Raw genomic sequence first — 72,089 nt, forward strand, 5'->3', positions numbered from 1 at the left:
ATTTCTTCGATCGGATCAGGTAGTCCCTCTGTAAACATTCTTTCCATCAAGAAGTGAGTACGCCCAATTTCCCATGACTGTAAGTCACTTTCTTCTTGGATGACACTAGGTATGGCTAAGGGTCTATGGACTTGGTGAGGTTGTTGTTGCGTAGGGAACATTGTGTCTGTAATCTGGATCTGCCTAGGTGTTGGTTCTAGATCCCTTTGGGTATCTTCTACCAAACTCCTTAATTGCTTGACTCGCTCAATCTCCTTTGTAGGGTTTGGAGAAGTTCCTATCTTCTTCTTGGATCCTAGCCACTGTGGCTCATGAAGATCTTCCTTGTTCATTTCTATCTTAGTGGTCGTTTTGGTCTCCATGGTTTCACATGAATCAGAATCCTCTTCAGCGTCGTTCATATATACGGGGTCATCACCAGTCCCTATGTTGGTCTTTGAACTAGGGTCTGACTTCGTTGCTTTTTGCAATCTCTTCCTTCGTGTTTTCTTCCTTTTCTAAGATTGGGCAATTGATGCCATGTCTCTTTCCTAAGGATATAATTTTGTTTTTGGAGCATCGATCGTGTGAGTACGTTTACTAGTACCACAGGTATACTTTGTGATGGCTCTTCGGTAACTTCAATCAACTTTAATGGCGTGATCTTCGGTGCATTTGGATTATTTGGACATTGGGCAATCAAATGATCTATGCCACATCGATTACACATGAGTATTGGTATTGTAAACTTGCTCGCTTGACTGGTTTGCATTAGTGTGGCATTCTTTTGTAGCCTAATAGGACACTCGGCTACACGATGTGGACCTCCACACTCATAGCATTGAAGAGGTGGTCTCTTAGCAGTGTAATTGATATTTTGGCCTCTTGCCGCAAGAGCAGCTACTTGATATATAGGTTTGACTTGTTCCCAACAATCCTCCATGTGGTATTGTGGACTTTCTTCAAGCACATCCATCCCATAGGCAATATTAGGGTCTATATCTTCCTCACAGCCTTCCAAACAAGCAATAGATGACTCACAACCCACTTGATTCACATAAGTGATTCTCGGATGTGGTGGTTGCGGTCCTAGCAATGGAGGCGGTAAGGGTGTTGTTTGAACAACATTTTGGGCCCTAGGGACCATGTGTTGTGCTATTTGTTCAAGAGGTGGAGCGGGCATCAATGCAGGCACTCGAGGTGTGTCTGTCCATGCTAAGGTTGGTCTATTGGCCATTGCATGCTTAAACACTATGCAATCCTTAGCTTGATGACCATACCTCCCACAAGCATTGCAGTTCCCATTGAATTTCACTAAAAAGTAGGGCATTCACTGGTACTATGCGGTCCATAGCATACTGAGCACCATTGTTGCTCCCTTCTTGGATACATATGATTGTTTTGCAGAGCACGATTGTCTCTAAGACTCTCTTGAATAGCCTTGGTGAGATCTGCTAAAGTCATCTCAGATATCTTTGGCTCCTTAGCAACAGGCTTTAGGGTCATTGGATGATGCCCCGATTCTTTTGAGCTAATAGATTTAGACTTAGCAGACACTCTTTCTCCTTGAATCATTAAATTATCCTCCAATTGGATCGCATTGGTGGTAACTGCTTCCCAAGTGGTGATACCTCTAATGACTAGGTCATTGTAGATATCCTCATGTCGTAACCCCCTAATGAATCTATCAAGCAATTGGTTATTGTTGAAGTGCTCATTTGGATTACAACGAGAATTCAAATGCTTCAAGCGACTAATAAAGTCTCTCACCGACTCTCCTTCTTCTCGTTGGGCTTTCTGGAGTTGAGAGGCTACAACCCAAAGCACTCCCTCTCGTATGTATTCTTTCAAGAACACCCTCCTAAGAGTAGGGTAAATCGTTTTTTCTTCCACCCTTAGGGTTCTGTACCAATCCCCTGCCTTCCCACCTAAGGTTAGGCTTAAAGCATTACTCTTATGCAGGTCATTGTGTTCTTCTAGAGAATCGCATATTTGTTCAAACACTTCGATATGCTTTCTCACATCCCCGTCTCCACAAAATTTTTGTGTGAGCTTGGCTATTTGTATTGCCTTACTTCTAAGCTCTCTATCACGCGTGTTACGCATATTCTTAGCAATAGATCGACCAATAGCTTGAGCAAATGTTGCCAAGTCACCTAAGTGAGCAGGCATCGTGGGTGAAGGTGCTCCAGAGACTACATGTGGAGTAGGTATTGGCATTGGGCTTGGCGCATAGGAATCCCTTGGGTTCCACGTTGGGTACGATGTTGTGCCATGTAGTGGTCCAAAGTTCATATGTGTGGCCCTAGGCATAGCAGACATCGGATGTGACATGCTAATGCTAGCCGGTATAGTCCCATGGAAATAAGAGCTTGGGTGTTGTGGTTGTGGAGCATAGGTAGTTGAAACAATGAGAGGGGCAGGGACTACATGAGTACAAGGACCCATGGGTGTATACGATTGGTACACACTTGTAGGTATTGTTGCAGGCATTGAGCTACCATGTAGTGGTGCTTTACTAACAAATAAGATCCATGGCGTATTTCTCGCCATGACCATCATTGGCATAGGCATGGTAGCCGTGGTGTCATCAAGGGAAAGATGAGCTAGACTTGGAAAGGTAAAGGTATCACTTGTGGGCTCAGATTGCACCGAGACCCCTAGCGAAACAACATATGGGGGATCCATCGGACTTACCGAGGGAGTCTCCATTTGCAATAAGGTCGGTTGTTTAACCTTCCCTGTATCCAAGAATCTCATGAGACCCGTTGAAGGCATGTTGATCCCCTTGTTCTATCTCTCTAACTCAATGACCCTATGGATGACCTCACAAACTCTTTGTTGTTGATCCTCCACACTAGTAGCACCCATTGTGGATTGTAGGACATCTAACCAACCCATGCGATAGGTGTGACCTGTGTATAGGTCGGTCAGAGTTTCCATTTGTAGTTCGTACTCCCAGTACTCATTTAAGAACGCTCCATCTAGGATTGAGGTGCTAGGGGTGTCCTTTGAGCTAGATGCAATGTTGCTTTCTAGGGGTTGGCTCTTAGCGGTTGCTAAGTCAGGAGCACTTGATTGCTCTCTTAGTAAGGATATTGACATAGGGGCTTTCGCTTTTAACTCTCTTCGTTGCTCCGCCTTGCGTAAGCTCTCTATTTCCTTTTCCCTTGCTGCAAGGATATATCGCTTAACCTCTTGCACTTCGGCAAGGCTTCTACCATCGGGTAATATGACCTCGAAGGGAAATAACTCTGAAGAGTCAGGAGGTGCAATGAATGAAGTATTCACGTGCACATTCTCTAAGGGCATAGGGTCTACGTTGGTCACGAATGGAGAATTTACTTCCCCACCCCCCTCATTTATATCATCAGCTCCATGTTCGGAGCGAGTGGCTCTACTAAAGGTTTCCTTCAAGCGGCTAAGTACGCTCGGCCCGGACCGTGGACCCATGGCATGCATGTCTTGGCTTGAGCTATCAGGACTAGGCATTGGGAAGCCCTCCATGACGTCGTAGTCAGAGGAAGAGTCACTAGCCGCTATGTTCGGGTCATGGTTTGTACTGCCTTGGGTCCCTGCCGAGGGCCCGGAACCTAAAGTAGGTGGATATTGAGAACTCGTGTAAGTCGAAATTCTCTCTAGTTGCTCCGTCTCTAGCACACGACCAGAGCACAAAAGCATGTGCCTTTGGCACCCTACAAGCGTCGACGAATAACCTCGAAGGTTAACCGCTTACTTTAAGTGTCCGTTTTCACTTGTGTTTTTTACGTTTTTAATATTTTTTTATGTTTTTTAATGATCAATTTTTTTGATTAAAGTGTGTGATAGCTCAAAATGAGCGTATCACTCAGAGGATCGCGGTGTGCTTTACAGCACAACGTTCGGTCACCTGAAGCTCTGTTGGTCCTCAAACATGTCAATTTTTAGCTACGTGTGAAGCTAAAATTCGTAATTTTAAAAGGCAATAGATGCCTAAGCTTGATCATGAGCTTGGACTTGAGTCTGGGAGATATTCTCGATCTCGGTCCTACCTTTATTTTTTTATATTTTTTATGTATATATTTTTAATAAAAGGATAAGGTCGCTGCGGCCTGCGCGAGAGCACACACACACTCTACCTACCTACTTACAACTAATACACCTACTGTTGCACACTAACACACTTCATTAGCTCTCACAGATCTACTTCCTACTTACTGTACTTTGCATTACACAAAACTAACAATCTTAATAGTAATTCCTTATGTGACAGAGAAAAAACACAGTACCTTTGAAAACTCCATTAACAAAGAAATACACAGTAGCAACATAAAATCCTTATTCTTAACACACACACCCTCCTTCCTTACCTTTCTTACAATTGAAATTGCACCACAAAAGAAGCACAGAGTGCCATTCAAGCTTAGTGTATGGCATTCCCCGGCCTATCGCATGTGCGTGCCTATCGCATGTGTCAATGCAAGGAACTTGCTGATACACTGTGTGCGAGCCACAAATGGCTCCAAGCACACAACAAAACTAAACTAGTAAGCTCAAAGATGGTGATGGTGTGTCACTCACCGCTCTACGCTTCTTGTCGTGGAGGATTCCTCGCCGCGAAGAAGAGGGAGATGCCGCTACACCGCGCTCAACCGCCTCGCCACCGCCGTGCCGCCGCAATGCTCTCTCTCTCTCTCTCTCTCACATACATACACACACACACACACACACACACACACACACACACACACAAGGAGACGAAGAAGAAGAAGATGGAGATGGAGCAAGAGCACTCTTCAATTGCACAAATGAGAGAATGAGTGAATTTTAGGTTTAGTTGACTTTTATATGAGCTTGCCCCATTCACACTTGGGCGTCCATGCTTAGCCAACTAATCCCTTGAATGTTCCAGTTAGAGTGTGCCTCTCATCAGTGATCACTCTTACCCTTTTTCTATTGGACCGACAAGCTCGGTACCTGACTCTACCAAGTTAAATATACAACGTCCATCGTAGGTGATAGGGTGTTCGTTAGCCGGGAGGGTTAACAATCAAGCTATGGGAAACCCTACTTTGTAAGCCGAAGTTACCTAACAACTTCGTGCTTATGGGATTTCTCTTCCTCTCCAAGAGGAGAGAGAGGATGATCTCCCATAAGAGAGGAGGAATCCAAAGAACGAGAAAGAAGTGAATCCCTAAGTTCCTCTAAAGATGTAGCTCCATGAAGACGGCGGTCTAGACTATCGCCAACTCTTCCCAAGAGGAAACGGTCAACCCATAGTCCTTCTCCTCATCATTCTAAGAGGGAAGAGAGGAAACAAAGGAAGAAAAAGGCAAGAAAGAGGTTACCCTCTTCTCCTTCTTCTTCACCCTCCTTCTCTTCCGACGAAAGTAATAGTTATTCTCTTAGAGAACACAAGAGGAGAGGACATCGCAAAACTTACCTAGCATGGCAAAGGTCCCGAAAGCTCAAAAAGTTCAAAGATGGAGTAAAGAGTATCTCTTTTCTCACCTATGATGGCACCTTTGGTGCCACAAACAAATTATTGGCCTTCATCCAACAATTTGATGCGGCCTTTGGAGACGAGGGCTTAACGGAGTCCTCCAAGCTACACCATGTAGCGATGCACTTCCAAAAATCTACTCGTCAATGGTGGGCTAGCCTTCATGCCAATGGTGAGGCCCCAAAGACATGGAAAACTCTACGAATTTCCATCATGAAGCAATTCCTTGCTAGCGATGCAAAGGACAAAGTGCTCACCAAATGGCAAAGTTTGAAGCTTCTCTCACATGAGTCTATTCACAAATATGTGGACAAGTTTTGGGATTTATATCTCAAGGCTATTGTCTTTCAAAAGATAGACTTTGCCGAGCAAAAACAACAATCTTGTGGCGGGCTTATCTGAAAAAATGACCGAGTATGTCAACTCCCAACAGCCTGGTTCTATCACCAAAGTAATCCACCACACCATGGTTGCTTCCTGCATCAATTTCCAACAAAGGGCTAGACGGAATGTCAAACCCATGGAAAACAAAGACAAAAATGATGCAAATGGGAAAACCAATGCCCAAAATTCTTCCCAAGGCAGTTCCTACAATAACAACTACAACAACAATAGGTCTAAGGAGACGGGAGTTTACAAAGGTAAAAACAAACTCTCTCATGAAGAGCTTGCAGCTTTTCGCAAGGACCATAAGTGTTTTAAGTGTGGGGAGCAAGGACATGGCTATCATTCTTGCCTCAAGAAAATGCTTGCAATGAGACTCCTAGGGCTTCCACCATCGAAGCTCTAAAACAGGATACTCATTACAAAGGATCATCTCTCTCCTATTCTTGGGGAAAAGTAAGAGAGCATGATGCCTTCACCCAGGCTCCACTCACAACTTCATATTAACAGAGTTGGCCACCAAGCTGGGCATTCAAGCTTTTGAGATGGCACAACTTTCAAGGGACAACAAGCCTCCATTACTCCGGGAAGTTGAGGCTTCATGTCCAAAGCTATGTCGACAAAGAAACTTTTGTTTCTCTCCTCTCCAACATGAGGATGTTATCCTCGGGGCACCATGGTTCAACCGCATGGCTGCCAACATGAAGTTTCCTAAAAGGAGAATCTATTTCACCTACAAGGAAAAGAGCATATACATACATGCTAATGATTCGGGGAACACCACATCCCTGGTAAATACGCTTACTTTTGACAATTCAATGAAAAGCTCTATTTTTGCGTATATGATTTTTGTTAGAGAATCTGTAAATGATTCTAATGTTTTCACAAGTAGCAATAAAGGGAATCAAGAGGAACTAGAGTTGTCTAATTTCCTAAATGGATTCCAAGGTGTTTTCATTGATGACATCTCTAGTGAGCTACGTCCAAAACGAGGGGATAATGACCATGCAATAGAGCTTCTACTAGGAAGCTAAAAGGGATGATAAGGCCTACCTCCTCTCCATTCTGTTTACTAGTACTTTTATTGCAAAAGAAAGATGGCACATATCACATGTATGTTGACTATAGAGCACTAAATAGGATCGCTATTAAAAAAAACTATTTAATAAGTTACAAGTTTTGGCCTGACAAATGCTCCGGCCGCATTCAAACTCACGATGGACAAAAATATTTAGGCCACTCAAATTCTCTTGAAGAATACAAGTGACACCTCCCAATAATCTTTCAAGTTGTGAGAGAGCATAAGCTTTTCATTAATCAAAAGAGAATTGTTTTTTTCCTATAAGAGATTCAATATTTATGTCACATTATCTCTCAAGATGGTATATGCATGAATCCATCAAAGTTGGAGGTAATAAAAGCATGGCCTAATCCAAGGAATCTACATGAGCTAAGAAGCTTTATTGGTATGTGTGCATACTATAAACGCTTCATAGCGAAATTCTCTCAAATAGCAGAACCATTGCGTGACTTAATAAGGAAGAATGTTAAGTACTCATGGACTGCTAAATAATTTTGACAACCTCAAAGAGAAGCTTACTCCCAACCAGGCCTTATGCTTCCAAATCTCTCAAAGCCATTTGAGGTCCAATGTGATGCTTGTGGTGATTGTCTTGGAGTAGTCTTGCTTCAAGAAGGGCATGCCACAACAGATGACGGCCAAAGGCTCAATGTCGATGAACGGGTCTTGGGAAAAAAAGAGCTTTTACTTGTTCTACATGCCCTAGACACATGGAAGCACTATCTCTTGGGGGCTCCATTCATCCTATGAATGGATCACAAAGTCTCAAGTACTTCATGACGCAAACCAAGCTTTTTGACAAACAAATGAGGTGGGCAAATTTTCGTTCGCAATTTAAATTTCATATTGCTCACATTGCTAGCAAGCACAATCAAGTGGTCGGTGCACTTTCACAACGGCCAAGGGTAAATGTAGTGTCTATAGCAACTCACAATGATCTATCTTTTATGATAGATGAGTATGCTACTGGTCGAGACTTTAAGTACGTAATTACAGCCTTTTCATTAGGGAAGAAAAAAAGAACCATTCACCTTGAAGGATGGTTATCCTCCAAACGGCACTACACTATGTGTTACTCACCAACACAATAAGAAAGTCATGTACAAATCCCATGCTTCTCCTTATGCAAGGCAAAGAAGGATTCCATAATCTACTCTTCGAGGAGTAGAAATGTATTTCTGTTGATCTACCATGAAAAGTAAACATACAAGAGTATGTTTCAAAATGTGTGGTATAACAAAAATTAAAATTTGATCGAGTGAAGCAACTTGGATTTTTTCAGTCGCCACGCTTAGCAAGAAAACACACTCTATGCCTGTCAAAAAGACTATTAAGGCACATCAAATAGCAACCCTCTTTAGATCTCAAATTTTCAAGTATCATGGCTTGCCAACATCCATAGTGTCAAACAAAGATCCTAGAATGACCAGTAATTTCTAGAAGGGTATCTTTGAGAATCTAGGAAGTAGATTAAATTTTTCTTTCAGTCTATCATCCACAAACGAATGACCAAAGTGAAATAACTAATTTAACGATTCTTCAATCTACCAAAAGCCTATGTCATGGAAGTAGATCAATGTTATCAATGAGAGAAGTAGCTACCACTTATAGAGTATGCGTACAATGACATTGTACATACTTCTATAGGGAAAGCACCTTCTGAGATTAAAGAGGGAAGATCCAAAAGTCCCTTACTACTTAAAGTATATGGAAAGATCTTCGTTGTTCATGATTCTAGCCGAGACCTACAAGAATATTTTCCAAAGATTAAAAAGGTTATATCCATCTCCTAGAAAAGGCAAAAAGGGTTTCTACTAATAAGAACAGAAGAGCCTTAGCCTTCAAGAAAATGATTGGGTCTTGCTAAAATTTCTCAAGGCTCATCTAAGGCATACTATGGGCAAGAATCCTACGAGCCACCAAGAGTATTATGCTAAACTAGCAAAAAGATACTATGGTCCTTTCTTTTAAAATTATTAAGCCAGTCAATGAGATGGCTTATTAGTTAAAGTTGCCCAACCATTGGCTCATTCACAATGCTAACCATGTGAGCCTACTCAAATCTTACAAAGGAGAGCCACCAAAAGAACCAATAATGGAGGACCTACCAGAGATTGAAGATCAAGAAGAGGTGTTGCAGCCCAAATCGATTCTTCGACCCGAAGACAAGGTACTAAGAAACGGTAAAATTATCCAATGATATCTTGTTAAGTTTAAGAATTATCCTTTTAAAGATACTAGATGGATGCAAGGAACTTAACTTAAGGATAATATGAACCTTGTCAATGCTTACAATGCTACACTAGAGTAAGCAAATGAAAATGCATTTTAAATGAACAATGTTTTTGTCTTATAAGAGTCATTCTCTTTCTTTTATTGTACACAAAATTTAAGAAGTATGCATGCTCAGGATCATGTTTGTGGTGACGACGTCTCCCAAACACGAAGTAGGACTTGTTACTCTACTTTGGAAGTATGATATGGACTAAAGAGCAGACACGCTTGTGACAGCTAAGTCTCCCAAGCACTGAATGGATTAGTCATCCATTCTGGAATGATATTGTATGGTAAAAAGGGATCCTCTATCCGCTAAGAAACATGGACTAATGACTAGGCTTTATCTTCTCTACCTCATAGTCGATGACGAATATGATTTCAAGAGAGAGGTAATGTCATAAAATATAATATCTAACTTTACCAAATGATTTTATCATATTAAACTGATCACTTAATATAGGATGATAAAAGGGGAACAAGAGTTAGGATATATATATATATGTGTGCTTCTAGACCTATCTCAACAGGGGACCAAAAGGAGACGGTCTACCAAAGAGCAATGTGCAATAAGTGCTTCTAGATTTACCTCAGCAAGGGACCAAGAGGATAGATGGTTACATCTCAGAAGGGGTCCAAACGAAGGTAGTCTATCAAAGAGCAACGTGCATCTAATGGAGCTTAAAAGATCTTAGAGTTAGTTTCATTAAAGACCTCCAAAAGTTAGTGTTAAAAAGTCATTTGACCTTATGCAAGCTATGGCTAACCTCGAGGTGGGAATCCTACCCAAGCATGAGGTGCTAAAATGCTTAAAGTGGTTGTGGGAACCTTGCCCAAAGTTTGAGGTGATTTTTATGCTTAAATGACTAAAGTTTTTGAAATGTTAAATTCAAAGATAAATTCTCAAGAGGCATTAACGTCTCCATGTTTGTTTGATTGACTGAGGCTTCAAGTATTCAATTCAAAGCAAATGACTTAAGAAGCATAAAATACACATACTTGTTTGATTGACTAAGTCCTTGAAGTCTTTAATTCAACCAAATGACTAAATAAGCATAAAAAACAAATGTTCAAATGATCCTCCACATGTGGCCCTCATGATGTGTTTGAATGCTATTGAATAGGTTTTAACGGGCTCCAACGATAATTTAGATATATAAAAATAAATAATTAAGTTCTTTCTCTCAAAGAGGAAAAAGAGGACACAGTGTCCAAATGAAATAATAAAATAATAAGAGAGAGAGAGAGAGAGATGGACCAAGCATGGGAGGGAGGTATACTCCCCCCCCCCCCCCCCCCCAACACACACACACATACACACACATTTTCTCATTGTGTGGAATGCAAAGTGCAAGAGCTCCATCTCCTTTGCAAATCCAACCAAGATCCATGCGTCAATGCTTAAGCTTGCCATCTTCTTCATCGTCATTGCTATGCTATTATGCTATACTAAGCAAGAAGAGTGATGATAAGTGAGGGACTATTTATTTCTCCTATGGATGATTCTTTTTCCTCTTCCCTACTCTTATTCCCCCTAGCTCTCTCCACATTCGAAGGTGTTTGAGGCCTTGGGACTGAGGCTTGGGATAGTTAATGCTTTTTGCAAAGTTTATGTTAAGCTCGTGATGCATGAAGCTTTCCATCTTCATAGCATCACAAAGGTCACAAGGAACACAAAGATTGTATTGTAACAAGTCTCTCTTGATGAGAGAATCTATAAGACAAACTCCTTTTGGAGGGGGGACCGCCGGCTCCAAGTAAATCCGATCATCAACTATTGTCATGTTCTCTAATACTCTCTCTCTCTCTCTCTCTCTCTCTCTCTCTTGCAAAAGTATTGTTCATGCCAAGTTAATCAAGTACTATTTTCATGTTGCTACCATCAATTAAATTCACCCTCTATGTTCTCAAAGTAATTTCACAAAAATGCTCACTCTAATTCTCTTAATTCCGCTATTCTCAAAGTTCATAGGCCATTTCCATTACAAGAGTAATCAACATGATCCCGTTATCTGATTTTCCTTGAGTTTGGTCTGCTCTTCTAAGTGCTTGGCAAAATTGATTGACATTTGAGCTTGCAATAGAATTAGATAATGGTAAGGTTGTAGCGTATGCATTAATAAGTAGGTTTGTGAGTGTATGTGTGTGTGTGTGTTGGACTAAGAGAGGGTGGGAGTATGAGGACATTGTAGATTGCTCATTTTGATTGTAGAATTCGGGGTTATTTTTCCACTCTGACCATGTAAAATGAAAGGGAGAGGGAGAAGAAAGGGCAAGTGGGTGTATGTATGAGCGACATTATAGTTGTATGCATATGTGCATGTGTATGTAGTTGAGAGAGAGGATAGCCCAAGAGTGAAGCTAGAGAAAGGGAGACAAAGTTTTGTCCTCCTATTTATATAGAACAAGAAAGAAGGCGAGTGTGTTGGGAGAGAGAGAGAGAGAGAGAGAGAGAGAGAGAGAGAGAGAGAGAACGATTCCTTAGCAGGGAATTGTATGGTGCGCGAAGAGGTTGCATGCCGTCACTGTCTTTGGAGCAAAAAGTTGTCGTGTACAACTTCCAAAGACATGATACTCGAGCAAAAGAAAGAAAAAAGGCTAGGTTGGGGCAGCAGGCTACAAACGCACCCACCTTTGGACTTAAAGGACCCACTAAGTGGAGGTTAAGATTGAATGTCATAAAATCTAATATCTAACTAACCCAAATGATTTTCTCATATTGAACTGATCATTTAATGTGGGAGAATAAATGGGAACAAGATTTAGAATATAGACATGTGCTTATGGATCTATCTCACCACGGGACCAAAGTCAATGGGTCCAAATGGGAGATGGTCTGTCAAAGAGCAATGCTAGCTAATGGAGCTTGAAAGACCTTAAGGCTAGCTTCATTAAATACCTCTAGAGGTTAGTGTAAAAGTCTTTAGACCTAGGACCTTAGGTTAAGCTAGGTTCATGTTTTAGGTATTAATAATTAAGGTGCTTGACATGCCTGATAGCTAAGGTCCTTGGCCAAGCTGGCCATGTGCTTGAGGTGTCCAAGTCCAAGTCAAAGTTGAGCCCTACAAAGAGGGGGGCGAGCCTACAAGCTAGGGATATGAGAGAGAGAGAACCCATGCTCATACTAAGCCTATGCATGTTGACTAAGGTGCTTGAGAAGCTTCCCCATGCTTGGAAGGTAAGGGCTTGAGGAGCTTAAGTAAAAACGGGTCCCTACAAAGGAGGGGGCGAGCCCCAAAGCTATGGATAAGCTTGACTTGACCTTCTACGCACCCAAAGGGCATCCCTTCCTTAAGGGCCACAAGGACATATGTCAAGTTCTCCCTAGGCTTACCAATCGAGGTGCTTAAATCCTATTGGCTAGGCTAAAGAGGGATCCAATGAGCATTTAGAATGATTAATTAATTGTTTAGGCATTTATCAAGCCCTCTCTCTCAAAGAGAAAGGAGGACATGTGTCCAAAGACTACCCCTATTACTAGTTATGACCCAGGCTTGTGATTGGCGAGGCTTGAGAGAGCCAATGAGATCCAGCAAGGCCAAAAAGAGGGGGTCGACCCAAGCAACTTGGGGGACTAGCTCGAGGGGTATACCTTTCTACACACACACACACACACACACACACACACACACACACACATGCTCATTGTGTGAAGTGCTAAGTGCAAGAATTCGTCTCCTTCTTCGAGCTTGTTGAGAAGTTGAGAGCCTACACCAATACTCTTGGCTATGGAATGCAAATCCAACCAAGAGCCATGCTCCAATGCTAAAGCTTGCCATCTTCTCCATATTCATTACTGCTATTATGCAATGCTAAGCAAGAAGAGTGATGATAAGTAAAAAACGATTTCTTTCTCCTATGAATGTTTCTTCTTCTTCTTCCCTACCCTCATTCCCTGCTAGCTCTCTCCACCTTTGAAGGTGTTTGAGGTCTTGGGACTAAGGCCGGGAACAAGTTAATGCTTTCAATTACTAAATTATGGGCATAATTGTCGTGCATGAAGCTCTCTATCTTCATTACACCATCAAGATCTCAAGGAACACAAAGCTTATATTGTATCAAGTCTCTTTTTATGGGAGAAATTATAATACAAAGGCCTTTTGGAGGGAGGACCGGCTCCATATAAATGCGGTCCTCAACTGTTGTCAAGTTCTCTAATTCTCTCTCTTGCAAAAGTATTGTTCATGCCAAGTTAATTAAGTATAATGGTCATGTTGCTATCGCTAATTAAGTTCACCCTCTATGTTCTCAAAGTAGTCTCATAAAAATGCTCATGTATTCACAATGTTCATAGGCCCTTTCCATTACATTGGATGCCACCAAACATTGCTCTATGCTATGGTTGAAGTGTGTGACCGATAGTTGGCGACCCACTTGGCCACAAGGTTGGATGGGTAGGCGCAGACAGTGTGGGTTACACATAGACATGTGGTAGTTGGTGTTGAGGAGAGAGAGTTATGTTGCTTGGTCCAACAATGATTTGGAATGGGCCGTAGTCTTTCATTGGATGCACCAACTTTTTCTACTATGGAGGGTGTTGCAAGGTGCTTGTGACCATGGCTATGACCCCCACTGACTACCGCTCCTCACTTGCTTCCGTTGCTGATGCTACCGCTCCTGGATGACCAGCATGCCGCTCCACTCCCGTTTTCCACGAGTTACTACAGTAATGCCCTCCATTAACGAGACACAATAAGCTCCCTGTCATGGTTTTGCTAAGAGCGGGACTCCCCCTTTTGGGGTGCTTCATTAACCACGACCACCCAACCGTCTGCTCATGCTTCAATTTTTTTTGTTGTAATACATACAATTCTAAGTTTTCAAGATTTTTTAGGGGTTGTTTCCTATGAGATGGAAGTGGAATCGAAGTAAGCCATAGTATGATTGCAAAATAGCTCGTGAAGCTTGACATCTAGCAGAAGTCGAAGTCAAGTTTGAATTGCAAATAAATCACAAAGGGTTCGCTAAATGACTTGATTGTAGAGATACATAAAGCTTTCTTGACCCCTCTTCTTCCTTCTTGGTCTTCTAACAGTAGGCGATTATAAGCCCTCGTAGAGAGAAAAAAAGGAAAAAAAATCTACTATCCTAATTTCTTAATAACCTGTAATCTTACTACAACAAATTAAGGACGTGAAAATAAGACCACACGATGCTTACTTAGCAAAACCTCTTCCCGTGCTCTTATTCTTTATAAACTGTTGCTTCTTCTTCTTCTTTATCTTAAAATGCCATGTAGCATGCATGTGTTATGTATATATGCATGCTATATATACAAACTACAAGAAGTCATCTATGTTTTTTTAAACATTTAAATCAAGGAGTTTGTTTATGCTTTGACCATGCATATGATTGAAGCTACATGGAATCTATGGCAAGCAAAAGACTTTCATTGCAAACCATTACACAATAAAAAATAAACAAGTGTCAAGAATTTAAGTTGACTATGATCGATCAAAGCTTGAAAACATCAATGTATGCTATAGCTCGTAAAGAGAGAAAGAGACTTATCTTCTTTGTAGCAACCATGGCTTGGATTGTTGATCCTTGCAACTTGTACATTACTAAGAGTGTTGTTTGAGCTTTGACACCACTGCTACAAACGGAGGTGCAACATGCCTGTAAAATACACCAAATAGCATGCTACACATGATAAAATCAAGAGATTTACATACTTGGCAAATCACACATGCATACAGTCAAGAATGGTAGACGATTTGAGAGAGATAGAGAATGAAAGAGAGCACGAGAGAACTTGCAGTGCACCTCCTAGAGCGGAGTCCTGCACATGTACGGAGAGAGAGGAGGTGAGAAGAGAGAAGAAGAACACATGGCATTGGGTGCAATCTCCCCCCACGCAAGAGCAAGCATTTTCCTCTTGCACATATTCATTTATAGATTTCTTCAATGCTTAATGATTACAAAGTGTTCTTTTGGACATAAATTGACCATTGCTAATAAAAAGCCGTTTAATAATAAAACATCCATAAACTTGATATCCTTTTGCATACTCCATAATTCACTTATGCTTTTGTCACTCGCCAGCTGCAATAACTAGATATCTATCAATTTCCATCACAACTACCTCCTTAACAATATCAATTGCAGAGATTTTGGTCTCTACCTCTACGTGGACACACTTGCACCGACAATCCTCTCCTCCTAGTCTGAACTTGGAATTGGAGGGGAGGGAAGCAACGTCTAAAAGGATTCACACATGAGTAGGGGAAATGAAGGGGTGTAGCCGGAGGTGAAAATGGAAGAATAGGACGTTAGACCCTCAATGTGCTCGCTGTGAGCACATTTTCTATCACTGGTAGAAAGGACTTGTGCCACAACATCCAAGTTCCAACTACTTAATAAATCTTGGTAGTATGCAATTGACACAACGGAGGCCGAGTTTGGACACAACGACTCGATGCATGTGCATTGTGCGCGCACCCTTTGAGCATAGCCTAAGATTTGAACTTGCACCGTGCCTTTGTCTGACGCACTTTTAGTAAAATGGTCTTACTTACGGTAAAGCCAAAGTGAGCTTGAGAGTACAAGGCGATCTCATCGTAGCTGCCTCGAATCGCGCACATTATAAACTCGTTCTGTCTAATCTCATTGAAAGGAGTCCTGTCATCGTGTTACAGAAGCAGACCTGTTTTGCTGATCTAGCCAAAAGCGCCATTTTCATTCGAAGTTCCCTCATTCTGGAACGCTCAACGACTGCATGCTCGCCATAGCCACGCAGGAGGAAGCTTCTTGTCATCCAAACCTTCCGAGACGACGATCTACAGTGTCTGGCTTATTGCTCCAGGTTTTTCCATTTTCTGCTCGATCCCTGGCTTTTGGCAAGCTCGTTGTCCTCGTAATCTTTACGTAGCTTTTTTCCATGGCGTTGCCTCTGAGCGAGTAGAGCTTGGCATTTCCTATGAAGGTGTTTGTGTTGTATCCACTTTTGCCTGCTTGTATCGATTTTTGAAGGGTTTCCATTTTTCCATACGCCTTTATGAATTATGTTTCTTACCTGATGCCATCTTATCAAGTTTGTCTCTTGTCGCCCATCAGGTGAGTAATGGCTGGCATGAATGTCAGTATATTTTCAGAGCAAGCTACAGCTTCCTCTTCTCAGGGGGTGAATATGCATGCTCCAGCTTGTGCAACAGAGGAGCCTTTTGTGCAGAGGGCAGAATTTAGTCACATCGTGAATGATGTGTCAGGGGGGCCTTCTCCTCAGACAGAACCCACTCATGTTGATGACTGTGGCATCCATACCGGTGACATGGCAGAGAATGGCGGCCTATTGGAAAATGGAAAGCACAGCACAACAAAACACTCCACGCCTTTAGTGCAAAATATTAGTAGTCACATGAATGCCCCAGCTTTGCTCTATAAAGATCCTAGCCCTTTACCTGTGCTCGAAGCACCACCACCAGTACAGACATCTACAGAATCAGGAACACCATTACTTCTAACCTATGAGCCCAGCACAGAAAATGCATCTGCGCAGGAGATTGTAAAAGCGCCCACAAATGAAGATGACAAGAAGAAGCTAGCAATTGTCGAATCCATTAAAGTGCTACCAAGTGTGGGAGCTTTTACAGTGCAATGTGCTTTGTGCATGAAGTGGAGATTGATTCCTACCAAGGAACAATATGAAGAGATACGGCAATCAGTGTTAGAAAAGCCTTTCTTTTGTAATAGTGCAGCTAGTTGGCGACCTGATGTGTCTTGTGAGGACCCTTCCGATGTATTGCAAGACGAGAGCCACCTTTGGGCTATTGATAGGCCTAACATCCCTGTTGCTCCGCCAGGATGGGAACGGCAAATTGTCATTCGTGCAGCTGGGGCCTCCAAGTTTGCAGATGTGTAAGTCTTTTTCTTTTTTGAGGTTGCCCATTTGTATTTGTCCGAGTTAAAATCTACATTATCATTTTAGGGATGGCTAGGGCACGCAGTGTCATTAGATATTCTAGGTTTGAGTTTCAAAGCTATGTTTGTTGTGATCATGACTTAAACTTTGCATGAACGCGTGCTCATTTGTGCACGTAAGGGTGTGTGTTCGTATGCTAATTTTGAGATGTACTTCTACCTCATTTGTTGGGTGCACTTAATGTTAACAGTCATAATTGTGAATGGTGAGTCTGATGATTATTGTTTCTTTTGTAGTTGAATTTGGAAACTATGCTGTAAGCTTTGCCTTCGTCAGTTTAATGAAGTTTTTGGTTAACCCATTAGTAAATTCACGTTTTGGTGCTGCTTAGAATATCTATATTTTGAATGAGCTTTTATCCTCAAATTTTTCCGCGAGACATGGGGATTGCCTTCTTACTTGAAAATCTTGATGCCCAAGATTCTAGTTGTATAGTTTCATGATGGTGTTAGTGCCTAGTGTCCACTACTATTGAAAGCAAAGTCCACTTGGAGTTTTCAAGCATGCTAAAACAAGCGTAGAGTTGGTGTCAGAAAATAAAGAGCAATATTAAACTCACCGATGCATATGTAGAAATTAGATTTGTAGATTTTTTGTGCAATGTGTGTGTTCTTAATAAATGCATTGCTTGCGTTGTTGACCAAATTGGTCAACTTCGAAATATTGATCAGTGTAAATGCTTTACCAATGTGATGTTTCATATTGCAAGCCTATGCTTGAAACTACTGTGAATTAGATCTGCTATTGTAACAAATCATCTACCAGATCAACTAGCCCCGGAAATAGATTCCATTGAAGTGTGTTACCTACACCTTGTTGTTGGGACGAGTGTGAGTAGGAGGGTGTCCGATTGTGGTGCAACTTTGAGAAAAGATTCATTTGATAACTTTGAAGATTGAAGTGGAAAAAGCTTCCATGTGAACAACAATTGGACATGAATTAGACCGCCAAGTGATGCCAAGATATGGGGCAATTTAATGTCAAAGGCACAATGGGTGCCGTTCATTGAAAGAATAGCTGGTTCATATTCATAGATTGGGACGTGGCAATAAATGGTGGCGTGGCCCAATCAAGAAATGCAGGCAAGGGCTCTAAACTTTTTTGTTAAAAACAGCCCATCCACCCTAAAATCAAGTCCCTTGGAGATAAGCCTCAACAGTTGATAAAGGATTGCATGTCTCGTGGTGTCTAGTGTGTCCTTGTTGGTTGTGAAAACACAAAGGAGCAAAGATCATGCATGGTCGCACTCATAACCGCATTTGAGGTCTCCAGGGTGATTAGCCTTTGGTAGATAGAACAATGTAGGTAAGAGAAGTTGGCAAAGTGGATTTGTACCTTGCGGAAAAGGGGCCAGTACACAGTAGAGGGCAATACTGATTCAATTAGCGGTTAATTTCACACAAAGGATTGAGAAGAAGAGAGAATACAAATGCATTTAGCAACTAGATTGTCACTGCGTACACGAAGACCGACACCTAGTAGTCCCCAAAGATTGGCGCCCCTTTGGGTATTTCTTTATTCAATTGAAAATAAACAATTTAAACACTTGGGCCAAACTCCCACCAAGCTGTCCAAACCTGTCAAGGACTGAAATTGAAGGTTTCTGACCCAATTCAGCAGCATAACGGTGCCAAAAAATCTGTAGGTCAAAAGTACAGGTCTAGAATGGATTCCCTTGCATTTTAGAAGCTTTTCGGTGAGCTGTATGTAAATTTTGGCGTGCTGTAATTTCGCGTTTTGGTCACTGACAGGTGCCCAAATTCTTTTATAATCACCCCAAGGCTTCCTTGAAGCTTCCGAGGTGTTATTTTGTAGTTTAGGTGCGAAACCGTAAACCTTCAAGTAAACGCAGCAAGCTGAAATTCTCTGTTTTGTATTGGTTTGAGTGGAGCAAACACGTCTGTAAGTGTCTTAGGAGCTCTTGCACGCAATGGGGCACTTCCCCTTTGATTTGGACGAGTTTTAATGTGCGGAAACTCTCCAGATTTGCAGTCTGTCGTGATGGAATTGTGCGTACTTGTGGGGGATTAGCAATTAGCTAATCCAGTTCCTGTTCAGAGGGATCTTGTCGTGGCAAACATGCATAAAACCCACAAGATTGTACACTCATCTGAGGAGTCCAACTAGTGGGGCATTACCATAAATGTAAGGGGGGAGAGACGCATGGGAGCGGAATCATCGCGCATTGGGCTGAGCTTGCAGATGGTGAGTTGTCATGCAGGTTACTCCCCTATGTGTCCATTATACCCCTTATGGTCTAGTTTTCTAACCCCTCCCAACTTATAAAGTTGTTAGTGACTTGCCGCTTCCATTTAGGTGCACACATGCTTCCATATTCATCAGAATTTAGGGTAATTGTCTAGATCTTCACTAACTGGCCGAGCTAGATTCCCGATGTGAGAAACTTGTTTGGCTGTAGCGGCCATGTAATGTCCACTTGTACCTTTTCAAGGGTTTCGGGGAAAACAAACAAATTTAACATAAATAATAATTTGTAATACATATTTATAGAAGGCAACAGGAAAAATACACCTCTTGGTGATAGTTTGTGGTCTGACAATGGAGGCTTAAGGTTGAGATCTTTTTCATGCATGGAAGCTGAAACGAACGCGGAGAAAGGATCTCCCGGCTACACAAACCGCCTATAGATGCGCGTTGAAAGAACCACCCGACCATAGCCACCATCCGGCAGCTCCCCCGTGCTAGGACCAGCGTCCGAGGACGTAGGCGTGCACCTGTAAGATCGAGCGTCCCATACCACCCGGCCTCACCTCCTCGAGGTGACCTCGCGCACTCCTAGCCTCGTGAGCTAACCACTGGCACTCTGCCAATGGGGGTCGATAATTGCAAATGAGGCTTGGCCTCCCTTTTATAATAATGGCCGGCCACACTAGCCGTGTTCACACTACGTCCGCCCGGACACTGGACGCCCATCCTGACGGCATCTGGGCTAGATCCCCTCTCTTGTGAGCGGGACATAACATACTTCCCTCCTTAAGAACCATCGATGTCCTCATTGGGGATACTGAGCCTTCAAAGCTCTAACAGGTTCCCAAGTAGCAAACCTTTTAAATTGACCCTTCCATTTAATTAAGTACTCGTCATAAGCCTTTTGGCGCGAATGACGGGTACGATGATCTAAAACTACTTCTGGTTCTCGAGGAATATACTCAGTTTGCATATCTTGCCATACATTTTCCTCGATAGGCACAACAACGTCGGCTTCGCCCAATTTCACTTTAAGGCGGCTGACATGAAACACTGGATGTACACGTGGACTACGGCGTAAAGCTCCTTCTCATACGTTGGATAACGCATCTCAGCGTCAGAAAGTTTTACTTTCAAACGCAACAAAACGCCCATCCTTGTATAATGCCGCACGAATAGCATAATCACTAGCATCCGTTTCAACCACAAACGGTTTGCTAGGATCCACAATATGTAATAATGGCGCAGTAGTCACCAAGTGCTTTAGTGTCCGAAAGCTCTCGTCGAGACGCTCATTCCAGACAACAGGGGGATTACCTTTTCGACGAGGACCCGAAGTCTTCGGCCCTTTCACCCCTCCTTTTAAAAGTTGCGTAAGCGGAGCAGCAACTTTAGAGTAATCCTTGATAAACTTGCGAAAGAATCCAGTAAAGCTAAAAAGGACTTTACTTCGCGTACATTCTTCAGAATGGGCCAATTTCGCACTTTATCCAATTTTTAAGGGTCAACACGAATTCCATCGCGAGTAATGATGTGACCCAAGTACAGAAGCTCTTTCTTAAAGAATTCACATTTAGAAGCCTTAGCGTAAAGCTTCTCAGTTCTCAGTACTTCGAGAACAGTGCGTATATGCACTAGGTGCTCAGGTAAACTTCGGCTGTAGATCAAGATATCATCGTGATTGTTGTGCATTTTTTTCAGACTCCCTTGGGATTGGAAGTAGATATCTATGATAAGCGCCTTGAACGAGAATATGCCAATCTAAAAATCATCCGCATGCCTCACATTTCTTCCAACATTTCTCTTTTAGCTAAGTACGGTGTCATTTGCTCTCAACTATTTAGATTTTCTCGTCTTTGTTCTAGTAAATCTACTTTTGTTGTTCAATCTTGCCATCTTATTTCTTTACTAGTTGAAAAAGGATACTCACTCAAAAGAATCATGAAAAAAGTTCGTTCATTTTTGCATCGTAGTAAGTTTATTTTTAGTGTTTCTTCCTTTGGAATGTTCAAGATAATCAGTAGTAAATTCAATAGAAGTGGGGAGCTAAAAAGCCCACTTATTGTTTGACTTAATAACACCTTATGTTGTTGTTTTGATCTTTAGCGCTTCTAGTATTTTCACTATAGCTTGACAATTGCTAGCCTTTATCATGGCTGAGTATGCCCATCACCTCCGGAGGGTGATAGAAACTCAGCTCGTTGGTTTTGTAGAGTACGTTCAAAGCATGAATGATCTCTATATAAACCTGCACCTACTCTTGGGCACTGACGACGTGAGTAGGGATGTCATAGCTGTTGTCCAAGCTACGCATGATAAAGGTGATAATCTTATTCTTCCTGTTTGGACAAGCAGTGAAGTTGAGATCAAATATTGTCAAGTTTGGTTCTTTGCTCTTCGTAGGTTTGTAGTAGTATTCATTTTTTGATTTCATATTTAGCTTACCTGAGGACTTAAGAATGCGTTCCGTTATAGGTTGTTGTGTGAAGTTTGATTTCTAGGATTAAGTTTTTAAGATGTCTTATCCTTTTTTTGCTTAAAGTTGAGTACTTGTTTTAAGCCAAGTAAGTTGCGTCAACTTATTTTACGCATGCCTTTTTTGAAAACATTTTTAAGTTAATAATTTATCTAGTTTTGTTTCGAAGCAATCAAAGTGATTTAGTTAGTTTGTTTTTGTTTTTGTTTTCTTTTCGTGTGTCCCTTGCTTTTATAGTTTTATGAGTGCTTTATTCCCTCTTATAATTCGTGAGTTCAGGCTATTCTGAACTTATGAAGGTATATCATCGAGAAATACAACAACGAAGTTGCCTAAATGGTATGAGCAGATCATTCATCATTTGCTGGAACGTAGCTGGAGCATTGGTCAAACCGAAAGGCAGAACCAAAAACTCGTAGTGACCATAATGCGTATGGAAGTTTGTCTTAGGAATGTCTTCCAGCTTGATCCGTATCTGATGATAGCCTGATCGCAGGTCTATCTTCGTAAAATACAACGCTCCATGGAGCCGATTTATCAGATCGTCCATGCGCGGGAGCGGATACTTGTTCTTGACAGTGAGCTTATTCAACCCCTTGTAATCCACGCAGAAGCGCATATTGTTATCCTTCTTTCGAGAAAGTAACACTGACGCTCCCCACGGGGATTTACTAGGCCGAACAAAACCCTTGCCGAGATAATCCTTCAGCTGTTACTGAAACTCGTCCTCGGTTTTACTAAACCGATAGGGTTGCTTTGAGAAGGGCTGACTACCAGCCACCAACTCAATGCTATGATCTACTCCTCTCGAAGGCGGCAAGCCAGGAGGTAGATCATCATGAAAAACATCCTTGAAATTAGTCATGATTTCTCGGGTAAGATTGGATTGGTCGGAATCCCCAAGTTCAATAGAAGAACATGAAACATTTCTACAAAATTCAGTGACAGAAGTACCAAGCACTAACGAATCAAACCAAGCAGACGGTACACATTGATAAAAGTCAACATTAGAAAACTTTATTTCTTTATACATTTCCAAAGCAGTAACAACCGGTATTGCAAAACCATTATTTACAGACTTCTGATTACAAAGCGACACAGATACATGAGGCATGTTCTGCTTAACAAAAACAAGAGAGTGATGCACATAGTCTATATACAATGAGTCTTGTTTATCATAAAACCATGGAATTCCTAAAATAACATTTGCTCTGTCCAGGCGCATGATGTGGAAATCCAGGTTCTCTTTGTAATCAGCCAGCTCGAGCGACAAGTTTGGAACCATCCGATTCCATACATTTGTATCCACGCCACGAGCCATCTTCACGTGATACTCATGGTCACTGTCCCGCGTTCACAGGCTCGGTTTCTGCACCAATTTTGCATCCACAAAATTGTGTGAGCTTCCATTATCAAGGAGTGCGGTCACGTCGTGACCATTGATCTTCTTGGGGAAACGGAGAAGATCGTGCTTATCAAACACTTTGGTGCTAAAAGTACAATTAGTGCATGAAGTGTGCGCTAAATGATGGATTTCAACTTGAATAACATCAAAGTTACCTGAGATCTCGTGAATTTGAACCGAAGGACGGCCTTGCGGTTTCTGCGTCTTCTTTTTCTTGGGGCAATCCTTGATTTGGTGACCCGTCTGGCCACATCCGAAGCAAGCCCCCTTCTTCACTGTATCAACAACTGAAGCATTTCTGGCTTTCTTCTTCTCCTCAGAAGATCTCGGCGGTGATTTGGACTTATGCTGGAATCGGGGTCGCTTCCTCGAAGCATCCTCGTCGGATTGATGGTCTGAAGTTCTTTTCTTCTCATAATTCGCTCCATTTATCAAATGGAACGTTCTGGCCTTTGCCACTGCATCCTCGACGTCAGTCGGGGCTTTATCCTAAATTAAGGCCCAACGGTAATCCTCATGCAATCCCAGCAGATACATGTGTATAGCGTGCGTAGAATCCACCTTGCAGAAGGTGAGCGTCTCTTTGAAAGCTGTGGTATACTTATCAAAAGACAGAGTTTTCATCGAAAGACTCTCCAGTTTGGCATAAGCTTTCAAAGGGTCCATTTTAGCGAAATCCTTCTTGAATTTCACACAAAAATTAGCACACGTCGTAGGCTTCTTTGTCATGTCACTCCACCAGGTAAGCGCCTTACTGCGCAGATAGAGAGGAATCGTCTGAATCCTCCGTTCATCATGCTCCCCATGGAGATCAAAGTATGTGGTCCACTGGTGTAGCCAGTTATTTACGGCCAATTCCGTACACTCCTTCTCTTCACCTGAGAAATTTGTAGTTTTGTACGGAATTGTGGCAGTCGGACCACCCTGCGAACGCCCAAAAGCAGCAATTTGCATCCGCAATTACTGGAGATGGGTTCCCCCTCGGAAATACGTGCAATCGTCGGACTGAGCTATATTTTCGAGAGTGGAAAGTCGGGAACTGAGCCCCTGTACGACCCCTTCGAGAGAGGCCAAGCGAAGGTTCGTTTGAACATTCGCGTTTTCCAGTGCGGTAACACGCTTGTCGAGGGAAAGTGCTTGTAATCCATGTGTAGAGAGCATGCGTGAATGGAATTTGGATGTTACCTGGCACGTCGTCACGCTGCACATCGGAGCTGGAGGAATCCATGGCGAAGTGCGTGAAAAACTGGAATTTTCACGCGAAACCGGGCCTTTTGTGCACTTTTCGGTCGCGAAAAAGTGAAGTTCGAGGAGCTCCATGTGTCGGTGTGAGTGTCTGAACGCGAGTAGGTGATGGCGGGAGCGCGGGAGCGTAAGCAGGTGAGAGAGAGAAGACTCGGGAGAGAAGCAGAGAACTTTAAAAGTGAATTCTCTTGAAGTTTCTGTAACTCTGTAAGTGAGTTTTTAATGATATGCAGGTTTCAAACTATACCTTAAAAAAAAACCCAAAGTGCCTTGGGCACCCCTTAAAAAGAAAGGGTCACTTGTTTAAATAAACCAAGGCCTAAGTGAGATAGCGTAAAAAGACTTGCATCGTGAATTAGCTTGCGAAGGCACCTTTGGCAGATTAGTGCCGCGTGGAGAGAGAAAATCAACGCGCGTGGAGCCGGAGAGATCACCTACGCATGCGTCTGCCCAACACGGGACCTTCGCACAAAAGTCAGCCCACGTTGGCTCCACTCTGGATTCCACGCTGGCTCTCTCTCTTCCTTCAACGCAAAAGGTTAGGAGGCTTTCTCTCTCCTCTTCGCTGCATACAGCTGCTCCCCCCCCCTCTCTCTCTTTTTCTTTCTGTGTAAACTTAGTCACTACACAGAGAGAAGTAGAGAAGGAGTTTAGTAGGAGCTGAAATATGGCATGCTGAATTTAACGCTCAACGAGCAGATGAAACAGCAATAAAGTGTTTTTCATCGAAAATCACTCAAAAAGAATCAGCCCATTAACAAGTACATTCTCAAAATCGGAAAAATTAATGAAAAAGCTCCGATTTTGGGCACTTCCCTTCGCTAATTTGCTGATTTTTTTTCAAAAATCAGCAACCAAACATCAATTTTTCACCTGCACACCTGCTTATAAGAAGGAAAAGAATTAGTTAAACAACCATTTCATCAAAAATTGCATGAAACAATGATTATCCGACTCTAAACAGCCCGTAGGTCTGCACACAGTCCTTCGTGCAGCCAAGCCGGCTCTGATACCATGAAACGAACGCGGAGAAAGGATCTCCCGGCTACACAAACCGCCTACAGATATGCGTCGGATGAATCACCCGACCATAGCCACCATCCGGCAGCTCCCTCGTGCTGGGGCCAACGTCCGAGGACGTAGGCGTGCACCTTGAAGACCGAGCGTCCCATACCACCCGGCCTCACTGTCACCAGCGTGTGACAACTATCTATCCTTTTTGTTGATTTCTTTCTTATTATTTATTTACTTTCACTTTTTGGAAACACCCCTCGGGAAATCTAACTGCCCTGCATTGCATAGCTAGTGTGGAACTGTCAAGAGGGAGTCCAGGCGTGAGGGCAAGAGAGCACTAAGGTTGGACAAGGACTATGGTTAGCCAAAGTGGGGTCATTGACTAGCCAAAGTGGAATCCTTTGCTACATAGGCTACATTTCAGTTTTTGATGTGGTTGCAGTGTATAAAGAGGGTCGGATGACCTAGAAAGATACAATGGCAGAATCTCCTAAATTTAGGGAACTGCTATTTTGGGACCTGAAAATGTATTCGCGTCATTACCTCCGGAATGATAAGGGGAACATTTTATTACTCTGCCGCGAAGTCAATTGGGTAACCGGTCAGGATATTTTTAAGCGGCGAACCCGAAACGGGAAAATGCTTGTATATGCGCCAAGTGGCACATTTCTGTGCACTTGCCTCCTCAAGGAAGAAGTGGCGCTGAATTTGAAGGGAAGAGGGCTCATTTGGAGCTTCTATCTCACAGGTTAATAGCTATGGAGTGCTTCCTTTCCCTCTTATGTACAGTGCAGTGCCAGGAGTGATGCCCTGCACGCTACGCACTGCCCTCTCTCTCCCCTATGGCAGTATGTTATGCCCCTCTAGTGGGCTTTTCAATTGACCAATGTACAGTTGTGTGGGTTCATGCGCGATTGCCGAGGCAAGAGCCTCTTGCACAGGTACTGGATTAGGTGCGGCTAATCCCCCGCAGGTACAGGTCAATTCAGAGAGGTTTCACGCCAAAAATCTCATCGGATTCAAAGGGCAAGTAGCCCTACAGGTGCGGGAGCTCGAGGACTTGCTACGGATGCGACCGGCACGTGAAACGGAGCCCGAAACAGTAAATTACAGCCTGCTGTGTATTTTTGCAGGTTTAGGGTTTTGGCCCTTATCAGTCCCTAATACCCCCAGGAGGTTCGGGGACGCGAGGGGACCGTTGTACAGGTGATCTGACACATTTTCGGGGCTGAAAACAGAGAATTCAACGTGCTGCAGATTCTCGCCAGGTTTTGCAAAGTGCCCGTATGCGTCGGGAAAGTCATTCAATGCCTGGGAATACCGACTGTGAAGGGTCCTAGTACAATATGTTGTCGAAATCGGGCCGGAATAGTTGAAAGTCAGCCAAGCTTGTGCGGGGCAGCTTGTAGGGAACCACAACGTTTATTCCCTCTTTTAAACAATAAAGAAATACCGAAAGGGGCGCCTAAGTTAGGGGCCAATCTGGTGTCGGTCTTCTCATCCAGGTGCATTCTAGCAGCCTGTATCCCTTTCCCCTTTGTTGTGTCTTGAAAGTACAGGTAAAGTGGGCGACAAATTAAATGGGTGAAAGCAAATAAGGTTTAAGTCTAAGGTCTACCGTCCTTTTCGAAAGTACAGGCCGGTTTCATGGTTCCATCGCCGGGATTAAATAACTTTTTCCTATAGAAGTGTGTCACAAAGTGATGATGTGGCAGACAACAGAAACCCTAATTTCTGCCAAAAACCCTAAAATTCCTATAAACCCTAATTTTTGCCAAAAACCCTAATTTCCGGGAATCGCGGAGACTTGAAATTTATTTATTTATTTATTTTGGAATGATGAGCGATGCGAATCTTGCTTTTTTCTCCACGCCATGAGAAAGAGAGAGAACTTGCTTTTTTTTAATAAAAAAAGACTCTCTAAGAGAGATGCTTTTTATTTTAAAAGCTTTTGGGGCTCTGCTTTTGGGCATCCCTTGTACCTTTAAATTAGTGGTGAGGGCCTCACTTCTCAGATCATCTGGACGCAGAGTCTGAGAGTGAAACCCTAACCGCTCTCTTGTACTTTGATGATTGATTAATACAAAAAGAAATACCGAAAGGGGCGCCAGTCTTTGGGGCCAATATCTCTAGGCACGGAACTCCGTCGGGCCAGTGCAAATCTGTTGTGATCTGTGAATTGTTTTGAAGTGGTTATTTGGTGCTGTCGCGGTTGATTCTTGACTTGGTGTCACAAAAATACGGAAGCGTAAACTGACTTTTAATTGTACTTCAAATACTCAAGAGAATTGGAGAGAGAGAGGAAAAGCTTGACACTTCATTGGGGACCAGAAGATGGGCTGGTCCCCCCCCATAAAGAGAATATCTTTATTACAAGCACAAGAACGGGGCAATAGCCCGTCCTCTATTCTTTCTTTCTGCTTCTGACTGAGAGAGTGCGAACGCTACTCTCTGAATACTGAGAGGATCTTTCCTCTGCTATGAGATTTTTGGGAAGCTCTCAAAAACGAGAGTCTATCTTCCACAAAACTCAACGGAAGCTCTCGAAAATGAGAGTCTACCTTCCGCTAATTGAGTCCCTTTATGCATAATTATTCCTGCGACAAAAACAAGGGAGAAACACGCAAAATGCACGCACACATGCTTGCTGTAATTTTCTGCATATAACCTGAAAATGTTACTTGAGCACCTTCCAGAGCCGAAAAAGAGACCTTTTTCGTGATGGAATTGCACGAAACTTGGTGTACGCGTAGTGTAGGTAGAGAAGAACTAGATTCTATATGTATTTTGCTGAAATTCAACCTAAAGGAGGTGATTAAGGGCTGAAAACAGAGAATTTACAGCCACCACACTCTACGAAGAGAGTGCATGCTGCAACTTCTCGTGATGAAACCTCACCAAAAGCTGGCTATGGCTATGAGAGCCCTTGTTCTAGACAATGGGAGCACGAGGCCACCACATATGTCACAAGGGGCTGCTCTCAAGCTTCCATGGAGGGCTCCAATGCGTAGGGCATACTCACAATAGGGGGGGTAGGAGCACTGCCAACACTGAAAATGGGGAAATAGGGCCCCTCCTAAATAGCCATAAGGGAGAGGGGGCGCTAGGAAGAGAGAGAGGGTGAGAGTGAGAGTGAGAGAGAGTTAGTGCGCATTGGTAAGTGTGCCACTTGGCACACTTAATAACTTAAAAAACCCTTCAACTTTTACTTTTAAAAATCCCTAGGCTATTAATGAAATGTGCAAATTAACTCACAACTGCACACACAGATGCTACTAATGAAATTGTTAGCTGCTCCCCAGCGCAATGCCGTACCGACACTGCTCTGGCATTACCTGTTCGCACTTGTCCGGTCATTTGGTCCGGCATAGACAATTTAAAAATACCTTAACTGACTTATCCTAAGGCCGTAAAATGATTCAGGCCTTAGGGTTATTATTCTAAGGACCCCATCTCATTCCTGTGCTTGCACTAGCGCGCGTAATTTTCTGAGCCTGAAATCTGAGACTACTATCTACCCCTTCATTGAAGACCCAATTTCCCAATCGCTAGGGCTTCAGGGTATTTTCTGCTAGGGTCTCCCTGAGGTGCATTGGCCCAAACTTGGGCGCACCTAAGGCCCCAGAACTGCTAAATCTATTATGATGTGCACACAACTAATTAGATAATTCTTTTCCCGTAAATAAATTAATTATTTACAAAGTCTGACTTAGTTACACTTGGAGTGTCCAAGTCTGTTACAATGGTATCAGAGCACGGCCGATTTCTCTTCTACGGGAAATTCGATCCCCGATTTTTTTTTCCGCGGCACTTATGGCTTCAGGCAATGATCAGTCGACTCTCTGCATCTGGAGATGCGGGTTGGGATCACAACGAAGATTCAGACAGATAGTATGGCCCGCCTCGGCCTACTTAGGCGGAGCAAAGAGAGATGGAGCGTCGTCGATTGATTGGCGATGCAACAAAGATGATGCTCAATTTTGCCAAGGACCTGAAGATGGCAAAATATGTGACCCAGACCTCTTTGGAAGAGGTACAGATCGAGTGGCAGAGAACCACAACACCACTCCCGAAACCCGCTCTCAAGAAACCCTCTGCCTCCACGAAATATACGGAGAAGGAACTGGAGAACGTGGTTGATGCACGGATTGCTCAGCTTTTTGACGCGCAAAAGAAAGCCAAAAAGCACCGCAAAAAAAGCAGAAGATAAGCGTTGACTTCCCGGGATATTTGGGTCGTCAATCGACTTTTGACAAGGCAAAGAAACAGAAGAAGCGTGTTCGATTTGAAGGAGTACCCAATTCTTCTTCTTCTTCTTCTGACAGTTCTTCTAGCTCTTCAGATTCGAGCGAAGAAGACAGAAAAGGTAAAAAGCGAAGCAAGAAACAAAGCTTTGGAAAGGGCAAGAAAAAGGCAAAGAAGGCTACATCTCGCCCAGAGACTGACAGTTCTACGGAGGACTCGTCTACAAACAGCTCAGATTTCGATGACGGAAACTTTTATGCGAACAAGAAGAATTTTTACAAAGCTAACCAGTCTGACTTTCTCGAAGATAAAAGCAAGAAAGTCCGAGAGTTTAACGAAGGTGGCCACTCGATCAAGTTTGATACTTTTTCAGGATACTCGGATGCTTTGAAGGCTTTGTCTTTTATACAGCAGTTTGACATCGCTTTCGCGGGAGGACGCTATTCAGAGCACTCGAAGATTCGGAGAGCTGCCTCTTACTTTAAGAGGAATGCTCGTACTTGGTGGTCCACGCTTCTTTTAAACAAGACTGCGCCAGTTAAATGGCTGAAATTTAAAAAGCTTTTTATTTCTTCTTGGTTGACGCAAGAATATGAACGAGATGTACAAGCTGCTTGGAACCATCTTCGGATGACCAAGAAAGATACAATCAATGCCTATTATGAAAGATTCTGGAGCTCTTTTCTACCCGCCTCTTCATTCAAGAAGATCTTGTTCAGAGAACAGATTGAGCGGTTTACCTTGGGTCTACCTACAGAGATCCGAGATCACTGCTTGGAAGAGAAGTCAGCTTCTATTCAGGAGTTGATGAGTCATGTGAAGCGGGGCTTTGCCATTCACTCTGGCAGTCTGAGTTACCCCACAGATGAGGCCATGACACAACGAGCCGAACAGACTTTTGGGAATGAAAGTAGAAAGAAAAAGAGCAAACCAAAGAAAAATGATGCACGACCCAAGTTTACTCCTAAGGAGAGAGCTCGCTTCATCAGAGAGGGGAAGTGCTTTGGATGTGGGGAACATGGACATATCTCCGCGAAGTGCCCTAAAAAGGCATAGAAAGAACAAAATGATAAAGACGACGACAAGCCTGAGAGTTTGAGAGCAGCTGAGGAGCGTGGCAGAAAAGGCAGATAGAAAAGCAGAACTGGTATCACTTGGCGTGGGACCTGCACCGAATCTAATGAATGAAAGTACAAACTTTGCCGCTTTTGGGGCAAAGTGAAGGATTAGGAAGCTCTTTTGAAGGAGCCAAGGCCAACTTCTTTTCACTTGGAATTGGCGGCTTGATTTGGAATTACGCCCTACAGACTGACGCCACAGGCGGAGGTAGTTCGACTGGCACCCGGATGGGCTTTGCCATTACACCGAGGATTGGCAAACTTCGTTTGCAATGACAGGGGGGGTGTTCAGGGCACGCGAGTGACGTTCTACTTAGGATCCCTTGGTACCACAAGAACTACGCCGTGGTTGACTACCGGGCCGAGAAAGCGACTTTGATAAATGAAGGGCTTAGAGATTGTACTTGATGAACTTCAGTTTCTTACTCATTCTTTTGGGAGAGAACTGAACGATGGATAAAGGTTGAATATGTTTTGACCTGATCAAAAGAACGCCAAGATTTTTCTCCACACTCGTGCCGATTGCTTTTCAGAGGGCCCGAAGATCAATGATCAAACCATTGATCTGATATCTGGAAGGACGCCACCGAATCGTCCACCTTACCGTGTGAGCCGAGTACAGAATGAAAAGATTATGAACCCAGTGAAAGACCTCTTGGAAAAGGGTCTTGTCCAGCCTAGTACTTCACCGTATTGCTCTCCAGTGTTCTTGGTTTTAAAGAAAGACGGATCTTGGAGAATGTGCATCGATTATAGCACTCTCAACGAAATCACCATCAAGAACAGATTTCCGATTTCTAGGATCGATGATATACTCGACAGGTTACAGGGATCCTCGTGCTTTAGCAAGATTGACTTGAAGAGTGGATATCATCATATCAGGATAGTGCCGGGAGACGTCTACAAGACTTCTTTTCGGACGACTTTTGGGTTATTTGAGTTTTTGGTAAGCCTTTTGGCTTAACCAATGCTCCTGCGACATTTAATCGGATGATGGAAAGGATTTTTCGAGAGTACAGGCTATTTGTTGACACTTTCTTTGACGACATCATTGTTTTCTCCAAGAATGAGGCAGAACACAGAGATCATCTGCTTCAAATCTTTCAGGCATTACGAGATCACACGTTAGTGATTAATGCAAAGAAAAGTGAATTAGAGATACATTTTTTGGGACACATTGGGTCAGCAGCAGGAGTGCAAATGGACCCGGCCAAGATAGAGACTATCCGTGATTGGCCCGATTTGAGGAATGTCCATGAAGTTAGAAACTTCTTGGGATTGTGTTAGTACTACAGGTGGTTCATACGAAAGTTTGCAGAGGTTGCTTCCCCTTTGGATATCTTGACACAGAAAGGAGTACCTTTTTCGTGGGGACCCACAGAGGTGACTACCTTTCGGACATTGAAAGAGAAATTGACTACGGGACCTATTTTGACTTTGCCGGACTTGCAGAAGTCATTTGAAGTATATTGTGATGCTTGTGGTCCTAGTCTGGGTGCGGTCTTGATGCAAGAAGGCCATGTCATAGCTTACGAGAGTCGTTTGTTCTCTAGGCCAGAGATGACAACACAAATCTATGAGAAAGAGATTTTGGCGGTTATCCATGCTCTTACTCAGTGGCGGCATTACCTACTCGGAGCGGATTTTACTGTCCTTACAGACCATCAGAGTTTGCGCTACTTCTTCTCACAGAAGTAGCTTTCGGAAAAGCAGATGCGGTGGGCGAACATCTTGTCACAGTTCCACTTCCAGATTGTCCATGTGCAGGGACATAAGAATGTGGTGGCAGATGATTTGTCTCGGAAACCGTTGGTTCTGGCTGTTTCCGCGATACATCATAGGAGCTTCGAGGATATGGTCGATCAGTATGCCACAGATACAGATTTTGCAGATATTTTCATACGGATACGAGATGGGGAGACAATAGCTGGAAACTCCCTTCGGGAAGGCTACTTGATGAAAAAGACTATGTTGTGCGTTACACAGCCATTGAGGGATAAGGTTATGACCTAATGCCACTGTCCACCTTTTACGGGTCACCGCGGCATTGCTACCACCATGAAGGGGGTAGAGAGATACTTCTATGGGCCGAGACTCAAAAAGGATGTGGAAGAGTTTGTGCGCAGTTGCTTGGTATGCCAGAAGGTCAAGTTTGACAGGCATAAGGCATAGGGATTGTTACAGCCTTTACCCATACCCACCCACCCTTGGGAAAGTATTGCAATGGATTTCATTTTTGATCTCCCGAGAACACAAAAAGATCACGATGATTTTCCGATTACATGGCACGTCTGAGACGATTGTCTCCGACAGAGAGCCCAGATTTATGAGTTTGTTTTGGAAGGCAATTTGGGAGAACATTGGCACACAGTTGCAGTTTCATCATCGTTCCACTTGCAGACTGATGGGCAATTTGAGATTGCCAATTCAGTGATTTTAGATTTATTGAAGTCTTGTATCTCGGATCAGAAGACTCAATGGGAAAAGAACTTACCTTTGGTAGAATTTGCCTACAATAACACGATACACTCTTCGATGGGGAAGACGCCATGTGAGATTGTTGAAAGTGCTGCGAAGGTTCCATCCTTCCTGAGCACGAAGATTAGATATTTGAAGCATATGAATATTCGCGAGATTTGGATACGGCTTTTGCCAAGGTTCGCGAGACTTTACAGGAGTCTCAAGAACGACAGAAAAAGGCAGCGGATCGCCATCGTTGCGACTTGAAATTGAAGGAGGATGATTGGTGCTCTTACTTTTGAGAAGGCACGCCTACGAAAGAAAAAGGGAAAGGAGAGGCTTTTTCCAAAGCTTAGTATGCGATACTACGGACGTTTCCAGATCACTGACAAGATAAATGATGTCTCCTTCTGATTGAAACTACCAGATACTTGGAGGATTCATAATGCATTGCATGTGAGTCTCTTGAACCCTGTTAAGGGTGATGTGCCTGATGATGGGGAGCCTGATGAGCAGCCCGAAGTGGAAGAAAACGAGGAGATCCTTGTTCCTGAACAGATTTTGGCACATAACAATACGAAGAAAGGTAAAGTCCGAAGGCGATTCTTGGTTTAGTTCAAGAACTTTCCTGCATTTGATGCGAAGTGGATGGAGGAGGAGGACCTAGCAGATACTCCTCGGATTGTGAAACTTTACCTCGATGTTTTAGCATAGTCTACTCCAAACGGAACCCAGAAATTCAGCTTGGCCGGAGATCTGGTGCAGTGGGATGCCCAAGAGGGGAGTCACTCCGCTCCCTTGTCAACAGATGCCTCGATATTGATACTAAAGTCACTGATGTCTCTTTGAGCTTAAGGGATACTGAGAGCTGACAGTATTCTGTTGGATGACTTTATGAAATGGAATTCCTGATTATGATATTGATTTGTTCTTGACTTCTTGTGAGTGCAAGAACTGATAGCCGAAATGACTGTAGCATTTTGGTCTGATTGATCTCGAATAGACATGGTTGCAATAGGGGTTAGTCAATCGGACATCGATGAGGTCCCGATTGGACCTAGATGTGATTGCTAGCTACATTGCCGATAAATCATGGTCTAAGATCCGAATGAATGTTGAATGTCATGTGATGTCCTGTGATGTCTGGTGATGTCCTCTGATGTCGTGTGATGTGACTGTCGATTTTGTACATGTGTTAGATGTGTGTTCCTATTATGTAGGTACTAACAGTCAGTGTCTGCTAAGACGGTTTATGGCTTTTGTCGGTTTTGTCGGCGTAATCGCGGTCGATTACAATGCTTTCAAGAGGGGGGTATGTCACAAAGTGATGACGTGGCGGACAACAGAAACCCTAATTTTTGCCAGAAACCCTAAAATTCTTGCAAACCCTAATTTTTGCCAAAAACCCTAATTTTCGGAACGCGGAGGCTTGAAATTTATTTATTTATTTATTTTGGAATGATGAGCGACGCGAATCTTGCTTTTTCTCCACGCCATGAGAAAGAGAGAGAACTTGCTTTTTTTTATAAAAAAAGACTCTCTAAGAGAGAGAGAGAACCGATGCTTTTTATTTTAAAAGCTTTTGGGGCTCTGCTTTTGTGCATCCCTTGTACCTTTAAATTAGTGGTGAGGGCCTCACTTCTCAGAGCATCGGACGCAGAGTCTGAGAGTGAAACCCTAACCGCTCTCTTGTACTTTGATGATTGATTAATACAAAAAGAAATACTGAAAGGGGTGCCAGTCTTTGGGGCCAATATCTCTAGGCACGGAACTCCGCCGGGCCAGTGCAAATCTATTGTGATCTGTGAATTGTTTTGAAGTGGTTATTTGGTGCTGTCGCGGTTGATTCTTGACTTGGAGTGTCCAAGTCTGTACAAAGTGAGCCTTGGTCAGTTTGGGCTTGAAGACATAGGGGATCATAGACCAGACATAGGAAATTGCAATAATGGCAGACAGACCAGACGATGTGACTTAAGAGGTTTCCTCTTCGCAGGGTCAACAGACACATGAAGTGGGTGAGTCTTGAAGACCACCACAAACGGATGATGATATATTCAGGACCCAGTTGGCTACTGCTGTGGCTATGTTCACACAAGTAATGCAGAACCCGAGGTTTTTAGCCTTTCTGTAACCTTCTCTTCCGTCTCAGCAAGTTGGGTCACTGGATCATATTCAAAAGCCTGTTAAGGCTCGAGCACAGGTGATTCATATTGCAGAGGCAATGGAAATACCTGCACACTTGACGGAGAACATGCAGTCTCCACAACTTGTGCCTAAGGTGCAAGAACAGGTGGCTGAGATGCCAGTCTTTCAAGCTGTACCAGTTCAGCCAACCACTTTTCAGCAGCCTATAGCTGGTTCTAATGGGTAGGGAAGCAACCTACAGGCTATGCAACAAGTCTTCGCATCACCTTCAGTACGCCCTGGCTATTTTGGAGGTGGATCGGTATTCCAGAGCATGGCTGGTCATGCACTTGGAAATCAGTTTTACACGCCAGGAACAGAGTTTGGGGGTGCTCAAATGATGATGCCTAACCCCATGTATGGTGTCACGGGCATGCTACCAGGGTTTCAAAGCACTCAGGGCCAATTTGGGATGTCACCGGCAAATTTTGGTATGGCTGGAATCACAAATCAGCAGCCAAATATGGCATTTCCAGGTCAACTTAATTGCGGTTAGGGAACACAAATGAACCCTAACAGTGTTCCCATGTTTCAGTCACTTCTATGTGACAACTTAATGACGTTGGAGAGGCCAACTCCGTACAAAGAAGGTGGCAAAGGTGTGACATTCATACCTTTACAGGGTTTGCTGATAGGAAGAAGGCTCTCTCATTCCTCCAGCAGTTTGACAAGGCCTATGCAAGGGGAAACTTTACAGAGGCTTCAAAGGTCCGCAAGGCAGCCACTTTCTTGACAGGGAATGCGGGACAATGGTGGACAACTTTATTGCTGCAAGGGCAAGCTCCGTCCACATGGATTTACTTCAAGCAGATTTTTGCAGCAGCATGGTTATCTGATGACTTTGAAGCAGATGTCATGACAGAATGGCACCAGCTTAATGTTGCCACTTGCAAGAATCTCGATGACTACAATCGGAAGTTTTGGAAAGCTCTACTTCCAGTAACTTCCTATAGGTTTGTGCCATTGACAGAACAGATTGAAAAATACTGTTGTGGCCTACCCAAAGGATTGAGAAAGTACTGCACGAAGACCAAAGTCACTACTTTGACGCAGCTCATCGAGGTAGCAAACACTGGCAATGGTTTGCTCAAGGGAGAAGATTGTGAATTCAATATTGGCGTCAAGGAAGGATCAGCCAAGAAAAATTCAGCGAAGAAGCACGTTCTCAATGAGGTTCCTAAAGGGACTCAGGAGCCGGCCAACGCTGGGAAAGGCTAAGCTACGGCTGAATCAGAAAAGGGACCACCAAAGAAATGGAAAAGACGTTTTCCTCACAAGTCGGAAGAGCAAAAGAAGGTTCTGAGGTCAGAGAACAAATGCTTCATCTGTGAGCAGCTTGGCCACATTGCTTTCAATTGTCCTACAAAGAAAAGGCCAGCTGATTCTGAAGACAAGGAGGACAGGAAAGGAAAGAAGCCCATGGCTTGTCTAGTGCCAGATATGGTGGGCGACAAGCCAAATTCAGATGCAAGTGAGCTTTGCAGAGCATGGGGAAAGGTCAGGGATCAAACAATGCTTATCTTCTTTGATCCAGGTGCCAAAGCCAACTTCATTTCCCCAGAATTGGCTTCAAAGTTGGGAATCAGACCTGAAGAGATGGGGTATACAGCAGAGGCAGGTTTGGCATGTCCTGGCCATACAGAGGTTGTGACACCCATCATTGGAAAGTTGCGCCTACATATCCAATCTTATGTAGATGCTGAAGAATTTTATATCATGCCACTGGACGGATGTGATGTGTTGCTAGGTATTCCTTGGTTGTTTCGTGTACAGGGAATCATGGATGCCTACAACAAAAAGATCACTGTACAGAGCAAGGGAAAGACTCACATTTTGGATGTAAAGCTTAAAGGGGAGTCTATTTCCACTGTATCAGCTTCTGCTATTACTTTTGTAATGAAAAAGTATCTTTCTGCGTACTTGGTTTTTGCACGTGAAGTGTCAGATTGTGATGAATCAAATTTATCTGTGCTAGATAAAGAAAGGTCAATGTTTTTACAACAGTATAGTGACTGTTTTTCCGATTCATTACCGTCTCAATTACCGCCAGAGAGACTTGAGGACCATGCGATAGATTTGGTGCCAGGCAGTAGCCCACCAAATAAGCCTCCATACAGGGTTAGTGCGGCTCAGCAGAAAGAGATAATGGGCCAAGTACAGGAGATGTTAGAAAAGGGGCTGATTCAGCCTAGTTCATCCCCATTCTGTTCTCCAGTGTTGTTGGTGCAGAAAAAGGATGGCTCATTGCGTATGTGCATCGACTACCGTGCACTGAACACGAACAAACGAGGACGTTTGAGATTGCAAGAGGGGGGTATGTCACCAGCGTGTGACAACTATCTATTCTTTTTGTTGATTTCTTTCTTGTTATTTATTTACTTTCACTTTTTGGAAACACTCTAACTGCCCTGCATTGCATAGCTAGTGTGGAACTGTCCAAAGGGAGTCCAGGCCTGAGGGCAAGAGAGCACTAAGGTTGGACAAGGACTATGGTTAGCCAAAGTGGGGTCATTGACTAGCCAAAGTGGAATCCTTTGCTACATAGGTTACATTTCAGTTTATGATGTGGTTGCAGTGTACAAAGAGGGTCGGATGACCTAGAAAGATACAATGCAGCATCTCCTAAAATTTAGGGAACTGCTATTTTGGGACCTGAAAATGTATTCGCGTCGTTACCTTTGGAATGACAAGGGGAACATTTTATTACCCTGCCGCGAAGGCAACCGGGCAACCGGTCAGGATATTTATAAGCGGCGAACCCGAAACGGGAAAATGCTTGTAAATGCGCCAAGTGGCACATTTCTGTGCACTTGCCTCCTCAAGGAAGAAGTGGCGCTGAATTTGAAGGGAAGAGGGCTCATTTGGAGCTTCTGTCACACATGTTAAGAGCTATGGAGTGCTTCCTTTCCCTCTTATGTACAGTGCGGTGCCAGGAGTGATGCCGTGCACGCTACGCACTGCCCTCTCTCTCCCCTATGGCAGTATGTTATGCCCCTCTAGTGGGCTTTTCAATTGACCAATGTACAGTTGTGTGGGTTCATGCGCTCTTGCCAAGGCAAGAGCCTCTTGCACAGGTACTGGATTATCTAGCGGCTAAGCCCCCGCAGGTATAGGTGAATTTGGAGAGGTTTCACGCTAGAAATCTCGTCTGATTCAAAGGGCAAGTAGCCCTACAGGTGCGGGAGCTCGAGGACTTGCTATGGATGCGACCGGCACGCGAAATGGAGCCCGAAACAGTAAATTACAGCCTGCTGTGTATTTTTGCAGGTTTAGGGTTTTGGCCCTAAACGGACCCTAATACCCCTAGGAGGTTCGGGGACGGGAGGGGACCGTTGTTTAGGTGATCTGGCGCATTTTTGGGGCTGAAAACAGAGAATTCAGCGTGCTGCAGATTCTCGCCAGGTTTTGCAAAGTGCTCGTATGCGTCGGGAAAGTCATTCAATGCGTGGGAATACTGACTATGAAGGGTCCTAGTACAGTTATGTTGCTGAAATCGGGCCGGAACAGTTGAAATTCAGCCAAGCTTGTGCGGGGCAGCTTGTAGGGAACCACAACGTTTATTCCCTCTTTTAAACAATAAAGAAATACCGAAAGGGGCGCCTAAGTTAGGGGCCAAGCTGGTGTCGGTCTTCTCATACAGGTGCATTCTAGCAGCCTGTATCCCTTTCCCCTTTGTTGTGTCTTGAAAGTACAGGTAAAGTGGGCGACAAATTAAATGGGTGAAAGCAAATAAGGTTTAAGTCTAAGGTGTACCGCCCTTTTCGAAAGTATAGGCCGGTGAACGTACTCCTAGTGTCACGAGGACGTGGCAACTGCTAACCTTAGTTGTTGGTTTCTTTTAATGATTTTTGATTAATTTTTGAGACCCTCTTTTTGAAGTTGCAAATAGTCGGACATTGTATGGCCAATGTGAACGGTAGTTCCACCCGCAGACGGGAAGTTGGTCGGCACTGGAACTCGTAAAGTAGAGGATGTCTAGGCTCAGTTCAAGATCATGTAGGTATCCCCGTTGCAGTTAGCAAGTTGGTGGATACTAGGAAGTGAACTCAATAAAGGCATAAAGTCAAGGTGGGATCACCAACAGAAAGTATCCGACAGTTGTGCCACATTGCACTTTTGGATGCGGTCCCAATGAGGATAGATGGTCAAATGACCAGTGGGAGCCCAACGGAATCATTGCCTAAAATTTAGGAAACTGCTATTTTGGGCCACGAAATGTTTTCGCGTCGTTACCTTCGGTACGACCAAGGGAACACTTTATTACTCTGCTGCAAAGTCAACTGATGCACCAGTTGAGAGATTTTTAAGCAAGAAGCCCAATGCGGGGAAATTGCATGTATGAGTGCCAAGTGGCACTTTTTGGTCAATTTACCAAGTTTGGGAGAAGAGAATCCGTAACTGACTTTTTGGAGCAGTTTGGAGGTTGATAACTGTGATTTTCAGCCATTTCTCTCCATTTTTGAGCTTCCCATGACTTTACCTAAGACTAAGGAGCTCATTTTCAGCGTTGGAAGGCATCAAATGCGTGTTTACAGGGCTATCTTGCTGCATTTTCAACGATATGCAGGTTTTGGCAGCCATGGAAATCTTCCCCTTTTTGCATCTATTTGTTCACAGATGCATTACATGTTAAGGGAAGAAGAGGGGGCGCTCGATTTATGCTTGGGGGATGCTTCATTGAGAACCTGTCCCAGGTTAAGAGCTATGGAGTGCTTTCTTTCCCTCCCATGTACAGTGTGGTGCTAGGAGTGATGCCCTGCACGCTACACATTGTCCTCTCTCCCCTACGTGTAGTTATGTGATGCCCCACAAGAGGGCTCTTCATTTGACTGATGTACAGTTGTGTGGGTTCATGCTTTTGTGCTGAGACAAGAGCCTCCTTGAGCAGGCACCGGTGAGGGTCATAACCTCACCGTACAGGTGCAAATTCAGCGCCGTGTATGTGCAGAAAATTGATTGTTTTTCAGCCATACGGATGCCAGAACCATTGGGAATAGTGCCTCACTGGTAGAGGGCAGTTAGGGGACTGTTTGGGGCTGAAAACAGGGCAAAAACCAGTAAATACAGCGAGCTGAATTTATTGTTTTTGGGCAGGAATCAGAGGGTTTATGCCAGTGGAAGTGAGTTCCAGCAGGGGAATTGATTTCGCGCAATTTACCCTCTCAAAGTATAAAGAAATACCGAAAGGGGCACCAATTTTGGGGCCTACAGGTTGTCGGCGTTTGCTCGGGGCACTCTAGCTTCTGAGCTGTGTGTGTATTCAAGTGTTAATTTCTGTCGCAGGTTCTTTTTGCAAAGTACTCTGTGTGTGTCTAAAGTAAAGAATTTCGGGTGAAAGCCAATGCCTACCGCGCCCCCCTACGGGCTGGTTTCACCTAGCCTCGCGGGCTAACCACTGGCACTTTGCCAATGGGGGTCGATAATTGCAAATGAGGCCTTGGCCTCCCTTTTATAATAATGGCCGGCCACACTGGTCGTGTTCACACTACGTCCGCTCGGAGACTGGACGCCCATCTCGACGGCATCTGGGCTAGATCCCCTCTCCTGTGAGCGCGACATAACAGAAGCGGGAGACTTGATGGCTGTATTCTACACCAACAATGTTCGAAATTGAGTTCTTTTTTCTCCATTGGAGATGAGATCGATTGCTTTGAAGGAGCCCCATGATTCTCAACACGCATCATTTGGCACCCCCATCAAGAGATTACCTACAACGTTTTTGGGTCCATACTGCTATCTTCCTTAGCCTTGCGTTTTCAGCCACATCCGCTGTTTTCTCCTGCATGCAATCTGGAGAAAAGTTCCTTAAAAAAAGAATTGAGATTGAATAGTTAGGTCATATTGTGTCTGGTACCCATCTAAAAATGGCTCTTATTGGTTGAGGAGAGATTCAGGTTGAGATCATGCATCGTTGAATCTTGATCATGGCATAATCTTGACGCTCTCGTCAAGTTAGTTGACTAGTGTCATAAACAGGTTCATTACTCACTAATTGATGATGCGAATGCCAAATAGTGATGAGGCAAGGCTTTGATCATGCAAGTGTATGATTGGATGGTGGGGGTCCTTGGGATTGAGGTAAGTTACTCGATGTAGCACATCTGAAACTTGTGGGCATGGGAGTCGAAGATCTTGAGCTCAACTTATGTTGTGCTTAGAGCAAGGGTGTGGCGGGTTGTTACGGGGGTGCTTGGGACACTCAATGTGGAACCTTCACCAAGAGACCTGGGAGGCTCACGTTTTGCTAACTTGAGGCCCTTTGTTGCGGCTCGTGGAGGGACGAAACGGCTCGTTGTCACCTTTAGCCTAATGCGCGCGAGAGTTGTTGCAGTTGTGTGCGGTGAATGTTGAAATTGAGTGCGGAAGCGCCTTTTAGGCTCAAGTTGGGCGACGAGGCCTCTCGGTGAAGGTTCCACCTCGAGTGTCCCAGCACCCCCGTAATACTTGTGTCATAAGTTCCTTGCTTATTAACAATAACGAATGCTTGCATTTAATAGTGAGAGAGTTTCCTCAATTGATGAGAGAGAGAGAGAGAGAGAGAGAGAGAGAGAGAGAGAGAGAGAGAGAGAGAGAGAGAGAGAGAGAGAGAGAGAGAGAGATGTGCTGAGAGTTATTTGCATGGGGGAGAGAGGGAAAATCACTTGGCACATGCACATGTGACCCTATGTGCATGTGGACAAACTGTAACTCCTACCTCTAGGGTTGAGGACAGCCTAGGAAGTGTTCCGACACCATCATGAGCATGTATGCATGACGTGCAGGCAACACATAATAGTTGCATAACTTCTTGATCACTGCCAGTGTCTGCTAGGTGTAGGCACCGGAGAGTTATCAGCATATGAATCACCTCTTATTAGTAATGTATGCATTATTAATAAGTGCCTAGCATTATAAGTGTCATGGGGTTTTATATGGCCTCCTTGCACTGCTCGTGTCATAAGTGTGACGTGGCATGGCCAACTTGAAGGATTGACTGAGGGACAAGGAGTTAAGAGTTAAGAACTCCAACTGGGGAGAACCTGAAGATGTGGCCGAGGGATAGATTTGGCGCTAGCTTTTGGGAACAAAAAGCTTTTGGGTCAAGTGCTTTTGGGGCTCTGCTTGTGGCAACCCTTGTATTGCTTACAAGTGTCTTGAGGGTCAGTCTCTAGAGAGCATCTTGATGCAGAGTTTCGGAGAGAGCTGGACCCTTGAGGAGTTGTACCATTGTGAAGCAATAATAAAGAAATACCGAAAGGGGTGCCAATGCATTTGGGAACTGAACTTTGCTGTTCCTTGCCGACTCTCTCTCTCTCTCTCTCTCTCTCTCTCTCTCTCTCTCTCTCTCTCTCTCTCTCTTCAAGTCCAGTTCAGTTATTTCCGTTTGTGTGTTGCTCTTGATTCTTGCTTGGAGTGTTCAAGCCTGTAATTACTAATAACTCGACCAAGATTCCCTGTTGTATAAAGCTGACTTCTTGGGTCACCATTCCAAGCATAAGTCAGTACCGAGTAACTTCAGGAAGGATGCAGAGCCTCTGGTGTCTTTCCTCTCCTCAACACTTCAGCCATCAGTGTTTTTCCATCAGCATATCGCCCTCATGTAGCAGATGCACAAGCGTTTCCGGATTGCAGATCAGCTTGGTGTTTTTGCATCCTAGTGACAACATTTTCAGCCTCAGCCTTCAGATCAGCCAGCATTTTCAAATTTCAGCCCATCTTCATCATTGTCATCAGCACCCTCAAGGTCGGTATTAGCATATCCAAGTCAGATAGCCTAGCATTTTCTATTTTCAGCCCTTAGCCTCTAAGATCCAAGCATCTACTGCATGAACCCATCAACATCTCAGCACCTAGATCCATTGTATCAACATTTGTGCAATCTAAAGCAAATATTTTTCTAGCAATAGAGGGGTCCCTTGGAGGGGGGGGGGAGTGTCACAAAACGGGAGCGTACACGAGCACTTGAAAATCTGAAAATTAAAATACTTTGCAAATGTGAGAGAAGGGAGAAGATCGACACAGTATTGGGGACCAGAAGATGGGCTGGTCCCCCCCCCCCGTTAAGAGTATTCTTTTATTCAAGGAGAATTCGTATACAAGCACGAGAACCCGAGGAAACCCCTCCGTTCTGTAATCTTAGACCCGAAGGTCGTGCTTTCCCGTAAAGGGCTTGGGCACAAGGCCGTTCCTTTCCGTAAGGGACTTAGGCGCGAAGCCGTACTTTCCTGTAAGTGACTTAGGCGTGAAGCCGTACTTCCCGTGAAGGGCCTTCCCTTAAGACGGGAGATTCTTGCAAAGCAAACCACCCAAACACTCGACAACAATTTGTATGGCGAATCCACAATAGATACCTGTCGCTCTTGCGCGGGAAAAAGCGAATTCCGTGCTTCGTAGTCTCGCTATCTCTTGCGGCAGAGTCTTCTCTTGCTGACGTTGGTACCCCCCTTTGAGTGAGGGCTTGTGGTGCTTTTATAGCTCCCTGGCCACGGCACGAATAGCTGCTCGCGTAGAGATCGCGGCTGTTTTTTTTTTTCTTAAATAAATTTTATTTTATATAAATCCGCTGTTCTACCCGAAATAGGGAGAGAGAATTCGCTGGCCGGTTTTGTTGCTTTATCTTCTAAGTGGCTGCCCACTTATTAAGTGGGCGGCCGGCATATTTTAAAATTGGTCTGAACCTGCCCAAAAACTCAATAAAACCTTATAAGTTAAAACCAATGCATTTCACAACACTTCCCAGGCGTCCCTGGATGCAACCACATGCACGAATGCAATGCAAACATAGATTCCTTGCGGGAAAGTGTCTGCCTTCCCGCGATTGTTCCTGCTTTTCGTAAAAAGCTTCATTGAACCCATCTTTATTCTTGTGCTTGCGTTCTTACGCGTATTTTCTTACTCAGTTCGGATTTCCTCCTTAGCCTACGGGATGCCCCCTTACTGATGCACCCGTCACCCATCATGTGACGCATCAGGGGCACTCGTAACCCGGCCCTTTCCACCGAACGTACGGAAACTCCTTCGCGATGTTTACCGTCACCCATCAAATGACACATCAGAGTTGTCTGTTCGTGATGGCAGTTCCTGTAGCTACAATCTTTTAACAGTTCTTAGTGCACATAATAAAATATGCTAAAAAAGAAATTAATCATTAAAAATAAGAAAATAGTCCAATTAGCAACAGGGAGGGGGGTTTTTGTGACCCCCATAAGGTGCTATTCTTTCTCTCTATCACTCACAGAATCTTTACTCACAGTGTCATTCTCTCTCCTCTCTCTTAGTCTATTGCACATCTCTCTTATTAAAGTAAAAGGAACCTTAGGTACATACTAAGCATCTTGAGCCATCACCATCAATCACTTCCTTTGCACCTACCATCACCCTACGATGGGGTTCTACCAACTCTCTCAAGGGTCCCCCGCACTATTGCAAGAGTAGTATTTGCTTTTGTATCACATAAATGGAATGTACAACGATGTTACCTCATTGCACAAACTTGGTTAAAACTCCTAATGATACCTCCATAAGAAGTTTTAGACATTTTCTCATGTGAAAAAAAGGTGTTCTTTCCCAATGCATACTTAGCTAGGCGTGGTTGGGGGCAGGGAAACGATCCCTTGTCCCCAATTGTGCCTAGGTCGGTATGCGGGGCCTCCCTCACAGAATCTCATGATATTATAAGTAACAATGTGGGAGTTTGTCCAAACCTTCCCGTGCTTTAACTAAGGACGACGACCAACTTGGACAACTCTTCAGACCAATCCCCTCCGTCGCTGATCTGGGAGAGGGTGCACCAATGGGGACAGAAGCGGGTCTCACAAGTGAGATGATGTGGCATGACCTAGTGGGGGGCGACTCAAGTAAAGAAGAATCCGGACAAAAACTCACGCAAATATGACCTAATGCTAAGTGGCAGCCCATCTTGCAAAACACGCCGCAAATCGCATTGGCCACGTGGTAGGGCCATACGACAAACTTTGGCAGCTTTTGAGAACGAGCTTTTGGAGACACTGCTTTTGGAGCCACGGAAAAGCACTAGGTCCCCCAGTTTAGGGCCCCCTTGTAAACCTTTATAAGTGTGCCTAGGGCTCCCCTTTTTCGCAGATAAGCTTGCGAGCACTGCAGAGAAGGGATCCTCGGCCTTCGTACTTTTGTGATTAACAATCAAGAAAGAAACACCGAAAGAGACGTTGACGCAAAAGTCCAAGAGCATGCAGAAGATATGGCACACGCCAATGACAATTTCTCCATGTATTCGGGCTCCTTGACTTCTGCAATCGACGAGCGGGTGTCCAAGTCACTTGAGAAGGAGTCTTCCAAGGAGAAAAAGGGCAAGAAGAAGAAGAAACTCACAGGGCCTAAATTGACAGCAGAGCCGTGTGCAAAGTACTTGTAACCACTTCCGATGAGAGATCGGACGAAAACACAAAGACAACGACAATTTGCAAAACTTGGGAACACTTTACCACTTCAAACAACTTGAATAACTGAACTAAAAAACACACACACACACACACACACACACACACACACACACGCAGAGAGAGAGAGAGAGAGAGAGAGAGAGAGAGAGAGAGAGAGAGAGAGAGGATGTCATAACGGGATGCCCCTATACATAGTTGGTGGCCCTGAACTGCCATTGTCAGCGTTCCTGTTCGGGTATTTCTTTATTAGTTGAACTCTTCTCGTACAAGAGGTCAGAGGGCTGAAATCTGACAGTTGGTGCTCATGCAATCATGTGTCGTCAATCCGCGAGATTTGTGTGCGCAATTGATGCCCCAAGGGTTGTTTTTATAGGCCTAGAGGACTTGTAGCAATAGCAGGTCCCCAAAAGGAGGGGCTCTCCAAAAATAGTTTCCGGTGTGCTTTTTTCCCAAAGGAGAGAAGAAAAATGCTTTAAAAAAATGCTATTTTAAATTCAATATTAGAGAGAGAATTTGTTTTCAGAAAGAAAGTGTAAGGTGCAGCGGAAGTGAATGTTGAACTTTGCTCAAAGTGAGTGCTCCGAACTGTGCTCAAGGGTTCCTTTTACTTACGGAAGGAAGAGCCTTCCGTTCCTTTAGTGAGAGAGTGCAAATGATCACAAACAAAGTGGATAAACACTGTGAATGAAGGTGCTGAGACTGAGAGATAGAGAGAGAAGAATACGACTCCAGAATGTTGTCAAACCCTCCTCCGAAGGCCCCACTCTCTATGACGAGAGCGGTTTACTATTGATTGCACAAATCTCTACAATGCAATGGACTTGCCGACGATGTCGACGACGATGTCGACGACGATGAGGACAACGACGAGACGCGCTGAAATCTGAAAACGCTAATGGCTGAAATCTGCAAATCTTGTATCTGCTGAATTCTGACTCTATGTCGGTGACGACGGCGATGACGACACGCTGAAAACGCAGATGCTGAAATCTGTGAATAGTGGGCTGAATCTGCAAACGCTTGCTGATCTCACCATGCGGTCACGGATCTGCTGTGGGAAGGTGAGATCTGCGAGGTTTGGGGGCTGCTTTGCGGTGTCTATACGCTGAAAACTGAAAACACTGAAGCTAGGGGTACTTCTGTCGTCGAGGAATTGCAAAACGCTAGGTGCTCTGTTGTTCCGAAAACGCTAGGGCTGGTCTGATGTCTGATGCAAAACACTATGGATCTTGTTGTGAAAATCTGCTAACACCAGGCTTGATCTGCTGTCTGCAAAACGTTGGGCTGTCCTTGATGAAACACGCTTGTCTTTGGTTTGTTGGCTGGAAATGCTGTGTTCTCTTGCCGGTCTTGTTGAGAAGGTGCTTTTCAGATCGTACCTGTTGCTGCCTCTTCTGCCAGAAAAGACTAGTGCTAGGTTTTCTTATATATATTCTTAGCCAATTTGCCCTACCCAATTTCCCAGCAAAGTCACTTATTAATAATAAGTGAAAAATGGCTAAAATAGGGAAGTAAAATTGCTCCTGCTGGGTTTTGATGGTAATCTATTGATCATGCTGTGTGCAACCATAGGATATGCATCTACTCTAAGTGCCTGGACTTACATGGTCTGCGAACAGACTCACAAAAGTGCCAAAACACTTCCTAAGCTAGGCTGATTGAACCCTTGTCATGAAGTAGCTTGTCGAGATGCACATAGGGTTAGATGTGCACGTGATATCCCCTCCTTTTTAAAGTGAGGTACTTGTACCGAATTGTATGGCGTCGAGGGAGATTGCCAACAGCGTCTGGAATCCTGGAAAGGACTCTTTGCCGGCCCACTCTGATGCGTGGGTCATGCGATACTTGGAACTTCATAAAGGTATGCAACGCTTGCTTATTTGGGCCGTGTCGAAAGCGACACAAAGTGTCACCAGCGTGTTACTACTATCTATCCTTTTTATTGATTTCTTTCTTATTATTTATTTACTTTCACTTTTTGGAAACACCCCTCGGGAAATCTAACTGCCTTGCATTGCATAGCTAGTGTGGAATTGTCCAGAGGGAGTCTAGGCCTGAGGGCAAGAGAGCACTAAGGTTGGACAAGGACTATGGTTAGCCAAAGTGGGGTCATTGACTAGCCAAAGTGGAATCCTTTGCTACATAGGCTACATTTCAGTTTTTGATGTGGTTGCAGTGTGCAAAGAGGGTCGGATGACCTAGAAAGATACAATTGCAGCATCTCTAAGGAACTGCTATTTTGGGACCTGAAAATGTATTCGCGTCATTACCTCCGGAATGACAAGGGGAACATTTTATTACTCTGCCGCGAAGTCAACCGGGCAACCGGTCATGATATTTTTAAGCGGTGAACCCAAAACGGGAAAATGCTTGTATGCGCCAAGTGGCACATTTCTGTGCACTTGCCTCCTCAAGGAAGAAGTGGTGCTGAATTTGAAGAGAGGAGGGCTCATTTGCAGCTTCTGTCACAGGTTAAGAGCTATGGAGTGCTTCCTTTCCCTCTTATGTACAGTGCGGTGCCAGGAGTGATGCCCTGCACGCTACGCACTGCCCTCTCTCTCCCCTATGGCAGTATGTTATGCCCCTCTAGTGGGCTTTTCAATTGACCAATGTACAGTTGTGTGGGTTCATGCGCGATTGCCGAGGCAAGAGCCTCTTGCACAGGTACTGGATTAGCTAGCGGCTAATCCCCCGCAGGTACATGTGAATTCGAAGAGGTTTCACGCCAGAAATCTTGTCCGATTCAAAGGGCAAGTAGCCCTACAGGTGCGGGAGCTTGAGGACTTGCTACGGATGCGACGGGCACGCGAAACGGAGCCCGAAACAGTAAATTACAGCCTGCTGTGTATTTTTGCAGGTTTAGGGTTTTGGCCCTAAACGGACCCTAATACCCCCAGGAGGTTCGGAGACGCGAGGGGACCGTTGTACAGGTGATCTGGCGCATTTTCGGGGCTGAAAACAGAGAATACAGCGTGCTGCAGATTCTCGCCAAGTTTTGCAAAGTGCCCGTATGCGTCGGGAAAGTCATTCAATGCGTGGGAATATTGACTGTGAAGGGTCCTAGTACAGTTATGTTGCCGAAATCGGGCCGGAAGAGTTGAAATTCAGCCAAGCTTGTGCTGGGCAGCTTGTAGGGAACCACAACGTTTATTCCCACTTTTAAACAATAAAGAAATACCGAAAGGGGCGCCTAAGTTAGGGGCCAATCTGGTGTCGGTCTTCTCATATAGGTGCATTCTAGCAGCCTGTATCCCTTTCCCCTTTGTTGTGTCTTGAAAGTACAGGTAAAGTGGGCGACAAATTAAATGGGTGAAAGCAAATAAGGTTTAAGTTTAAGGTCTACCGCCCTTTTTGAAAGTACAGGCCGGTTTCACAAAGTTATCTGTGGCTCCTTCAATGCTTCAACTTCGTCTATGGTCATGCCTCTACCTTCTTCAAGAATCTCCGAGGATGAAAATTCCTGAAATCACTTCCAACACAAAACATGACCATATTCATTCTATATAAAGTGATTGGAAAAATTCTAGTCTTCTTTAAAGATTGTGTATGCAACGTAGATGAACATATAGACAGAGTGCCAAACCGTTCATCAAACACACACAAACAATGGAATCGAAACTTGTCTTTCTGATCTAAATCTATCAACTATGGCAATTCACAATGGAAATGCCGATGCTTGATGCTCATCCTTCTTGTGCTCTTTTTGGGATATTGTGTCATGTCAAGGAAGAGACATGGAATGTGAATTCCTTGAATGCAAACATTTCATCTTGTCATGAGCAATCCGCATACATCCGTGCTCATTCATGAGTGAATCGTGTTCATCGTACAATATGGCATGCTTGTGAAAAGGGATCACATAAGGATGGTGACTAAAATACAAGAAAGCATCACGAATGAAACACTCGAACAATGCGTGCTGACTAATCATTCGAACACATAATACTTCCTGTGGGGGTTCTTTGGACCTATACTTGAGAGCCGTGATTGATTGGATCTGCAATGTGGGTTAGCTTCACTAGAAAAAGAATCAATTAAACCATCATCCTTGTGAACAATCACATCTTTATCGTGTAATGCATCATTCTTGTGAATAATCACATCATTATCATGCTATTCATCATGCTTGTGAATAATCACATCTTGATCATGCAACTTATCATTCTCGTGAATAATCACATCTTGATCATGCAAATCATGTGTATCTTGCTTTGGAAAAGAAGAGACTGAGAGAGTCTCCTTCTCCTGATTCTTTTTAATCTTCGTCTGCGAATTAGAAAATAGTGGGACCAACTCTTGCATGTGTTGGTCTCTCTGCGCTTCACGCTCTAACCGTCTTTCTTCGCGTTCGCGATCCAATTCGGCTATTCTTTCTTTGTGCTCACGCTCTATGGCTGCCAATTTTTTCTTTGTGTTCACGCTCTATGGCTGTCATTCTTTCTGCTTTTCTTTCGCTCGCGATCCAAGGCTGCGCGTTGTGCTTCTCGTTGTAACTTCTTGTCCATCATCATCTTGACCTAAGTCTCCATAGGATTTGGTACAATCCTTGGCGTAGATGGGGAGGGGGGAGGGTCGGAAAAATGTCTTGGTGGGGATAATTCTTCTTCGCCACTTCCATGCTCATCACCTCCATGCGAAGTATCCATTCCGCTTCGAGTGATGACCATACATTGAAGTCTTCGGTTCTTAAGTTCACGAGGAACTTGGGTTCTTGTGGTTCTTGGTTCTTGAGGTTCTTGAGGATCTTGAGTCTTGAGGTTCTTCTGTCGCTTGCAATCTGTGTTAAAGAAGGATCTTCTCTTACCCGAGCTCTTCTCTTTCCCGCGGGTGCACCCCTTAGCGGCCTTGCGCTCACACCAAGGTTGCTTTTTCCCACCTCACGTCGATTGGCCAGCCGCTAAGCGCACAGTCCGCTCTCAATGAGTGAAAAGAGGAACAAGGGGAGGTTGGACAAGCCCTTCTTTCTTGGGTTCCTGTCACTCTTCAAAAACACGATTAGGAATCGACACGCCCAAGTGGACTTGGGTTACGTGCGACTGCAACAAGCAAAACAAATTTTGTGGTTCTTTCCTTGAGTGATACAGAACACTGCCAAAGCTCTGATACCAATGTAAGGTGCAGCGGAAGTGAATGTTGAACTTTGCTCAGAATGAGTGCTCCGAACTGTGCTCAAGGGTTCCTTTACTTACGGAAGGGAGAGCCTTCCATTCCTTTAGTGAGAGAGTGCAAATGATCACAAACAAAGTGGATAAACACTGTGAATGAAGGTGCTGAGACTGAGAGATAGAGAGAGAAGAATACGACACCAGAATGTTGTCAAACCCTCCTCCGAAGGCCCCACTCTCTATGGCGAGAGTGGTCTACTATTGATCGCACAAATGTCTACAATGGACTTGCCGACGATGAGGACGATGATGAGACGGGCTGAATCTGAAAACGCTAATGGTTGAAATCTGCAAATCTTGTATCTGCTGAATTCTGACTCTATGTCGGTGACGACGATGCGACGACAATGTGCTGAAAACGCAGATGCTGAAATCTGCGAATAGCGGGCTGAATCTGTAAACGCTTGCTAATTTGACCGTGCGGCGAGGATTTGTTGCGGAAAGGTGAGATCTGCGAGGTTTGGGGGCTGCTCTAACACCAGGCTTGATGTGTTGTCTGCAAAATGCTGGGCTGTCCTTGATGAAAAACGCTAGGCTTGTCTATGGTCTGCTGGTTGGAAACGTTGTGTTCTCTTGCCGGTGTTGCTGAGAAGGTGCTCTTTAGATGGTACCTGCTGCCTCTTCTGCTAGAAAACACTAGCGCTAGGTTTTCTTATATATATATCCTTAGCCAATTTGCCCTACCCAGTTTCCCAACAAAGTCACTTATTAATAATAAGTGAAAAATGACTAAAATAGAGAAAATAGGTCTGTGCATTGTAAAAATGCTCTTGATGGGTTTTGATGGTAATCTGATGATCATGCTGTGTGCAACCAGAGGATATGTATCTACTCTAAGTGCCTGGACATGCACGGTCTGCGAACACTCACAAAAGTGCCAGAACACTTCCTAAGCTAGGTTGACTGAACCCTTGTTATGAAGTAGCTTGTCCACATGCACATAGCGTTAGATGTCACGTGACAGAAAGAAAATCAGCAATTCTAGAGAGAGAAAATCACGGATTCTAGAGAGAATAGAAAATAAGAAAAACAAGTTTAGAGAGAAAATTAGCAGATTCTAGAGAGAGAAAATCGATACGTGTAGAGGATTCCGGCTCTGACAAAGAGATTGGCATGGACCACCTTTCTAAAGAGAGTTTGTGATAGGCCAAACAAATACAATGATCAATTGTGTCTATGATCTCGACGGAGAAACCCTAACCCTAAAACCCATCACATACACCCCATCATTGAAATCCGAGAGTTGGTGCTCATGCAATCACGCATCGTCAATCCACGATTATTGTGTGTGGTAGTTATGCCGCCAAGAGTTGCTTTTATACGCGCAGAGAGATTTTAGAAAGAGAGAGAAAGTCAATAGCTTTTAGAGAGAAAATCGTGGTCTCTAGAGAGAGAAAATGTGTAGTGGAGAGAGAATCTGAAAATTAGGTTTAGAAAGGAAATCAATAAATTTTAGAGAGAGAATCAATACACGTAGAGAATTTTGGCTCTAACAAAGATGGACCACCTTTCTAGGGAGAGAGAGAGAGAGAGAGTCTGTGATTGGCCAAAGGAACGCAATGATCAATTACGTCTATGACCTCGACACAAAAACCGCGACCCTAAAACCCATCAGAGTATTGCAAAGAAGGCAAGTGTTAAAATTGTGGAATCTTGACAAAGTGTCCTAAGAAAGAATCAAAGGAGAAAGCTGAAGAGAAGCTAGAGAGTTCAAGGTTGCATCCGTACAACGTACGGATAGGATCCGTACAGTACGGATCCGTACGTATGGATAGGGATTGGTACGGATGTTTAAAAAAAAACCGTGCAGTGTGTGGTTTGCACTACGTATTAGAGTCAAGACTTAATACTTCAGTCTTGGATTATCATTATGTACTTTTGTTGGATGCTCTTAGTTTTATGAGACCATGACATCAGACATCTAACACAGTAGTCTTTATTTGAAGTCTTGGTAAATACATAAGTAAACGTATGACGTACTCTCAGTTTAGGCTTTGTGAAAAAAAGGACGAATTTTTACGTACCTAAAAACTCAATCCATTTTGTACTATGTACTTTGCGTACCGAATTTGTACCGAACACTACGTACCTAACTACCTTGGAGAGTTCCTAACCGGCAGTGAAGCAAGCAAAGAAAGAAATACAAAGGTAGGATTGGTTCTAGATTTTATGGGGGCGACCTTGGATGTGAAGGAGGAGAGTACTGAACTTTGCAGAGCGTGGGGTGAAGTACGAGATCCGGAGGTCTTGATATTTTTTGATGGAGGAGCAAAGGCCAACTTCATTTCACTTGAATTGGCGGCTCGATTTGGAATAACGTCTGAAGAAGCTAGAGAGTTCGTAACCGGCGGTGGAGCAAGCAAAGAAAGGAAAGACAAAGGTAGGATTGGTTCTAGATTTTATGGGGGATATGAAGGATGAGAGTACTGAACTTTGCAAAGCGTGGGGCAAACTTCGAAGTACAAGATCCAGAAGTCTTGATATGCTATGATAGAGGAGCCAAGGCCAACTTCTTTTCACTTGAAGTGGCGGCTCGACTTGGAATAATACTTGAAGAAGTGGCACCACAGATGGATGCGATTTTAGGGGCACTGGGCGTGATGTCGCCATTACACCTATCATAGGCAAACCGCGGTTGCATTTTCCCACTCGGCAAGACTTGGAAGTTGGTAAAATTTCTTCTGCATCTTTCACTGAATTTGATCCCTCTTTGTCTGGAGTCTGTCCTTTAGGTCATGCCACGTCATCACCTTTCACATACCCCCATCTTGAAAGAATTGTAATCACCCTCGATTACGCCTGCAAAAATGTATATATATACATACAGACACACATATACACACTCACATATATAGTAACAGACTTGGACACTCCAAGCCGAGGATCTACTACAACACACGTGAGAGAAATTGAAAGAACTTTACCAAACTAAGAGAGAGAGACGACATGACACGGCAAAGTTTTGTGCCCAGAAAGATTGGCCCCAAAGACTGGTGCCCCTTTCGCTATTTCTTTCTTATTATTGCTTCACAAAGTACAATGTTTGAGGGTCCTCTTCTCAGCAGTGTTGGCAAGCTTATCTTCTTGAGAATGAGGCCCTGGCAATTGATTTAGAGGCCCTTGGCCCCAAAGACTGGTGCCCCTTTCGCTATTTCTTTATTATTATTGCTTCACAAAGTACAATGTTTGAGGGTCCTCTTCTCAGCAGTGTTGGCAAGCTTATCTTCTTGAGAATGAGGCCCTGGCAATTGATTTAGAGGCCCTTGGCCGTCATAAAAAGCTTGAAGTCTAAAAGCATCTTGACCCAAAAGCTAGCGCTTTAAGCTCCAACGCAATTTGTGGAATCCGTATGGCCTACCATGTCAGCAACGTGAATCGCAGGCGTCCGTACAATTGCCACATCATCAGCCTTCTACACAATTTTTGAGTGGGCTTGCTTTATTTTTTATCCCTTGTGTACCGTAGGCCCCATCGGACAGGGGCCCATAAGTTGGTAGGAATTAAACTTTTAAAGTTAGGCTCGGCAAGACTTGGAAGTTGGTAAAACTTCTTCTGCATCTTTTACTAGGGATTTGACCCCTCTCTGCTTGGAGTCCATCCTTTAGGTCATGCCACGTCATCACTTTGTGACATATTCGAGTTCAGTTGTTGCAGGTTTCTATTTGTGTGTTGCTATTGATTTCTTGCTTGCGTGTCCAAGCCTGTTACAATGGCTATCCAAGACCTTCGAATCTTCAGGAATGGACTGAAATCTGCAGCCAATGGAAGGGAGATATGGCTAGCTTGTTGCCCAAGGTAGGTAGATACGTTAAATAAGACACGTAAGGTACAAAAAACAATTGTTGTACAGTTTTGGACCTGAATTTTGAAAACAAAATACATCAAGTAGTACACCATATTCATGTATGACATGTATGAAATTTCAAAGTTGCGTGTCATGGGTCATGGCTGGAGAGTACAAGATGCTGTCGGGACATCTTAATGGTAAACCTGTCAAAGCAAATGAACTTGCTTATGGCTGTCGTCATACTTATGCATAATGTTGTTTAGCTACTTTGAATAATCGTTTGAAGGCCTTTTTATGTACTTCATGCTTCATCTTAGTCTCTGACTGAGCTATGTGCATATGCATTCAGCCAAACAAAGCTGAGTCTTTGCACGAGGGGTGTGCATGATGTAGTCGGGCATTGGAAAGCTGCCATAACATTTATCATCGTCGGTTAAAATGAAGGAAAAAACCTTTTCATGGAGTTGGGATTGTGAGTAAGGCTGTTCAATGTGCATTGTTCATACGTGATGCGTATCTGAATCATAAGTGAGATTAGAACTTCAGATTTCTGTATGGAGAAGTATAGATTCATAGTTTTTTTTGGGGGGTTAAAAATTTTCTGAATTGATTTTTTGAATGGTTTTATAAATTTTTTTGGTTTTAGAATTTTCTGAGGGCTTTCTTTGACAATGCAGCCCTTTATAATGTGCTAAAGAGAGTTGTGCTCTGCAGGTATTATGTGGCTCCGTCAGGCAGGAAATTGCGGTCTATGCCAGAGGTAGAGCGGTACGTATTCTTTTAGGGGCTTCTTGCCTCTTCCTTTCACAATATGTCTTCTTATGAACAACACGTCACTTGGTTTAGTTCAGTTTTTTGGCAGAGTTTCCAGAATATGTTCGGGCAGGTGTAAAATACAGCCAGTTTTCATTCATCATACCAAGACCATTGGACAGTAATTACTGCAGGAAGAAAACAGCAGGTCTGTCGTCTCTTAATGCGAGTAGCGGTGATAAGTCCCAGAGTAAGCAGCCCCAAGTTAAGAAATCAATTAAGAGAAAGACATTTGAGAGTTTGTTATCCAAGGAGGACGATGATGAGCTGGATGGGCGGAAGAAATGGTCTGGGGGCGGTCTTGTTGCAGAAAATTCCGAGAAGGGATTAGGAATGCCTACTAGCTACAATGGTTCGATCTCCCAGCAAGTTGTCAAGGGTTCGCTTCCTCCTGAAGAGCTTATGAAAGGACTGTTTTGGTCGAGGCCTAGCAATCCTGAGCATGCTAGCTCCTCGGGCACATTGGAGCCTCCCAGTACTGTTGGCCAATCAGAGGCACTTTTGAAGGAAAACTTGTGATGGTGCTGATGGCAAGAGTTTTCAGCTGGTCGCTTCTTTTTTGGAGTGGGAAGTGCCCATGTCTGGGTTATCCTGGGTCATTCAATATGTACGAAGTCTGCGAAATTAATGAACAGCATGGAAAAGTGCGATGCTTTGCTTTCTTCCTCCTCTGCGAAGTGCAGGATCCATGCACTAGTCGTTGGATTGGCCCCATCTGATCTTCTATATGGATGTTTGAGTTCGATGTAAATAGTTAGTGGTCAAAGTGGGGTCAATTGTGGTGATATTGCATTTCAGGGTGGTAATTGGCCAGCTTGCCTTTTCTTATTTGCTTTTGCTCACTGTTTCTTTGGATTATATCTGGCCTACCGTCATTACCAGATTGCACGTGTGTGTCATGCATGAGGGTAAGCTAGAACAGAAACTTTGACCTCCTGTAGGATGTTGTGTTCGCAACCTCTCTCTCTCTCTCTCTCCCCCCCCCCCCCCCCCCCCCCCCCCCCCCCCCCCCCAAAAAAAAAAAATAAAAATAAATCTGAATCCCCTTTTTTGGTGCCCTGTTTGCAGTCTAATCTGGAAGTAAAGGGCGTTGTTAGATTGTGGGTGCCTTAATACTCAGCAATACTGGCTATGTACTGAGCTTCACGGTTTTGCTTTGATGAATAGAGCCCACAATGGAAAACTGAAACTGAGAGGATAAGCTAGCGGAGGTAACCGGTTACTTATTAGACACTCTCTATCAAGAGAAAATTCTCTATAGTGTGCCTGGCTGTGCACCCTTAATGTTGCCCATAAACGGATCATCTCAATATGTTTCTCTTGTTGATGCGTTGGGCTCTGGGAAGGCCGGGAATTGTTATGGGGCCCATTCCCATATTATTTGCAATCTTTTTTTACCACTTACATTGATGGAGACACACTCAAGTGTAGGGCACACTCAACCTTCTTATGCTCTGTGCACGAGTGTGTGCTTTAGTTTTGGTGACATGCTGATGAGCCAGAGTACGCCAATAATGGGTCAATGATTACCTTGCACATAGGCAAGGGCCATCATGTGAATAAACATAGAATTGGAAGAGGAATTGTTGTAGTGGATGTAGCACCAGACAATTTGACGAGGCCTGCTCAATCGGCAGGATCCAACCCTCTTGTGCAAGCAAATGATGCAAGTATGGAAGAGATTATAAATCTTAATCATAACAGAAGGAGAGAATGATGAGGACCTTGATTATCAGAACATAAATCTGCTTAACCTGATAAGCATAATGAAGCATTGAAGTAACAACATCCTTTCCAATGTGATTTATTTCACTGCACGAAGATTGAGGAGATGGGTGTGAAGGGGCATTTGGTGGACATTTTAGTTGATGAGCAAAATAAAAAGGTAGGGTAAAAAGGAGAAGATCCAAGAAATGGTTAAAAAGAGGACCTTTATAAGTTGGCACATCAAGGTGTAGGGAATGGTCGCCTATTGACCAATCCCGCTAATCATGGGCAACCAACGGAGGCCGGGAGCTTTTATTACGGGAATGGTCAGTAGGCGATCATTCCAGGCTGCCAACGGTCGAGAGGAGGGGGGTGAATGATTTTAGCGTGGTGAGTCACATAGCTGTAGAGTAGTTCAGAGCTCACTGAGAGTTGGTGGCCAGTTTACAAAGCCATTTATTGGCTGCATGATTACTGTTATGCAAGCTTAGATGTCAACACCTCATAACATTCCGAGTGTTGATCTGTTGTCCCATTGGAGGTTCACTGCTTGGATTCCGTGTGCTGATGTGTTATGCATCTGACGGTTGCAACAGAAATTCCGGGCCAGAATGATGTGCAGATAAACGATACAGATCAACTGCCCCCCGACTCTCGACTATGTTGAAGAATGTTAGCAAATTGCGAAGTAATTGTGAACTCTTGGATCTTTGGGAACCAAAGCTGTTTGTGAATGTGTCAATGTGAAGGTACGTTTAAACGAAAGGAAACACCATCAATCCACATCATAAATCTTGAAAGGACCGTAAAAACGAGGAGCAAGTTCAACAAAAATATTAGTATCAACACTTTTGATCCTTTGCTTTTCAATGTGAAGCATAACATAATCGCCTTCTTTGAATTGGTGGGGAATTGGTGTGCCTTGTGGTGTTTGTTAGCATGCTTAGTGTAAAGTTCTTGTGACTGTTTAATGACAGAATGCACACCTGAATAAATATCATGAAACTTAGCAATAAAATCATTAAGGGTAGCACAATATTGGAAAGACGTGAAGCAGGAGTAGGTAGAGAATGACCATACACAATTTCAAATGGAGATTTACATGTGGCAGTGTGAGTGGTGTTGTTATATACAAACTGTAGAATATGCAGGTAATCATTCTATTTCTTGGGTTGAGAAGAAACATAAGCTTTTAACAAGTCAATGATAGTGCGATTAGTGACTTCGGTTTGACCATTAGAGTCGGGATAGAATGTAGAAGTAAAATCAAGTGTGGTTCCAAGATTTTCAAAAACAGTAGTCCAAAAAGCACTACAAAATTTGAAATCTAGGTCAGATATTATAACTTTAGGCAAACCATGATGTGGAAAGATAGCTTTAAGAAATAGAAGTATAGCTTGATGTGCTGTGAGTGTTTTCTTACAAAGAATGAAGTATACTTGTTTAGAAAAACGATCAATGACAATCCAAATCATATCATGCTTGTGAACCATTGAGTGGAAATCCAGTGACAAAATCCATTGAAATATGTTCCCAAGGTTTTTCAGGAATAGGGAGAGGGTGTAAAAGTCCCAATCTCTTACATGTTGTTGCTTTGACCTTTTGACAAATTAAACAAGTTGAAAGATACTGTTTAACATCAGTTTTTATAGTAGGCCAAAAGAAATCACGACATAAGTTTTAAAAAGTAGCAGCAAATCCTCTATGTCCAGCATAGGGTGGTTTGTGCAACTCTTCAATGATCAATGTACGAAAAGGTTTAGTTACACACAATTTTTATTTGAAATAAAGATTTTTTTTTTTTTTTAATAGTGTATTCCAAAAATGTGTGCACATAGTTGTTAATCATATGCAACCATGTGGTTTTGAAATCATCATCTTGTCCATAAGTGTCAGTCATTGAATCAAATGAAGTACCCGTAATGGTTGATAGACTATTAAGAGAGGGTCTTTGTCTCAAAGCATCAGCTACAACATTCTCTTTATGAGGTTGGTATTGAATGTTGGGTTGAAAACTTTGAATGAAGGCATTCCACTTAATATGTCTATCATCTATTAAGGGTTGAGACAGTAAATACTTGAGACTTTGTTGATCAGTTTTGATGATTAAATCAACATCCATTATAAGAAAAAGAAAGCTTCAAATTTCAAGGAAGTAGTTTCACCCTTCCTTTTCGCTTCTTGGAGGAAGGCATGTTTTCCTCCAAAAATCCTTTTTTTTCAAGGAGAAAGCTTCACACGTGAAGAAAAGCCTTCACAAAAATGAGGAGTTTTTGTGAAGAATCAATGAAGGTATTCTTACAATGAATGCGATGTGAAGCACTACAATTTTCACAAGGCGAGGTTCGCATGCAACGCAAATCGTCGAGCATAAAAAACACAAAGCCTTCAAGCTTTACAAGGTACAAGTTGTCATTTTTTTCTCTCTTTACATTAGTGTGTGTTTACCATGGCCAGTGAAGATATCCCATCCACGCACACTTTTGCTTTTGAGCACGTACATCAAAATCAGGGCACCACAGGTGCTGTCGACACTACTATGCATGACGATGATGATATAGGAGATCATGGCCTTGTAGATATAACTGGTTTCAAGACTTTGGAAAACCACCAAAGCGAACTTGAACGCAGCCTCTCTGCACTCAATGCAAATGTTACAAATCTTACTGAGCTACTTGTGAAATTTATGAATTCACAGACGGCTCAAGGAGCCACAAGTGGCACGGTTCAAGGAAACCAATGTCGCACGACTCAAGGAGTCCAAGAGACAAGTGCTTCAAAAGATGCAGAAGGTAGCAATGCATTGCTTAAGAATATCACCATTCTTGAGTTTCACGGTGAAGAGCGTGATCGCAACAAGAATGCAGTCAATACGTGTTCTTACACAAATGGAGTGATATTTATAGGTTAAGACACACCCCGGATATAAAGACGGCTGTGGAAACAAGTCTGTCTCTTAAAGGCAAGGCCTATAAGTGGTGGATGACATTTCCAATAGATGTTCGTCTTCTGTCTTGGGCTACGTTTAAAGCTTCTTTCTCCAAAGAGTTTTTGGACTCCAATGAAGAAGATAAGAAATGGTTAGCATGGGATGCATGCCGCATGTCTGGCCTCTCTCTCACATAGTACCTTTTGAAGTATCGGGAAATCATATTAAAACTAGAAGGTCTAGATGAATTCCATAAGATACGGGGTTTTAATAGGGGTCTTGACAAAGACTATCGTCTTCATGTCAAGACCCAACATCCAAAAAATTTGGAAGAAGCCATCGGTCATGCCTAAAGATATGATGATGACCAAGAGAGGAAGGGAAATGTTCCCTACTCTAAGAATAATTTTGCTAAGAGCCAATGGCGAGGTAGATCTCCCACACGTTCCAAGAGGAATAAGAGACAATCTACCTCTCCACGCCCACAAGAGGCTAAGAAGCCTAAGCAATCACGAGATACTCCACGTGGGTCTCTTGGCACTGCTGATTTCGAGCGTGCAAAGAAACACAATTTGTGTTTCAAATGTCTTTCGGACCAACATAACAAGAAGGATTGTCCTCTTTTGCAAGGCAAAGAAAAGGCCATGCACACGGTGCAACGCCTCACATTAGATTCATCTCCTAAATATTGTGATGTAGAGGTTCTTCATATGGAAGAAAAGCACAAGTGCTGTGTGCTTGCTTCAATGTGGCAATCCACCTTTGGCCCCCATGGTTTGATTCACATGCATGTCACTATTAACGGACAACGTGTTCGTATTTTATTGGATGATGGTGCAACTCATAACTTCCTGAACTATAAGCTAGTAAAGAAATTGAAGCTTACACAGACTCCCTATTCCCACAAGTATGTGGTAGAGCAGATGTCTCGGAATGATAAAGAAGTATGGCACACGGGAGTTCAAGGGGTTGAGCTTATTGTTCAAGATCATATGATGACCCTTGACTTTCAAGTTATGAACATGGAGTGTGTTGATGTAGTTTTAGGATGGGAGTGGATGCATGGTTTAGAAAACACATTGCACACTAGTTATGAACACAACTCCTTATCCTTTATAGCCAATGGTAAACACGTGCTTTTGCTTGGTGAGAAAAATATACCATCTGCACCTCTTATATGTATAGCCGAGCTTTCTATTTTATAGAAAGCAGATTTAATAGATGAAGTCTTTTTGTGTTACAGCTTGTCTCCAAGTCGTAAGAATTCTCAAAAGAAAAGTGTTGTGAATTCTAGTAATGGTATGCAAAGTGCAATGAATTCTAATGATAAGCAAAGTGTTAACAATTCTAAAGAGCAAAGTGCTCTCAATTTTAATTCTATTGAGCAATGTGCAACTGTTGTAAAACAAAAGATTACAGGAATTACAAGATTCTCCATGCCAACATAACTCTAGTTTACTTTCTCCTTTTGCACGACAAAAGCTGACTCACTTACTCACAAAGTATAGTGATGTATTCTTAAGTGATTTACCGCCGGATTTACCCCATGCACGTGATGTGTAGCATGGCATGGATGTCCTGCCAGGCACTAAACCGGTGAATAAACACCTTATCATATGAGTCCTAAAGAACCAAGAAAGTTGAGAGTCAGTTGGCTACCTACCTCGCCCATGGTTTCACTTAGACCTAGCACTTTGTCTTCGGCATCACCAATTCTATTGGTAAAAAAGAAAGATGGTACTATACACACGTGCATCAATTATCGTGAATTAAACGCTATAACCATCAAGAACAAGTATCCTCTGCCTCGAGTGGATGAGTTGTTTGATATACTCCATGGGGCAAGATACTATACAAAGATAGAGCTTCGTTCAGGATACCACCAGGTGCGTATCCTTTTGCAAGAGATCTCTAAAACTGCCTTTAGAACACGGTTCGGGCATTTTGAATTTTTGGTTATGCCTTTTGGTTTAACCAATGCTCCAGCTACATTTATGACACTCATGGATAGTGTCTTACGTCCATATCTTGGAAAATTTGTTGTGGTTTTCCTTGATGAAATTCTCATTTACAGTAAGATCGGAGATAAACACATAGAACACTTACGATTAGTGTTTGAACAGCTACGAACTCACGCTCTGTATGCTAAGCAAAGCAAGTGCGATTTCTTTAAAACAGAGATACATTACCTCGGTCATGTGATCTCTTATTCTGGCATCAAGATGGACACTGACAAGGTCGCTGCCATTCTTCAATGGCCACATCCCAACACAGTTGAGGAGCTTCAAATATTCTTAGGCATGGCTGGATTTTATCGACAGTATATCCGTGATTATGCCAAAATCGATGTTCCTATGACGGATCAACTTAAAGCAAAAGGTAAGACCTAAGAAGCCCAAAAACGTAGTTTTGAACAGCTCAAGGTAGCTGTAGCCTTTGCTCCCATCCTAGCAATCGTTGACCCACTTAAGCTATTTGTGGTAGAGACTGATGCTAGTGATAAAGCAATTGGTGCGGTACTTCTCCAGGAGGGAAGACCTATAGCCTTTGAAAGTAAAACGTTAGATAGAGCTGAACAGAATTATTATGTCTATGACAGAGAGCTCTATGCCATAATTCACGCTTTACGAAAGTGGCAACACTATTTATATGGTGCTGAGTTTGAAGTAGTTTTTTACCATGAGAGTATAAAATGATATACTGCTCAAACGGACTTGAAGGGCCATAAAGCTAGATGGACAAAAATCCTTCAAGATTATGATTGTAAGCTACGATATCACAAGGGGCGATATAATGTAGTAGCAGATGCACTAAGTCGGATGCCTCAGATTAATTCTCTTGCTTTCACGGAAATAAAGAGTGGATTTTTGGAGTCATTACGTGGCAAGTGTGCACAAGATCAATCATATGCTAAAGTGTGGAGTGCAGTTTTAAAAAGGGATCCCTCACACTCACATGTTTCTGTACAGCCAAACCAACATGTATCTGCATGCGCGGATAAAAACTCCAACACACAGAGCTCCACCCCTACTCAAGAAGAGCTTAAGCGATGGAATAATTTTTCCATTGATGATGCCTACTTACTCCACAAGGGTAGATTATGTGTGCCAAAGGACTCAGATACTAGGTGCCAAATCTTTGAGTGTCACAATAGTCAAAGTGCTGGTCATCCAGGTTTTTGTAAGACGTATGCCTTAGTTCGTCGGCAATTTTATTGGCCAGGATTACATCATGATGTTCAAGAGTACGTACTAAACTGCCAACAGTGCCAAGTAAATAAGGCAGAGCACCTCGTAGGTGGCCTTTTACATCCTTTAGAGATTCCACAAGGTAAGTGGGAGAGTATCTCTATGGACTTTGTAGTAGGACTACCTACTACAAATCGTGGCCATGATGCCATATGGGTAATTGTAGACCGTCTAACAAAGATGGGTCGATTCATTTCAACTAAAACTACATTTAAAACATCGAAATTAACACGGCTATTTGTAGAGCATATATACAGACTCTACGGTCTTCCAGATAGTATCATTAGCGACAGACATCGAAAGTTCGATAATCACTTTTGGAGAGTTGTGTTTCAAAAGTTATAAACTAGACTTAATCTAAGTTTGGCTGATCATTCAGAAACAGATGGTCAAACCGAAAGAGGTAATCAAGTGCTAGAAGATACGCTACAAGCGTACGTTAGCAAGAAGCAAACCAATTGAGAAGACTATTTACCTATATTGAAATTTGCTTATAATAGTGCAAAGCATGTGACTACAGGGTTTAGTCCATTTATGCTTTTATATGGATTTCAATCTAGATCACTTGTTACGGTGGGGTTGGCTAAGGAGAAGATACAACAAGCAAAGGATTTTCTCCAAGACCATTTTGACATGCTTTGAGTTGCTCGACAGAACGTTAAGCAAGCTCAAGATCGATATAAGAAGTACGCAGATGAGCATCGTCGTTTTGCTACTTTTGAAGAAGGAGACAAGGTTTTCCTCAAGGTTCCGGAGCATTCAAAAAGTCTGAAGATGGGAAACGTCGCTAAACTTTCACCACGCTATTGTGGACCGTTTACCATTCTCAAACATATAGGTCAAGTGGCCTATAAGTTAGATCTTCCAGAGCACTCACTAGTTCATCCTGTTTTTCATATTAGCCGTTTACGAAAACAGCTAGGACAGAATGATAATGTCATTGACACAGGTGTGTTAGTTGACCTTATCAAACCGCCAAGCATCCCTCATGAGCACGAAAAGATTTTGGATTCTCATGAGGTTCGCACCACACATCATGTCAGACGACAAGTGTTGGTAAAATGGCTAGATAGACCTGAAGAAGGTTCTACATAGGAGAATGTCTCCGCACTTAAGAAACATTTTCCTACGTTTGTTTTCAAGGACAAAAATGATTCTCCAAGGGGGGGTAATGTAAGGACATGGGTCCTACTGGCAAGGCCACCGGCACGGCTGGATAGTGTGTATGCTAGGGGGAGGCTATAAGATAGCACGATTGGGTGGAGACTAGCACACGTATTACCACCACCCTTTCAGAAGAGTTACGTGAGGTTTCGGTTTCAACTAAAATTTAATTTACCAACACTAGATATGTTTTCCCTTGCTTTCGAATGGCTCTTTTGGCTTGAGTGTGAGAGAGAAGTGGAAATTTTTGGTATCCTAGTGTTGCTTGGATGGAGAATTTTTTATTAGTATGAGTGATAGACATGGTACGTGTTTTATAATTAATCAACGGATCAAATTCATGACGAAATGGCATTCCCAAGATCATATCAAGACCATGCAATGGTGCTACCAGAAATGTATGTGCTTGTGTAAATTCACAAATGCAAACTTCAATAGTGATTTGGGTTTTGCAATTAAATAATTGATTATTAAAAACAGTTTTGACTTTGTGAGGTGAAGAAATTTCAGAGAGAGAGAGAGAGAGAGAGTTGTTGTGCCAATCATGCATAAATAAAATCATGGCTACTGCCATCATCTAAAAGAATGGTGACACTTTCACCCTTGATTGTGACTTGCACTTTAAACAAAGTGTGAGGAGATATAGGAGTACCTAAAGATGGGTTGTCATTGTGATCATACTCAAGATCATATCCCTCACAGTAATTAGCTTACACTTCATTGTCGTCGGGATTAGCATCTTTGATGAGGTTAACAGTAGCACAATTGGGGTGATTGTTGTTCAAGGGTTTTTGGCTTGGATTTTGGGTGACTCCATTGGATTGGCCATTGCTCTTAGCAGGACCGTTTGGGCACTTATCTGCATAGTGACCATATTGAAAACATTTGAAACACTTTACCTTTTTATTACCATTAGAGTTTTGAGAAGGACATTGGTTGAAAGAATTTTGGTTGCCTCGTTGCTGCGTGTTGTTGTTGCCATAAGGTTGAGAAGTTATAGCAGAATTGTCAAATTTGCATGTCTTGAAAAAGGTATGGCTTTTATGTTTGTTTCTGTCAAAGTTAGGAGAGAAAGAATCTCTCTTGTTATGGTTAGTGTTAGCAGTTTGTTCGGTGTGAGAGGGTTGTCCATCTTTCTTCTTCTCTGCATTAAGGGCCAAATTAATAGCCTTTGACAGTGAATCCGATTCAAACATATCTACCTCAGCACCAATTTGTAGTGCTAAGCCAGATAGATATTTATGCTTTAATTTCCTGCGACTAACATGTTCAATAGCTTGCAATTGAATTAAACAGTTCCAAAAAAAGATCAGTGTAACCTTGGACATCTTCATTTTGACCCCGATGAATTAAATCCCATTAGCGTTGTGCCTTAGCTTGATACTGTGTGGGCAAAAATTGAGGTAAAAACAGCTTTTTGAATGCATGTACGTTGTCTTTTATCATGCTATTTGGTGGCGTTCCACCATAGAGCATCACAACTGGTGACATGATTAGATGCACACTTTACCATTTCACATTCCATAGTGGCTAATTGATAAAAGATCTAAAATATTATGCTAGGATAAAATGACTGAGAGAATTATTATTTGCCGGCATCTCTTCGTCAACTCCCAGAGTTCCAATCTACAAATCACCATGCACTCACTCTCAGTAAATTCAAATAAACAGCACATAATTAACCATTAAGCCAGCTATCTCAATTGCAGTTAACCACATGCAATAGGAGGGTGCCCAGTCTCGTAACAGAAGGAGTAGCATTGAAGAAGTGTGCATCTAGCCTTCCAAATAATCCTAGAAGACTATGTTGCAAGGGTAGAAGTCAAAGTCATGCACCATGGAAGGCAGCATGTCCAAAGTGCCCCAACTCAGTAACCAAGAAAACCAAATCTATTATTGTTCCCTCATATAGCAAGTGTGATCCTAAAAAATGTTGTAGCCAAGTGATTTCCCCCCCAAGTCACAAAGCCATGCTATAGACCATCTTCTCGACGTAAAAACATGCAAACCATCAGGGATGACAAATGACAAAATTGGCATACCCAGTTGTCATGAGCACTAGTGTCAAGAAGGAGTCCCCAATGAGATAACATCCACATGCAGTAAGAAATGTATATGTTGATGCCTATACCACAAATAATGACCTAAACTATGAAAGGCAAGCATGTGAAGTCCTCTAAGCAAGCCAATGGTGCATACTACAAGGATGGTAAGGCCCTATCAATACGTAGTAGGATGGATGGCCAATGCATACAGGGTACTCAAAAAAAGAGGTAATAGCTTACGTGACTAACAAGAAGGCTACATCCACTCTCTCCAATCCCAAGTCAATCATGTTAGAAAGCGGCCCTCCCAAATCCATAGGCTCCAAGAGGGGGTATCCTCAGAATGGAAGATTGGATCCACATACCTCTTGCAACAAGAGAATTGTGTTGTATATTGAGTTGAAGAAACTGTGAAGGGCACTTTGTTCCCTAAAAGCTCAAACTATAGTGACCAACTAATCACCACTATCCTCAAGGGCCAAAAATACCATGGAACCACACCATGCATAGATAGGGCAAGTAGGGATAGCAAAGAATCCCCACCAACCATCATGAACAAGCGTGTCCCTCTCCCCACAAAATGTAGCATGCCAAGTATTGGGAATAACTACCTTAATGTCATCCATACATATAGAAATTCCCACCAACCATCATGAATAGGTATGTCCCTCTCCCACAAAATGTAGCATGCCAAGTATTGGGAATAACTACCTTAATATCATCCATACATATAGAAATTCCTCTGCCCACCCTGATTGATAAGCTAAGCATCCGTCATAGTAGCCTTTGACCACTAGAGAATAGAGCGACCAGGTTCCTCATCCCAGCTGGTGCTTGATCTCCTCCAAACATCTTGGTTCATGTCAAAGCATACCCCACCCCTTGCATTTTCTAAAGATGTGTTCTCAATTGTTTGTGTTTAGTGCTTTTAGTTTTTTGTATAGCCAATTGTAGTGCCATAAATTGGAAAGCGTCACACATATTTATAATTTGTGTGGAGGATTTCCATTAGGGCCTTTCAAATGGGTTTACTTAGCTAGCTCCTACTCAAAGTTTCTACTACTTGGGACTTCATGTGGTTGTCGACATTACTATGCGGCAGCAATTTGTGTGAGTTTTGTAGTCCATTTGGAGAAATCTCTATCATTAGTCCTCGATGCATTTGTATCTTGTATGTGAAACTTTGGTTGTGAATCTGGTTCTTGTGACAGTTTGGTACATTGCACCCTTGTTGGGCATGTTGGAATACGATCATGGATGCACACGAAGGTGGCAAAGATGAAGAAGAAGTCACAATACAAGAAGTATAATTTTTGAGTGTGGTAATATAAAGTTAAGGCTTTCCCTAGAGTGATGGGCAAATATATTTGGGGGGGGGGGGGGGAACTCTTAACAAGGGAAAAAAGGTGCCCCAATCACTACCGTAAGGTAACAAATTCCCCCTAGGAGTGATGCAATGAACATGAGTTGGCAATCATGCATGGAGAAGCCCTAGCCCTTATGTGATCAATCCACAAAGGGGAGTAAGTGCAATCTTTGCAAAAAACTTCAAACCACTTAATACCAATGGCCCTTTTGCCAAGAGGCAAGTCATGCAAAGACCATGTGAAATTCTTCACAATAGCATCATACTCTGATTACATTGTAGCCACCCAAATTTTTTATTTTTTGTGCTTCTTTAGATAGAAAGGTTTTTCCTCGTCATCCACACTAGAGACATTTAAACATAAAAATCTGATGCAGAAGAGGTTTAATAAGAAGGTTATTAAGTATGACTAGACAAAGGTGCCATTTTATTGTCGTGCAAGGTTTGCACTAACCATCTTAGCATACATCTAGCATTTTCAAGCCTAACCTCATTAATTATATCTTCTACATTAGAAATTGGATGATCTATCACATCATTTGAAATCGGCATAGGTTGAAAATGTGCCTCTTTAGGACTTACATTTATACTCTCACCATTAAACAAAGACAAAGATGCTTCATATACATTCTCTGAGCTCATATTAGTCTTCTTGTAAATGCTAACAAGGATGAACTACAAATTCTATAAAAAAACATTTGACTGATCAAGATATGCTTTGTTTGTGGATGATTCAAACTATAACCTTTGCTTTCTAAAATATAGCCAACAACTATACTTTTCACAACAAAGGTTGATACAACCTATAACCTTTGTTTTCTAAGCTATAGCAAAGGTTATAGGTTGCATCAACCAAACACATGCAATTGATCAATGGATGGCTTCTTGTCATGCCAAGCCTCATATGGAGTGTTGGAACTACAATGCTTTAGTGGGACATAAGTTTAGCAAATAGGCTTTTAGATGATGACCCAACCTATGCAGGCATTTGGAGAGGAGATGGTAAAAGAGTTGTTCAATTTTTGACTCTGTGTGTTGATCATACCGAAAAGAAAGATAGTTTGCATGATCATCCATTGCCAAAGATAGTCAAAGAGTTCAAAGAACACAGGTTTGCTCAAGATTTTCTCGGGATGCCATGATAGAGCGAGACTATGGTTGTACAAATAAGAAAAAGTTTTCACCAAAAGAGAATTTTTCTTTGGGTTGCTAGGGCTAACATTTGAAGGTTTGATTTCATACTACATACAAAGTTTAACAAGTTACCTAAGGGAGAAAAGCAATATTTTTCAAAGTATTCAAAGTGAATTGCAAGGATGTGATGTGCCTGAACCTAATGATGTCATTATTATTATCATAAATGTTTGAAGAGGTTTCTTATATGGATACAATGTCATAGCTTGACGATATCAACCAATACATGTTACACAATGGAATTGAAGTTGTGAAAGTGCATTTGATGGATACAAATGAAATAATTTCATTAGGTAAAGGGAGATTTGGATGAAGCAATTGAAGTCCAGATGGAGATAAAGTATAAAATTGTTGCAAAGAAGGTGAGGCCAATGGCTACACCTTTGCTAGGAAGAAGTGACAAAGTGGTAGAGAAAGCTTCTCAACAACTTATTTTGAGGGATCCAAAGAACATTGGCCACAAATTCATCAAAAAAACATTCAAGCAATTAAAGATTGGAGAAGACGATTTCCTTGTCAAAGAGGAGATCAAACATTTTCTAGAGATGCTTGCAAATCATGCTAAAGATTTTGCTTTTGATCTAGATGATATTGGATGTGTAGATCCATATGTTATTGTACCTATGGTTATATTTATTGTTCCTCAGATACCATGAAGTTTTTGTCCTATTCTTGTTCTTGAAGCTCACTTGCCAAAGCTTGTTGATTTGCTCAACAAGAATATACATATGGGTATTTTGGAACCTTCATGTGTGCAATATTCTGATTGGTGGTTTACTATTCCAAAGAAGAATGGTTATTTAAGGTTTATATATGTCATGCAAATGGTAAACAAGGTAACAATTCAAAATGTGGGTACATGTCAAATTATGGATGAGTCGAAGCCTTTGTAGAAAGGGTTTTTTACTCTATGGGTGTTCTTTACTTAGGTTATGATTAGTTTCAACTTGCTTGGAGAGCAAGTATCTTACCACTATGCGTACAACTCTTGGGTTGGTAAGGATGTGCACTCTACTGTAGGGTTCGACTAATGCTATCGCTCATATTATGAATGGCATGAATGAAGTGTTGAGGGATTTTAGTCCTCATATTACTATGCTTTTCATCAATGAGTTGCCAATTGAAGGATGTGAAGAAGGTTCCAAAGGCAAGGTAAAAGATCAAAGGGGGTGCCAAAGGTTTGTTGCTCAACACATTGCTCACTATGATGCAATTTTATCCATGTTTGAAGAAGTCAACTTAACGCTTTCTGGAAAAAATCATATTTTGGTGCTAAAGAGTTCAGAACATATGTATTTTTCATATGGAAGAAGAAGGCCAAGTCCAATGAAGATTGAAGCTATACAAAAGGTAAAGGAGACATGCACATCAGTTACTGGACCTTGTTAATTTTTAGGTGCATGTATTTTTTAATCTTTTTTGGTTGATGCACTTTGCTCATGTTGTAGAAGTACTTTACGAGTTAATACAAAAGGGGAAAAGGTTTGTGTGGGAAGAAGTACATACAAAGGCTATCAAAAGTTAAAGAAGATGCTTTTAGAGGCACCTACCTTGAAAAAATTTGACTATAAAGGTTGCATGCCAGTGATCTTGACAATGGAAGTGGATGGGCTATAGATTAAGATTATGAAAGGGTCACATATATGCAGTACAGTTTGGGACTAAAGTGTTCAATACTCGTCAATGTGGTTACCCATATTTTTAGAGAGAACCTTGGGTGTTGTTATTACCATGAGATTTGACAAAGAGTACTTCATCGAAGCTTCAATTGTGGTAGAGACATGTTGCTTGCCTTTGATAGGGATGATTGCAAACTGCTCTACTCTACACAATTCTCTACTACGATGGATGATGCTCACCACAAGTGATAATGTGGGATTCAAATTCTATGGCTCTTCTCATCTACAAGAAAGCCATGATTCTCTTGTTCATTTTTTGAAGTCTTTTCTGAAGAGATGTATGATGGAGAGTGGCTCTTGATTGGTCCCTATTGTAGCAGAGAGATGTACGATGGAGAGTGGCTCTTGATTGGTCCCTATTGTAGCACTCTTACAAGGCAAGAAGGATGGAGTGATCAAGGGTACAAGATGATCCAAAAAAGGATTATGGCTACTTTCTTAGAGATTGCCATCTATGGAAGCAATCGAAGAGTCTAGGAAGGGTACCACAATGGGTTTTTTGTGATAAAGCAACTCAACAACACTTGATTAAAGAGTTTTATGAGAGTTTATGGACATAAAAAGGATAGGTATGGGCAACTTTTGTGAAGATCAAAGACCACTATTCGTGGAAAGGCGTGTACAAAGATGTTGCTCAATTTGTGGAGACTTGCTCACTAACAAGGTTGAAGGTAGAGCTTTGCATAATAAAGCTACAGGTTCTGTATGCAAATTCTTGGTCTAAGATGTTATTTCTAGGTATGGTTGTGCCTGCAAAATCACTTCTAATAGTGATGGATGTAGATGAAGCTCATGAGTTTTTTCTTGTTGGGACATTAAATTAGCTCTTACTACAATAGATAATGTAGAAGGCTATGGAAAAAGTGAAAAGAGGACACCCACCTATTGCGCCATGCAAAATCTCTTGGAGTGCTCTTATGGCAGGATATGCCCATTAATGGCTGGTTGACAAAGCAAAATGGCGTGGTCTCTACGATGTCATCTCTTGGATCTTGTTGATTTTTTGATATGCCCAATATGGCTGTGGCAAGGAAACTCTATGCTATTCTGACCATATACGACAGTACTTGCACCTTGTGTTGACATGGGTGAGAGAATTCTTGATGAGATTGTTAG

The 72,089-nt window shown here is 42.9% G+C and overlaps 1 protein-coding gene across 2 annotated transcripts; it reads left to right on the top strand.

The window, feature by feature from the left end:
• Positions 1-15,762: 15,762 nt before the first annotated feature.
• On the top strand, positions 15,763-56,469 carry LOC147454600 (uncharacterized). Of its 2 annotated transcripts, XM_086516495.1 has the most exons (5): positions 15,763-16,005; positions 16,257-16,278; positions 16,343-17,057; positions 55,543-55,596; positions 55,680-56,469. In XM_086516495.1, exons 1-5 carry the CDS (start codon positions 15,919-15,921, stop codon positions 56,158-56,160), a joined length of 1,359 nt encoding a protein of 452 aa, XP_086372621.1. In that variant the 5' UTR covers positions 15,763-15,918; the 3' UTR covers positions 56,161-56,469. The 2 variants fall into 2 exon arrangements, with proteins under 2 accessions (XP_086372621.1, XP_086372620.1); XM_086516494.1 differs by having other exon boundaries at positions 15,989-16,125; positions 16,257-17,057.
• The last annotated feature ends 15,620 nt before the right edge of the window (positions 56,470-72,089 follow it).

Source organism: Adiantum capillus-veneris, chromosome 7, assembly GCF_014529385.1.
Source record: "Adiantum capillus-veneris isolate H3 chromosome 7, ASM1452938v2, whole genome shotgun sequence".
NCBI lineage: Eukaryota > Viridiplantae > Streptophyta > Polypodiopsida > Polypodiales > Pteridaceae > Adiantum > Adiantum capillus-veneris.

Bases quoted from the DNA above. Each gene is read 5' to 3' on its own strand.
- LOC147454600 (XM_086516495.1), top strand. From the start codon at position 15,919: ATGCTCGCCATAGCCACGCAGGAGGAAGCTTCTTGTCATCCAAACCTT. The intron at 17,058-55,542 runs GTAAGTCTTTTT...TGTGCTCTGCAG, and splicing joins GCCTCCAAGTTTGCAGATGT to GTATTATGTGGCTCCGTCAG. The intron at 55,597-55,679 runs GTACGTATTCTT...GGTTTAGTTCAG, and splicing joins TCTATGCCAGAGGTAGAGCG to TTTTTTGGCAGAGTTTCCAG.